Here is a 72,089-nt window from a genome sequence, read left to right as displayed (position 1 = left end):
AGCAGGAGCACGTGGCCGCTGGCTGGGTGAGATCACATAGGGCGGGGGCGGTGACATCACCTTTTGTCTCTTATTTGGGAGTGAGAAAGTTGGCATGGTATGAATCGTCTGGATGGCCCACAAAACGAACTTTTTTCGCAGTATCTCCTCGACATGACGACACTAAACCGATATCAAGCGTCAAAACTGTGAGATACAAAGCTCTTTGGGGGATGTCCACATCGTCCATTCATCCGTTTGTGGAGATGCCCTGTTTCCCCCTCTACAGATGCTGCCTGGGTCTCCACCATTTTATATTGTCACCTCAGATTGCCTGCATCCGAAGTTGTTTGCTTTGTTGAAACTTTTTGCACAATGGCGCTCTGCAAGTCACAAGTCTCCGGATCTCAGTTGCAACGCTCATTACCTTCGTGTTGGCCTTGTGTTCCTGGTCGTCGCAGGGCCCCTACAATCCAATAACCACTTGCAATTTTATAAATTACCTGACTGGTGATCATTTGGGCAGAGAAATAGGAAGGTTGTTTCTGTTCAAGCTCAGCCTAGTCCGTGGAGGGATTTTTCTATTCTCTCTTTCATTTGGCCCATTCAAACTGTTTGGCCTGTGACGATGGAACAAGTCCAAAATGGCTCCGGTCGGGGTGGTGGATATTAAAAAACAAATTGTTCTTCGTGTTCGGTGCGCAGTCAGTATCCCAGGAGCTGGTTGACAATGAATTCTTAACAGACAAGGCTTTAATGCACAGCGAGGGGAGATAGCCATTAAACAAACCGAGTGCATGAATGATCAACCGTGAACACATAGGGATGAAGGAACATCTTCCAGCAAGTGATCATTTGTAATGTGATAAAGGATTGCATTGATGTGAAATGACAAAAACAACGAAATTGCTTTTTTTTTTCCTCTCTTCACATTTTGTCGTAGAAGTAAAATCCTTCAAATAAACACCATGAAACCTTTGTGTGTTAAGGAACCACGGATGCTGGTTTACACCGAAGATATTCACAAAACGCTGGAGTAACTCAGCGGGTCAGGCAGCATCTCTGGAGAGAAGGAACGGGTGACGTTTCAGCTCGAGACCCTTCTTCAGACTGGTTATTTTAAGAATCATTTTGTATGTCGGGGTTGCTGCAGAGGGTGCGAAGGGCTGTACGTTCAGAGGGGGTGAGGTTAGAGTAGGTGAGGAGAGAGGAAAAGTCTTCTCCGCGGATTGTCACCTTGTCGTGGTGGAGAAGCTCGTGTGGGCCTGAGATCCTGAGAGCGATGCCGTCTGGAGCTACGCTCCTGGTAGGGTCACCCATGGCGGTAAGGTCGAGGGGGAGGTCCCTGACAAAGAGCAATCCAACCAAGACCTCAACGGTGGAACAGGCGGAGGATGACGGCTGACTTTAGTGGAACGTCACAACGGCTGGGAAGGTGGATGGATGAAGGCTGCAGCAGAAAAGGGTCCCCGGTCGTCTTGGACTCCACGCCACTGGATCCTGACCCAGATCTGTCAAGGACCGTGTGGTGGCTGTCTGTGCACCAGTCTCCCCACGTTAAACAAAGTCACGCACAGGGGTCCTCACCAACGGAGAGGACAGTCACACTCGCTTCGAGTGACCGCCGATGATGAGAGGAGAAGTGGAGACGATTGATGCTACGCCGGCAGTTAGAAATGAAGAGGTCTAAAGAGGGTAGAAGGCCATCTGGGGGAGTCCATGAAATCTTTCCTGGAGCTGGCCGGAAGAAGCTCTATGAACGTGATGAATACAAAGAATCAAAGGCATCAGGAAGGCTGGCTCCGTCCTGGGGGTGGAGTTGGATTCACGGGAGGTGGTCTTGGAGGGGAGGATGCTCCTCAAACTGCGGAGCATCCTGGACAATACAGCTCACCCCCTCCATGACACACTGGTCAACCTGAGGAGCACCTTCAGCAACAGACTGGTCCCACCAAGATGCAGCACAGCCCCAGTTGCTAAACACTTTAACTCCCCCTCCCATTCCCACACTGACCTTTCTGTCCTGGGCCTCCTCCACAGTCAGGGTGAGGCCCAACGCAAATTGGAGGAGCAGCACCTCATATTTCGCTTGGGCAGCTTACACCCCAGCGGTATGAACATTGACTTCTCTAACTTCAAGTAACCCTTGATTTCCGTCTCTCTCCATCCCTCTCCCATCCTTTTCTCCGACCAGTCTGACTGTCCTCCTGATTGCATTTTACTGATCGAGACCCTTCTCAGAAGAAGAGTCTTGACCCGAAACGTCATCCATTCCTTTTCTCCAGAGGTGCTGCCTGTCCCGCTGAGTTGCTCCAGCACTTTGTGTTTATCTTTGGTATAAACCAGCACTTGCTGTTCCCTCCTACGCACGGTGTCAATTATCAATTTGTTCAGGAGGCTTTAAAAAGTGTCAGGCTGACGTTCCCAGCAAAGCTTAAAACCAGCACCTACGATCATCTTCACAAGACTCAGCTCCCAGCATGGAGCCTTGCTGAAGGGAATGTGTTGGATTGAAGATGCATTTTAGTAGGTTCTCATTCAATCAGCATGACGCCCTTTCATGTATTTTCATTGTCATTTTCTTCAGCTGTGCAATAAGTATTGCTCTGTACATCTGTTCCTACCTCTTCATCTTCTGGCTCCACCGTATGTACAACACTCAGCAGGTCTGATCCACAGATCTGCCACTCTGCCTCAGAGGGACATATAACCCAACTAGACACAAGATGGGCGGCACGGCACGGTAGCGCAGCGGTAGAGTTGCTGCTTTACAGCGAATGCAGCGCCGGAGACTCAGGTTCGATCCTGACTACGGGTGCTGCACTGTAAGGAGTTTGTACGTTCTCCCCGTGACCTGCGTGGGTTTTCTCCGAGATCTTCGGTTTCCTCCCACACTCCAAAGACGTACAGGTATGTAGGTTAATTGGCTGGGTAAATGTAAAAATTGTCCCTAGTGGGTGTGGGATAGTGTTAATGTACGGGGATCGCTGGGCGGCACGGGCTTGGTGGGCCGAAAAGGCCTGTTTCCGGCTGTATATATATGATATGATATGATATGATATGATGATGAAGATGCTGGAGTAACTCAGTTGGGACTGGCAGCATTGGCGAGATTGGCAGATGTTCTACCAATCGGTGGTGGCCAGTGCCATTTTCTTCGTTGCCGTGCGCTGGGGTAGCAGGGCGAAGGCCGCGGACACCAACAGGATCAACAAGCTCATCAGCAATGCTGGCTCTGTCCTGGGGGCGGAGTTGGGTTCATGGGAGGAGGTCTTGGAAGGGAGGATGCTCCTCAAACTGTGGAGCATCCTGGACAATACAGCTCACCCCCTCCATGACACACTGGTCAACCTGAGGAGCACCTTCAGCAACAGACTGGTTCCACCAAGATGCAGCACAGAACGCCACAGGAGATCCTTCTTCCCTGTGGCTATCAAACTGTGCAACTCCTCCCCCTTCAGTTGTGGGGTAGACTGAATGACTCCCCCCCCCCCCCACCCGCCAATCTTTGCACACCCCCAATCCTTTCCACTTGTCACTTTAATTTCATGTTTCATGTATTTTGTGTTTTTATGACCGTTCACAGACCAATTTCCCTCCTGGGATAAATAAAGTTCTACCGTATCGTATCGCATCTCTGGAGACAAGGAGTGGGTGACGTTTCGGGTCGAGACCCTATTCAGACTGAAAGTCAGGGGAGAGGGAAACTAGAGACATGGAACTGATCGAACCCGGGTCTCTGGCGCTGTAAGTGCTGTAAGGCAGCAACTCTATCGCTGTGCCACCGTGCCGCCTGGTTTTAATTCAGAGGATAGTCCATATCTAGGCTGAACTGCCAGGAAGCTAGATAAATGGATACAAGGGTACAATTATGACTCTCTAAGCACATTTGGGCAGATATATGGAGAAGAAAGGTCTAGAGGAATATGAACCTAATGTGGGGAAATAAGAATAACCCAGAATACTAATCTGGTTTACATGGAATAGGTTATTCATCCCAAAGAGGGCGGAATAGCCTCTCCATGCTGCATAGTTCTATAACTCTACTAGCGAAGAGGGCCCGTTGGGCCCATTCCGACCCCCCCCCATTCTCTCCTCCCCCAACCCCAATCTTAATCTCCCCACACCCCCCCCTTTCCCCACGACCTCCCCTTTTCCCAGTACCCCTATCTCCCCCACCGCCAAGCCCCCTCCGGACGACCCCTGTTGTCCCCCTCCCCCGTCCCCATTCTCAGACCCCGCCACCATTCTCTCTCCCCCAGACACACTCTTACTCTCCCCCACCCCCCCTTTCCCCCAGCACACCCCTTTCCCCTACTCTCTCTTGCCCCCAGCACCAACAGGTCCGCGGGGGGGGGGAGCGCATCAGTGAAAGGTCGGGGGGGGGAGGGGGGAGCGTATTAGTGAAAGGTCCAGGGGTGGGGGGGGGGGGGGGGGGGGGGCGGGGGAGCGCATCAGTGAAAGGTCCGGGGGGGGGGGATAGCGGGGAGAGGATCTCCCGGGTGTGGGAGAGAGGAGAGAAGCAAGGGGAGAGAGGAGCACAGACGCACAGCAGCGCCACGCTGAAAGCCTTCAATAGAGTTGCTGCCTTACAGCGAATGCAGCGCCGGAGACGCGGGTTTGATCCTGACTACGGGCGCCGTCTGTACGGAGTTTGTACGTTCTCCCCGTGACCTGCGTGGGTTTTCTCCGAGATCTTCGGTTTCCTCCCACACTCCAAAGACGTACAGGTTTGTAGGTTAATTGGCTCAGTAAACATAAAAATTGTCCCTTGTGTGTGTAGGATAGTGTTAATGTGTGGGGATCGCTGGTCGGCGCAGACCCGGTGGGCCGAAGGGCCTGTTTCCACGTTGTATCTCTAAAGCAAACTAAAATAAACTCAACCTGAATTGAGGGCAATACTCCATCAGAGTCCAGATCAGTATTTTGTGAACATTTGGCATGACTTGCTTGCTTTTATATTCTGAGCGTTATTGATAAAGAACTGGAATTGTGTGTTATTTATTATATACTTTCTCAACCTGCCCTGTACTTTAATCGAGCTGTGCATCAGGGCCCTCTGCTCCTGCACTCCTTTGAAGACAGTGAGCTTGACTTCAGATTGAATAAACATTTGGAGACTGGCGTATCTTTCTATCTTTGCCACCCATGACACCCATAGCCGTCCCATCTTTGGCACTCACATCACCTGTTGGCTTCTTGCCGAACCTACTTGAGATCTATCCTGGTGTCACTGGTGTCAAAAATGCCTCTGTTAAAGTAAGGAAACCTTACTGTTGGTGAAGCAAGATATTATAGAATGGTTCATGAGAATTGGCCACACCGTCCATCTGCCACAGCTTGGGATTGTCTTCTTTGGAGCAAAGGCAGGGATGTAAGGTGTGAAGTGTGTAGTGAATAATGAAGACAAAAGAGACTGCAGATGCTGGAATTTTCAACAAAAGGTGAAGTGCTGGAAGAACACAACGGGTCAGGCAGCATCTGTGGAGGGAATGGACGGACAAAATTTTGGGTCAGGACCCTTCTTCTGTGGATCTGTGGAATTCTTTGCCACAGACAGCTGTGTCAATGGATATTTTTAAAGCAGAGATGGATAGATTATTGATTAGTGCGGTTGTCAGGGGTTATGGGGAGAAGGCAGGAGAATGGGGTGAGGAGGGAGAGATACAGTGCATTCAGAAAGCATTCAGACTCCTTCACTTTTTCCACATTTTGTTACGTTACAGCCTTAGTTTTAAATTGATTTACATTTTTTTAATATCATCAATCTAGACACAATACCCCATAATAAAAAAGTGAAAAAAGTTGTTTAGAAATTTTTGCAAAGTAATTAAAAATAAATAACTGAAATATCACATAAATATCACATAAGTATTCAGATCCTTCAGAAAATAGGTGCAGGAGTAGGCCATTCGGCCCTTTGAGCCAACGCCGCCATTCAATATGATCATGGCTGATCATCCTAAATCAGTACCCCGTTCCTGCTCTCTCCCCATATCCCTTGATTCCGTTGGCCCAAAGAACTATATCTAACTTTACTCCTTATTCATCTTCCTATAAATAACCTTTTGCTAGTTCCCTTAACTACTTCTTGTGGCAGTAAGATGCACCTTCAAATCACACACCACAAATTTATTAGTGACTATATTACATTTATTTTCCCTGGTTCAATGAGGTTTTGCTTTATCCCCATTATCTTGTCTCGTAATGAAAAATGCAATGGATTGAGTTACTCCATTACACCAGTCAGTAAATATAATGTCCCCTCATAAACATTCAGCAAATGAATATAAAAAACCAATTGAACAGTTTTGCTTTGCATAAATAAATCAGTGATTATGTTCTACACCCGGGGTTTAAGAATGTTGAGTCAGTCTACTTCGGAACTCCAAATGATGAGTTCACCAGAATAGTTTTTTAGATTTAGATTTAGATTTAGATTTAGAGATACAGCACGGAAACAGGCCCTTCGGCCCACCGGGTCCGCGCCGCCCAGCGATTCCCGCACATTAACACTATCCTACACACACTAGGGACAATGTTTTTTTTTTTACATTTGCCCAGCCAATTAACCTACATACCTGCACGTCTTTGGAGTGTGGGAGGAAACTGAAGATCTCGGAGAAAACCCACGCAGGTCACGGGGAGAACGTACAAACTCCGTACAGACGGCGCCCGTAGTCAGGATAGAACCTGAGTCTCCGGCGCTGCATTCGCTGTAAGGCGGCAACTCTACCGCTGCGCCACCGTGCCGCCGTTGCATTAGGAAACAGACAATATTTTACACACAAAAACTTCAATCTAGACATGGTATAACAGTCATAGACCATGGAGGACCAAAGGGGGAATTTGTAACTTTGTGAGCACCCCTTGATGGGCAACTATCTGCATACCTTGGTATGGAAGCAAAGAATTTCACTGTGGCTTGTCATAGAGTGATGCAGTGTGGAAACAGGCCCTTCTGCCCAACTTGCCCACACCGGCCAACATGTCCTAGCTACACTAGTCCCACCTGCCTGCGTTTGGTTCATGTCCCTCCAAACTTGTGACAATAAAATATTCTATTAGTTTAGAGATACAGCACGGAAACAGGCCCTTTCAGCCCACCGGGTCCACGCCGACCAGTGATCCACGCACACCTGGAACCAGTGGCCACCAAATCACCTCATTCTCTTATATACACGTTACTACACAGGCAAACAAAGTAGTCCTTGTGATACAACAAAGTAGTCCCTGCAATATCACAACAATATTGTGCTTGGATGAAATGTGGCCAGATGCACTCAACGCCCAAGCCACTCCTGCTCATTGTGTTCTGCTGTGGGGTGGGGTGGGGTGGGACGGTGCGTGGGGTAGGAGGATGTGACAGGGTAGGATGCTACGTTCAATGATGCACATTCCTCAATCTGGAGGTTGTTGCTTCCTACTCCTGGTCTCTCTGCAGGGAGAGTTAATCTGCCCCCACGGTCACAGATCACTGGGATATTCACCGTAGAATTGCAAGGGCATCACAGGCCAGTTCATACACTGGTCTAAGATAGATACAAAATGCTGGAGTAACTCAGCGGGACAGGCAGCATCTCTGGAGAGAAGGAATGGATGACGTTTCGAGTCGAGACCCTTCTTCAGACGTCCATTGAATGACCTGCTTTCCCAGACCGCACTCCCTCACCTTTACAATTTTTTTAACGTACCTTGACTCCATCCTCTCCCCCTGGTCCAATCTCTCCCGACCCATGCCCAAGATACCTCACACGCCCTTCGTCTCTTTAATGACTTCCGCTTTCCGAGCCCCCACTCTCTCATCTTTACTGTTTTTTTTACCTTCCTACTCATATACTGGTCAATGCTGATTGCACGGGTTGGCACAGAAAAGCAGTAACTTTGCATGGAATTCACGCCATTTCCCTACTTAATTTAATTTCCCGAAACCTGCATGAGAACTCTACAACACTGAACTTATTGGCACCTGTTTGCTAGTTCCCCCAATGTTTAGTTTAGTTTAGTTTAGAGATATAGCGGGGAAACAGGCCCTTCGGCCCACCGGGACCGTGCCGATCAGCGATCCCCGCATATTAACACGAGGGACAATTTTTACATTTACCAAGCCAATTTGCCTACATAGCTGCACGTCTTTGGAGCGTGAGAGGAAACCGAAGATCTCGGAGAAAACCCAAGGGCAGAACGTACAAATTCCGTACAGACAGCACCCGTAGTCGGGATCGAACCCGAGTCTCCAGCGCTGCATTCGCTGCAAGGCAGCAACTCTACCGCTGCACCACCGTGACCACCCATGTCGTTGTAGAGATTGAAGATAAAGCAACTTTTCACCACTCAGTTAATTTGCAACTATTTGAATTGTTTCTTCATTGTTTAATTGTTTAAAAACTGCAAATGCTTTTGATTGAGTTTTTATTCATATTCTAATTAATTTTTAAACATTGATTAACTGTAACAGATTTCAATTGCTTTTGAAGTCACTGAATGTCAAAGGAAGTCTTTGCCAGGATTCATTGAAAGTCTAAGGCTGGCAGAGACTTGTTCTGTATTCCCTTCCCCACAACCATTGATCACGGTGGCACAGCGGTAGAGTTGCTGCCTTGCATCGCCAGAGGCCCTTGTTCCATCCTGACCACGGGTGCTGGCTGTACGAAGCTTATAAAAACATAGCACAAAAAGTAAGGAAATTTGTGTTTGGTAGATTATTTCTTTGTTGTAACAATGCTTCTTGGCAATAAATCTTATACCGTTGGAAAGCCTGTTTATTTCCCTTTTAAATGGTGCCACATTTGTAAGGAACATGCATTTGTGGGATGAGCAGCAGAGCTGAGTATGTGGGTTGCGCCCATGAAAAATCTGCCAAATCTTCTCTGCCAATGCCAAACAGCTTATTCTGCCATTGACTCTTGTTCGGTGTTGTTTGGTGGATTGGATGATTGAAGTCTGAAGAAACAAGACATATTGGCAATTTAACAATTTATTCATTTAATAAACAGGAGCCTCAGTAGCGTGTGGAAGAACCATACATAGCCACAACAGCCTGGCACCTCCTCCTCATGCTGGTCACCAGCCTGGTCACACACTGTTGTGGGATGGCATCCCATTCTTCAACCAGCATTTGTCGCAAGTCAGCCAACGTGGTTGTGTTGGCCACTCTGGCACGAACAGCACGCCCAAGCTGATCCCACAAGTGTTCAATGGGGTTGAGGTCAGGACTGCTGGCAGGCCATTCCATCCTCTCCACTCCCAAATTCTGGAGGTAGTCTCTGAGAAACCCTGCTCTGTGGGGGCGAGCATTGTCATCTTGGAGGATAGAGTTCGGTCCCAGACTGTGGAGATATGGGATTGCCACTGGTTGCAGAATCTCATCTCGATATCTCTCTGCATTGAGATTGCCTCCAATGATGACAAGCCTCGTTTTTCCAGTGAGGGAGATGCCGCCCCACACCATCACACTGCCTCCACCAAAAGATGTTACTCTATCGGTGCAGCAATCAGCATAGCATTCTCCGCGTCTTCTCCACACTTTGACCCTATGATCCAACTGCCGTAGGCAGAATCTGGACTCATCGCTGAACATAACGTTCCTCCACATGTTCAGGTTCCAGTGCACGTGTAGCCGACACCAGCGCAAACGGGCCTGACGGTGAAGGGCAGTCATGGCAGGCCTCCTGGCAGCCCTATGAGACCGGAGATCGGCTGCGTGCAGTCTGTTCCGAATTGTCTGGGCAGAGAGCCGTCGGCCATATCGTCCTGCAAACCTTGACTGCAAATCTGTAGAAGACAGCCTACGGTTCCTAAATGCTCACAGGGTGAGGAAATGGTCTTCTTCGGGTGTCGTCTTCTTGGGACGCCCACTTCGCGGCCTGTCTCTGGCATCCCCCGTTATATGGAACTTGGCTTTCACTTTGGAGATGGTACTAGGGCTCACTCCAAATAATGCCGCAACTTGGTTTTGCGGAACACCAGCTTGAAGTTGCCCTATCGCACAGGCCCTATCCAGATCAGTCAAACGTGGCATGCCGATTCTTGGAGCAGACACCTACTGACCACTGTAGCAGGGCCCATGCTCACAGATGCTGCCAATCAGGTGCCAATCAGGCACCTGATTGTCAGCACCTGGGGGGGTACCAGAAGCTCAAAACACGAGTCAATAGCAACAGCAGAATAAGCTGTTTGGCATTGGCAGAGAAGATTTGGCAGATTTTTCATGGGCGCAACCCATATACTCAGCTCTGCTGCTCATCCCACAAATGCATGTTCCTTACAAATGTGGCACCATTTAAAAGGGAAATAAACAGGCTTTCCAACGGTATAAGATTTATTGCCAAGAAGCATTGTTACAACAAAGAAATAATCTACCAAACACAAATTTCCTTACTTTTTGTGCTATGTTTATGTTCTCCCCTTGACCTGCGTGGGTTTTCTCCGGGTGCTCCGGTTTCCGCCACATTCTGAAAGATGTACAGGTTTGTAGGTTAATTGGCTCCGGTAAGATTGTAAGTTGTCCTAAGTGTGGATGGTGTACGGGATCGGTGGTTGACGTGGACTTGGCCTGCTTCCATGCTGTATCTCTAAACTAAACTAAACATGGCCTCACCAGGCTGGCACTTTGTATGGAGATAGTAAAGCCTAGTTTGGATGAACCATTACGGGCAGCTGCAAATACGGGCTCACACTACCGAAGATAGTTTTTGGTCATGGTTTCAACTTTATCCAATCTACTGCACATGATCTTAACAACTCTTTCCTTTATCCTCTTATTATGATCCAGCTACCCTTGAATATTGATCTTTGCATTCGACTCGGCTCCATGTTGCGTTATGAAACTTCCCATTTTCACCGAAGATAGACACAAAAAGCTGGAGTAACTCAGCGGGACAGGCAGCATCTCTGGAGAGAAGGAATGGGTGACGTTTCGGGTCGAGACCCTTCTTCAGTGACATTTCAGGACGAGACCCTTCCTCAAGTCTGAAGAAGGGTCTCGACCTGAAATGTCACCCATTTCTTCTCTCCAGAGATGCTGCCTGTCCCGCTGAGTTCCTCCAGCATTTTGTGTCTATCTTCGGTTTAAACCAGCATCCGTAGTTCCATTCTACACAATCCCATTCTCACCGCTGTTCATCGAAGGGGAATATTCTGCTGCCAGCTTGTAACATGGCCCCAAGATCTGCAGGTTTCTTCCTCATGTTGACCCTTTTGATCAGCTGCTTAATGACTATAATTTGCTGATCACACAGAAACAAACCTGAATCTTTCCTCCTTTGACTTTCCAGCAATGCAGGCCCAGTGTTCCTCGACCTTGTCACGATCAGCCTCATTATATTTCTCTCGTGTGAGTTCAAGGATTATCTCATTAGTCACTCTTCTTGCTCAACTAATCTTCAACATATGTAACATAAATCAAACATCCCCAAGCATCCTTTGATTGTGCACTATGTCAGCATCTCAATCCTTAATTGTTAAGGATATCTTCAAAAGACAAAGCGCGGCGAGGAAAGTCTGCTGAATTATTTTCCATCTATTTCAGTGTAAGAGACCTGATAGGCAAGGCTGATAAACATGGGGCATGGATCGATACATCGGACTGCAATATTATAGCCTTTGCAAACATGTGGCTGTGGGAGGGATCAGGGTGGTAGGTTAATGATCTTGGGGGCAGGTAGGGCAGGTGGGATAGAGGTGGAGGAGAGAGAGTCATAGTCATACAGTGATACAGTGTGGAACCAGGCCCTTCAGCCCAACTTGCCCACACTGACCAACACGTCCCAACTACACTAGTCCCACCTGCCTGCGCTTGGTCCATATCCCTCCAAACTTGTCCTATCCATGTACCTGTCTAACTCTTTCTTAAACGTTGGGATAGTCCCAGCCTCAACTACCTCCTCTGGCAGCTTGTTCCGTACACCCACCACCCTCTGTGTGAAAAGGTTACCCCTCAGATTCCTATGAAATCTTTTCCCCTTCACCTTGAACCAACAGTGCATTCAGAAAGTATTCAGAACCCTTCACCTTTTCCACGTTTTACAGCCTTATTTTAAAATGGATTAACTTCATTTTTTAAATCATCAATCTACACACAATACCCCAGAATAAAAAAGCATAAACAGGTATTTAGAATTTTTTGCAAATTAATTAAAACGAAATAACTGAAATATCACATTTACATAAGTAGTCAGACCCTTTACTCAGTGCTTCGTTGAGGCACCTTTGGCAGCGATTACAGCCTCAAGTCTTCTTGGGTATGACGCTACAAGCTTGGCACAGGCTGTATCTCTGGAGAGAAGGAAGAAAGATGATGGCCAATCGTTTCGCTGAACACCTTCGCTCAGTCCACCTGGACCTACCTGATGTCCCTGTTGCTAAACACTTTAATTCTCCTTCCCATTCCCACACTGGCCTTTCTGTCCTCGGTCTCCTCCATTGTCAAAGAGAGACTAAACGCAAATTGGAGGAACAGCGTCTCGTATTTCTCTAGGGCAGCTTACAGCCCAGTGGTATGAATATTGATTTCTCTAACTTCAAGTAACCCTAGCATTCCCTCTCTCTCCATCCCTCCCCCACCCAAGCTTCTTGTTTTCACACAACAAACAACAAACAACAAACAACAAACAACAAACAACAAACAACAAACAACAAACAACAAACAACAAACAACAAACAACAAACAACAAACAACAAACAACAAACAACAAACAACAAACAACAAACAACAAACAACAAACAACAAACAACAAACAACAAACAACAAACAACAAACAACAAACAACAAACAACAAACAACAAACAACAAACAACAAACAACAAACAGTGACCTGTCTCCTTTATCATCGTTACTTTTTTGCATATTAGACCGTGGGCAGAGGTGCCTTTTCGTTTCATGTTGTGACCCACATCCCATATCTACCTGTATTTATAACATATTGTGTAAAATATTATAAAAATTATATCTGAAACTCGTCAAGAACAAAACCTGCACATGTTTTTTAAATATGGAAAAAACCTCCAAAATCTTGTCAATTTTCCGAGTAGTAACTGCCCAATCAATAGACAATAGACAATAGGTGCAGGAGGAGGCCATTCGGCCCTTTGAGCCAGCACCACCATTCAATGTGATCATGGCTGATCATTCTCAATCAGTACCCCGTTCCTGTCTTCTCCCCATACCCCCTGACTCCACTATCCTTAAGAGCTCTATCTAGCTCTCTCTTGAATGCATTCAGAGAATTGGCCTCCACTGCCTTCTGAGGCAGAGAATTCCACAGATTCACAACTCTCTGACTGAAAAGGTTTTTCCTCTTCTCAGTTCTAAATGGCCTACCCCTTATTCTTAAATTGTGGCCCCTTGTTCTGGACTCCCCCAACATTGGGAACATGTTTCCTGCCTCTAACGTGTCCAACCCCTTAATAATCTTATACGTTTCGATAAGATCTCCTCTCATCCTTCTAAATTCCAGTGTATACAAGCCTAGTCACTCCAGTCTCGTTTTTCTCATTGAGTCGGACGCCAATTGCCGATTCACGGGCTTTGTTTCAGGCTGGCTAGGCAGGGAGCCCACTGGGATAATGGCGGAGAGGATTTCGTCTGAAGATTCCGAGGAAGGTTCTTTGATCCTCTGTGCAAGACATGTCGTTGAAACCCATAGCAAGGTCATTGCGTTTAGTGTGAAAAGCTTTAAGAAGTCTCAAGAATTTGCAGCTAAGTGGATTGAAGTGGAACACGGTGGCACAGCGGTAGAGTTGCTGCCTTACAGTGAATGCAGTGCCGGAGACCCTGGTTCGATCCCGACTACGGGTGCTGTCTGTACGGAGTTTGTACGTTCTCCCCGTGACCTGCGTGGGTTTTCTCCGAGATCTTCGGTTTCCTCTTGGTATAAATGTAAAAATTGTCCCCTAGTGGGTATAGGATAGTGTTGATGTGCGGGGATCGCTGGTCGGCGTGGACCCGGTGGACCGAAGGGCCTGTTTCCACGCTGTTTCTCTAAACTAAACTAAAAGTCTGGAAAGCAAAGTCGCTGCTCAGGCGCTGCAACACAAACAGGACAGTCAAGGCAGGGGACCGGTGAAACTGGCAGCTGCAGGCGATGGAGATGATGGCCATTCTCATGGACATTGTGCAGCAACTGCAACTGGGAGGTTGTTGATGTCTTACATCATATCACAAATGAAAAAGAGGTAAAATGCACCCTTACACATTTCATCTTCTATTATTAATGTATACCGGGTTATCATGCTATGATCACTTCTGTAACATTACCACAATAAATCGAGCTATGGGGGATTGCACGTAAGGTCGTAAGGTCAAGGTGCGAGACGCACGGAGTTGCTCAAGCCATCTGGAGGACATCGCAGCTTCCAGCATACACAAGTAACACGTGCAACATGTACGCTCCCACCTTGAGAAAGCCGCCAAAAGGCCAATTTATGTGCTATAAAAAATGGGGAAGAAGCTGGAGGATCTGACGGAGGAAGAGGAACCGGGAGAAGGGGAAACGTGGCCGGGAAGGGGGACAGGAGAACGAGGCCGAGAAGCAGAGGGCAGCCGACCGGCCGGCGGGGGGGGGGGGGAGGAGGAGGAGGAGGAGGAGGAGGAGGAGGAGGAGGAGGAGGAGGAGGAGGAGGAGGAGGAGGAGGAGGAGGAGGAGGAGGAGGAGGAGGAGGAGGAGGAGGAGGAGGAGGAGGAGGAGGAAAGGAGGAGGAGGAGGAGGAGGAAAGGACGGGATTGAGCGAGCTGGGAGAGGAGCAGCGGGAAGAACATGAGCCGAGGGGCCTGGAGGGTCTCTGGGGCAGAAGCAGCGAGCGCTGGAGGTGGGCGACCCGCCTGAGGGCGAAGGGCAGAGGGAGGAAGGGCTCGACGGCCTTGGAGGAGGAGGCGCTGGAAGAGGAATAGGAGCGGAGTGTCGAGCCCGAAGAAGAGGAGGAAGAGGACCGGGGAAAGGCCGACCGGCAGCGGAGGCCGAGCAGCAGAGAAAGCTGGGCCGGGCGCTGGGAGCCGAGGCAATAGGCGGAGGACCAGGTCACGGCTCTGCTCGGCGGCCCCAGCGCGAGGTATTGAGCGGTATCGGAGCCCGGCAGCCCGGCTGACGGAGAGGGCGAGTGGGGAGCAGGGCTGGAGGGCCAGCAGGAGGAGCGGCGAGGGGCCGAAGAGCCGCAAAAGCGAGGCGCGGAGCAGGGGCGCTGAGCCTGGAGGAGCGAGGAGCGCAGGAAAGGGGAGAGGTGTCGGGACACTCGGAGCGCCGGGATGGAGCCGGGGACGCGCTGATGGGAGAAGATGGGGGAAGCCGAGCTGCAGCAAAGTGCAGCCGCAACATTCAACTGCAACACCCTCTCATTAGGACCGGCGAATTGTTCCACAACAGAAGTCGTTCCAAACATAAAATAGAAGAAAAAGACTAAGCTGCACTGAACGTGATGTCCTGCAGGGCACGTCGGGGCCCCCAGTCAGCATTACGTGGCAACAGTATGGGTCAGGAGTCATCACCTCGCCTGCCATGCAATGCCCCTTTAGCAAGGTTTCGAAGGAAGAAAGGTAATGCTAACCACTTGCTGATGATTTTGATAGACAATAGACAATAGACAATAGACAGTAGGTACAGGAGGAGGCCATTCGGCCCTTCGAGCCAATTCGGCCCTTCTTTGTCACCTTCCCCTAGCTACCAATAATCTAGTCTCCATTTTCCTCGAGCTAAATCCCCTTTGATGTCTTGTTTTTACACCTTGCCCATCCTTATCTCTGTGTCTCTCTCCCCTGACTCCCAGTCTGAAGAAGGGTCTCGACCTGAAACGTCACTTGTTCCTTCTCTCCAGAGATGCTGCCGCCTGTCAATAGACAATAGACAATAGACAAAAGGTGCAGGAGGAGGCCATTCGGCACTTCAAGCCAGCACCACCATTCAATGTGATCATGGCTGATCATTCTCAATCAGTACCCCGTTCCTGCCTTCTCCCCATACCCCCTGACTCCGCTATCCTTAAGAGCTCTATCTAGCTCTCTCTTGAATGCATTCAGAGAATTGGCCTCCACTGTCTTCTGAGGCAGAGAATTCCACAGATTCACAACTCTCTGACTGAAAAAGTTTTTCCTCATCTCAGTTCTAAATGGCCTACCCCTTATTCTTAAACTGTGGCCCCTTGTACTGATTTAGAACATGCAAAATAAATCTGATGAAAATCAGAAATTGACTGAGACAGTCTGAATTGTTCTGTTATAAATTTCTAGCGTATATTTTCACATATTCTAACAAAGAAAATGCTTCATAAACTTAGTTAGGCCAATGGCACATTTCTGTCAATGTAAGCTTTGAAGTCAGTGATGAATGGAAGGATGTGTTAATTTTATCTTTGTAAAGTTATGTATTGTGAACTGTGAAATAAAAATGATAAATGAAAAGGTATAGCTCATCAAGCATTAAGTATGCTTACATACATTTCACTATATAAACTAAAACGTATCACTAGAATTTATAGTTACAGAAATCATGTCAATAGATCAATGTTATGTATGACATTTGTGTCTCTATTAAAAGCTTTTAAACATCAACTAGGGGATTAGTGACCAAGGTTCATGTAAATAAACATTTTAACAACTATGCTATATGCACTTAAATGTAGTTTTGGATAATGCTCAAAGTTTGTTACTAATAGCCCTGAAATATATGATAGGACTCAATCAGCATTTATTAGTTTTTTTCCTCTTCTAATTTTGTTCAATCCACAGACGCTGAAAAGCCAAAAGCAGGTGAATCCCCTCAAGAAGCAGTTTCTTCCTCCCAGGTGGCACGTGCTGGCGACGCACTTTTTCCAACGGGGCCGCTGCCTTCAAGCAGGTACGCGGATCCCGATGGTGGGCGTCAGCAGGGCCGTCCTGCTGGGGATGCCCGGCTTCTACCGGGACTTGCTGAGAGTCTGGAACCTGGTTGCTGACGGCCGGGCCCCCCCTTCGCTGGCGGAGTGCAGCCAGGTGTCGCTCGCCAGGTGTCGGGGAGGCTCAAACGTGTGGAGTGCTCGCGGCTAAGCAAACCCCCGCTCAGCCGAAAGTACTCGTCGGACCCAGGCGGCGTAATCCTTCCCGGGAGCCGGTCCCACACAACATGAGCCGCATTTCCTCGACACCCTTCATATCCCTCCGAGATGCAGGGAGGCGTGTCCTGTACGGGCTCCTCCTTCACACCCTGCACTCCCTCGTCCGGAAGGCAACACCGTCCGTCCGGACACTAAGTGGCGGTCGGTGTTGCCTTCCGGTCGCGAGGGGGCCCTGCGGTGGGGGTCCCTCTAAGCAGGGATTCTGCCCCTCTCCATCGGGGACCTGGGGTGGAAGGTATTGCACCGAGGAGTCCCCTCCAACCTGTTCCTCACGTGGTTCACAGACTCGCCAACCGCCCGCCACTGTTGTGGGTTGGAAGAGTCTGTGTACCACGTGTACATGGAGTGTGTGAGTCTGTGTACCACGTGTACATGGAGTGTGTGAGTCTGTGTACCGCGTGTACATGGGGTGTGTGGGTCTGTGTACCGCGTGTACATGGGGTGTGTGGGTCTGTGTACCACATGTACATGGAGTGTGTGAGTCTGTGTACCACGTGTACATGGAGTGTGTGAGTCTGTGTACCACGTGTACATGGAGTGTGTGAGTCTGTGTACCATGTGTACATGGAGTGTGTGAGTCTGTGTGCCACGTGTACATGGAGTGTGTGAGTCTGTGTACCACGTGTACATGGAGTGTGTGAGTCTGTGTACCACGTGTACATGGAGTGTGTGAGTCTGTGTGCCACGTGTACATGGAGTGTGTGAGTCTGTGTACCACGTGTACATGGAGTGTGTGAGGCTGCAGCCCCTCTTCCAATATCTAAAGGGGCTGCTCCTTGCCTTCAGGCTGCACTTCTCACCCACCACCCTCATCTTTGGACACCTTGTGCGTAGGGGAGAGGGCGGGGCCGAGGATGTCCTGGTTGGGTTGCTCCTGGGCCTGGCCAAGCTGGCCATCCGCGACTCACAGCGCCAGGCGGAAGAGGGCTCTGCCCGAGCCAGCCGCCTGCCCCTTTTCCGGGGTTACGTCCACGCCCGGGTGGTGTTGGAGAGGGACCACGCGCTGTCCACGGGCACCCTGGGGGATTTCCGGGACCGTTGGGCACCACGGGGGATTGGATGTATCCTGGATGGGAATTGTAATATAATTATATAATAGTTTCAATTGGTATATTTGTTTGTATAGTATTCTGGTGGTGGGTTCTGTTTTGGTTTTATTGTATTGTATATATTATTTTAATATTTGAATAAATATTTTTGATTTATAAAAAAAAAAGAAGCAGTTTCTAATGGCGAATCCCAAAGAGACTGCTTTGGTCCATGACAAGTGATGGTCAACAAACTGCTACTGGCCAGCACCCTGACTGACCGCAGGCATGTCCGACCAGTGCATTGCATCATCTGTAAAGGCTCAAAGTGCATCAAAGAACTTGCCACGGGTAAACAAAAAGTAGAGAAATTAGTACGATGTGAAACAACACATGTGGGGCAGTTACTAACTGCTGCCACCATGAAGCAAGATGAAGCATTGCTATTATACGGCACGGTAGCGCAGCGGTAGAGTTGCTGCTTTACAGCGAATGCAGCGCCGGAGACTCAGGTTCGATCCTGACTACGGGTGCTGCACTGTAAGGAGTTTGTACGTTCTCCCCGTGACCTGCGTGGGTTTACTCCGAGATCTTCGGTTTCCTCCCACACTCCAAAGACGTACAGGTATGTAGGTTAATTGGCTGGGTAAAATGTAAAAAATTGTCCCTAGTGGGTGTAGGATAGTGTTAATGTACGGGGATCACTGGGCGGCACGGACTTGGAGGGCCGAAAAGGCCTGTTTCCGGCTGTATATATATGATATGATATGATATGATAGAGATCTTGTAGCTATTGAGGCAAGATACCATAAATCATACTACCTCAGATACACAAATGTTGTCACTAATTTTGCAAAAAATTAGTGATCAAGATAATCAGCAGCAGGTGTATGAGAAGTCCTCCTCTATCTTCTGCAAGAGAGTCATCGAGGAGAGAATCGTCCGTGGCTAAGAGATCTTAAGACCTGCTAAGCTTAACCAAGTTTTCATCAAGGAGGTTCGAGAGGTTTAGATTTTTTTTAGATTTTAGAGATACAGCGCGGAAACAAGCCCTTCGGCCCACCGAGTCCGTGCCGCCCAACGATCCCCGCACATTAACACTATCCTACACACACTAGGGACAATTTTTACATTTTACCCAGTCAATTAACCTACATACCTGTACGTCTTTGGAGTGTGGGAGGAAACCGAAGATCTCGGAGAAAACCCACGCAGGTCACGGGGAGAACGTACAAACTCCGTACAGATGGCGCCCGTAGTCCGGATCGAACCTGAGTCTCCGGCGCTGCATTCGCTGTAAGGCAGCAACTCTACCGCTGCGCCACCGATGCCGCCCAAGTGAGTTGAGGGCACCTCACAAGACAGGCCACTTGAAGGAAAGTTTGAAGAGATCCCATCCTGTCTTATGTTTTGCAAGGCCATCCAGGCAAGTAGAAAGTGATACTGTTTCCATGGTGTCACTTGAAGAGCTGGTTGAAGGTGTTGTGCACGGTAATTCAAGTGAGGACAGTGGGAGTCGTATCGTGTGATGAGCACACACCTTGATCATCACCCATCAGTGTTCATGTGCTGTGAAACTGCACGTAATATGTCATCAAGGTGAACAAATATAAATGCAATGTTTCTGTTTGTAAACTAGCCATTCATGACATACCCACCTATGAAATCTAAACCAAAAGATTGGGTAAAATAAATAATTATACACAGTCTAATTTTGCTGTTTGGTGTGTAGAATTAATTAATCAATGAGTGAATGGCTTATGATTATGGTGTACTGGTGAATAACATGATGTACTGCTTTTGTGCGCAATGCTAAGTTCATACTTGTGTGTGTGTGTGTGTGTGTGTGTGTGTGTGTGTGTGTGTGTGTGTGTGTGTGTGTGTGTGTGTGTGTGTGTGTGTGTGTGTGTGTGTGTGTGTGCGTGTGTGCGTGTGTGTGTGTGTGTGTGTGTGTGTGTGTGTGTGTGTGTGTGTGTGTGTGTGTGTGTGTGTGTGTGTGTGTGTGTGTGTGTGTGTGTGTGTGTGTGTGTGCGTGTGTGCGTGCATGCGTGTGTGTGATTACTGGTATACCCATGACAATAGGGGGGGTGGGGCGTGGGTAATAAAGAGCAGGGGACATTTTGGACATGTTGCAACCATATTGTTATCATTGTTCACACATCTACACATACATTTTTTGCACTGACGAGTTATGAATTCCTTCTCAATGATATTTTATCGAAATCTGTGCCACATTTCAAGTAGATACCAGAGATGGGTCATGAAAGTTAAAATCTAGACACATTTTCGATGTTCGGCCCGCAGTCTATATCTATAATTCATTGTTCTGTGTCTCTCTACATTATCGTCTATATCTCTCATTTCCCTTTTCCGTGACGTTCGGTCTGAAGAGGTGTCTCGTTCCGAAACGTCTCCCATTCCTTCTCTCCAGATATGCTGCCTGTCCCGCTGAATTACTCCACCTTTTTGTGTCTACCTTCAGTTTAAACCAGCATCTGCAGTTCTGTACTATATAATATATATATTTATATGTATATATATATACACGCACACACATACAAACACATAAAAACAAACAATAATAGTGCAAAATGACAAAACCATTGCTCCCAAGCCAAAGCAGAGGTTATTTGAGGTTGTAGTGTTTAATAGCCTGATGGCTGCAGGGAAGGAGCTGTTCCTGAACCTGGACGTTACAGTTTTCAGGCTCCTGCACCTCCTTCCCAATGGCAGGGGTGAAACGAGTGTGTGGCCAGGGTGGTGTGGGTCTCTGATGATGCTGGCTGCTTTTGTGAGGCAGTGTCTCTAGTAAATCCCTTTGCTGGTGGGGAGGTCAGAGCCCGTGATGGACCGGGCAGTGTTCACCACTTTTGTTTTGCAGTCTTCTTCATCCTGGGCGTTCAAGTTGCCGAACCAGGCCACGATGCAACCGGTCATTGTGCTCTCCACTGCACACCTGTAGAAGCTCAAGAGGCAAAGAGATATCTGACAAGTGGGAGGATTTAAAAAACAAGATCGTGAGAGTTTAATGGATCACTTACTTCACACCAACTGAGGTTCAATAGTCAATAGTCAATAGTCAATTTATTTGTCACATACACATAAATGTGCAGTGAAATCCCTTTGCTGGTGGGGTTAATCAGAATGCCCTGGTAAACATTGTCTTTCATGGTAGTTTAGTTCAGTTTAGTTTAGATATACAGAGCGGAGACAGGCTCTTCGGCCCACCGGGTCCGCACCGACCAGCGATCCCCACACATTAACCCTACCCTACACACACAAGGGACAATTCTAAATTTATATCAAGCCTACAGACCTACAAACCTGTACGTCTTTGGAGTGTGGGAGCAAACCTCGGAGAAAACCCACGTAGGTCACGGGGTGATCGTACAAACTCTGCACAGACAAGCACCCATAGTCAGGATGGAACCCGGGTCTCTGGCACTGCATGCGCTGTATGGCAGTAACTCTACCGCTGCGCCACCGCGCTGCACATTCCTTATTTTTAAAAAAAGACAACAACGATTCAATACTTCCTTGCAATTGTTCTCTTCTGTTTTACCTTTGAACGAGCTGCTGCCACTATTACACTGGCCTGTAAACAATGTTCACCTCAGGGTTCCATAGCTGTAAAACAATTTGTGTTTCTTATTCCTTATCTCTTGCAAAAGCAATACAGTCATTTCACTAAACAGATTAGGTTTGGTACAATCTGAAACCTGCAAATGTGTTTACTGCTTTGCTCAGTCCATGCAGCTCAAGATGTAAAGAGGGTCTCGGCCTCTCTCTGCCTGAGACACTGGAAAATAGCTGGTATTTCAAACCAATGTCAGGAACACTTCATTAAAGCAAAGAGGATGCTAACTGTGCCAAGGCAGCAATCTCCTTGCTGCAGATTTCTCCAGGGGGTGCAGACTGAACCACTGCTATCCCCATGATAAGCAGAGCTGGGACCACACAGCAGGCAGCTCATCATACAACCCAGCTCTTCACACAAAATGCTGGAGTAACTCAGCGGGACGGGCAGCATCTCTGGAGAGAAGGAATCCAGCAAACTATATAACTACATAACAACTATATAATGCTTCGTTGTCACCTTCCCCTCGCTACCAGTGATCCATTCTACATCTTCCTCGACCCGCATCCCCTTTGATGTCTTGTTTTCACACCTCACCCTTCCTTATCTCCTTCTCCCCTGACTCTCAGTCTGAAGAAGGGTCTCAACCTGAAACGTCACCCATTCCTTCTCTCCAGAGATGCTGCCTGACCCGCTGAGTTACTCCGGCATTTCGTGTCGATCTTCGGTTTAAACCAGCACCTGCAGTTCCTTCCTACAACCCACTTCTTAAGTTGGCACTGAGTAATGCCACATATGTTTCCGCAATTAACCCCAATAACTCTCGGCCGCTGTAATGTCTTTGTACTTCCTGACAAAGGATGAAGTGTATTGGCAAAATGGCGGCGCGTCCGGACGCAGTGGCTTTGCGCTCCCCCATCCGATGCAATTCGGAGCAGCCCAGCACCGAACGCTGCTGCAAGAAAACCCAAGAAAGAACACCCGGGAAACGACCACTGAAACTCACCTACAGCACGAGGAAATCCAGCACCGGCACTGAAATCCTCACGGTGCTGGCGGCAGGAGGTCCGGTCACAGCGAGATCGCGCTCTCCAAAGTACGGCTGACCACGCAAGGCGGACCGCTCATGGATCCGCACAGAGCAGCCCAGCAGCGGCGGGGGAAAACGGTCACGGAATCCCCATTCAAAATCAGCGACCCTTACCTGCACCGGAATCCAGTCGGAGCCCATGACGGCGAGTCCGGTCTCAGTGGCAGCGCAGCGGCAGCACGTCCCCCAAGGCACTGCAGCTCCCGGAAGGCGGACCGCACATGGAGCCGCACGGAGCTGCTCAACATCGGACGCGGCTGCGAGAGACTGGCCTGTGAGTACTACAGAACCCTCACCAAAATCCCCACGGAACTCGGCAGAACAGGCCCCTGGATCACCACTCCGGAGGGAAGGAGATGGAGCCAGCGCAGGGAGAGGAAGCAAAAACGTGGACGGAGAGCGGGGGTGCAGGCCAGGCTACAGAGGGCCCCACACAGACCATCCCTACCATGCGTCTTTCTCGCCAATGTCCGGTCACTCTCCAACAAGCTGGATGAGGTAAGGCTATGGATCAACACCCAGCGATCCCTGAAAGACTGCTGCGCGCTGATCTTCACAGAGACGTGGCTCAACGCGCTGGTTCCCGACGAGGCTGTGGAGCTCATGAACCGGTCACCACATCGTGCTGATAGAACATAGGACTCCGGTAAGAGTAAGGGCGGTGGGCTCTGTATCTACATCAACAATGACTGGTGCACCAACCACACTGCAATAGAGAGCTACATAGGGGCGTGGCTGTGTTCTGCAGCTGCGGCTCACCGGCAGTCTCTCCGTTTTTTTGTTGTGTTTTTTTGTCATTGTTGATGTTAAATGTACGTTTTGTTTTATTTTTAATTCTGTGTATGTAGGGGGGTGGTGGGGGGGTTGGGGGAAACCTTTTTTTTAAATCTCCTCCTCAACGGAGATGCGACCTTTACCGTGTCGTATCTCCGTTCGCGCAACGGCCTAACATCGTGGAGTCGGCGGCCTCCAGCTGGGATCGACCTCGAAGACTCCGGTCGCAGGGCCTGGACTTACCATCTCGGAGGCTTCGGCCGTGGGCCCTGCAGACCGCAACATCGGGAGCTCGCAGGTCCCTGGCTGGCGACCGGCTTTTGGGAGCTCCAGCCGTAGCAGCTTCGACCGTCCCGAAGCACGAGGCACGATCAACCCGCCCGCAGGCCCTTCATCGCCCTGCGTGGCCTGGCCGCGGCACTTTACATCGCCCGGTGGGGGCTCAGGACTCTCATCGCCCTGCGTGGCTCGGCCGCGGCATTTACCATCGCCCGGTGGGGGCTCAGGACTTTCATCGGCCTGCTCGGCTCGACCCTGGGACTTTCCATCGCCCGGTGGGGGCTTCAAGGGGTTGGGAGCCTCGATCGCCTCGTGGCGCCACGGGAGAAGAACGAGGAGGAGATAAGACTTTGCCTTCCATCACAGTGAGGGTGTGCCTAGAGCAATCACTGTGATGGCTGTTTTGTGTAAAAAATTGTATCTGTGTGTCTTGTGTTCTTTAATGTCTACTGCCGGACCCTGACGTGAGAGGACGCTGGCGTTAATTATTCGCCGCTTTTCCGTCAGGATAGTTTGTCTGTTTGTCTGTTTGTTTCTATGTTAATTGTATTTGTAAAGCGCTTTGTGCATGTGTTAAGGCGCTATATAAAATAAATATATTATTATTATTATTATTACTGTTCCCCACACCTGGAGTGCCTACTGCTTAAATGCAGGCCATTCTATCTGCCACGGGCGTTTACTGTGGTCATCATCATGGCCGTATACATTCCCCCACAGACTAATGCTAACCTAGCACTAGCACAGCTGCACTCGGCCATCAGTAAGCAGCAGGATGCCCACCCCAACGGTGCCTTCATTGTTGCAGGGGACTTCAATCAGGTCGACCTACGAGCCGTGCTCCGCAAATTCCACCAGCATGTGCAGTGCCCTACCAGGGGCTCAAACACACTGGACAAGGTGTACACCAATGTAAAGGATGCCTACAGAGCTCTCCCCTGCCCACCCCTGGGACAATCCGATCACCTCTCACTGTTTCTACTGCCCGCATACAAACCCCTCATCCGCAAGACCAAACCCACAATAAAGACGGTCAAAATATGGCCCGAGGATGCCACCCTACAACTCCAGGACTGCTTTGATCGCAACGACTGGGACCTGTTTGCACAACAGGCCACCTACGGTTCAGAGGTAGACTTGGAGGAATACACATCCACTGTGCTCTCCTACATCAACTGCTGTGTGGAGAATGTCACGGAGGACAAGGAGATAAAGATGTTCCCAAACCGGAAACCCTGGATGAACAAGGAGGTACAGAACCTGCTGAGGGCACGCAACAATGCCTTTAAATCTGGTGACACTTCAGCATACAGTGTTGCCAGGTCAAACCTGAACAAAGGTATTAAAAGGGCCAAAGACACCCACAGGCAACGGGTGGAAGACCACTTCAACACCACGGACACCAGAAGCATGTGGCAGGGTGTCAGGGACATCACTGGCTACAAGAGTAGCCCTGCCTTCCCCCACAGCGATATGGCACTGACCAACGAGCTAAACACCTTCTTAGAACCCCAGCCGAGGCGGAGGGACTGGTCTTGCAACTGAGCACACAGGAAGCAAAGGGTCTGCAAAGGGTCAACCCACGCAAGGCTGCAGGACCGGAAGGAGTTCAAGGAAGGGTACTGAAGGACTGTGCTGAACAGCTGCCTGAGGTATTCACCAGGATCTTTAACCTGTCGTTATCTCTGGCTACGGTCCCCAAGTGCCTGAAGTCGGCTATCATAGTTCCGGTGCCGAAAATAGCAAAAATCACCAACCTGAATGACTACCGCCCGGTTGCCCTAACTCCAATAGTCATGAAGTGCTTTGAGAGGCTGGTCCTCTCACACATCAAATCCAGCATCCCTGCCTCACTGGACCCACATCAATTTGCATACAGGGCAAACAGATCCACAGAGGATGCCATCTCTCTGGCTCTTCACACTGTCTTGACTCACCTGGAGAGGCAGGGCACGTACACGAGGATGCTATTCATTCACTCTGCAGCTGCGGCTCACCGGCAGTCTCTCTGTCTTTTTTTGTTTTTTTGTCTATTGTCATCGTTTAATGTACGTTTTGTTCTATTTTTAACTCTGTGTATGTGGGGGGTGGTGGGGGGGTTGGGGGAAACCTTTTTTCTAATCTCTTCCTCAACGGAGATGCGACCTTTACCGTGTCGTATCTCCGTTCGCGCTACGGCCTAACATTGTGGAGTCGGCGGCCTCTAGCTGGGATCGACCTTGCAGACTCCGGTCGCAGGGCCTGGACTTACCATCTCGGAGGCTTCGGCCGTGGGCCCTGCAGACCGCAACATCGGGAGTTCGCAGGTCCCTGGCTGGCGACCGGTTTTTGGGAGCTCCAGCCGTAGCAGCTTCGACCGCCCCGAAGCGCGAGGTACGATCGACCCGCTCGCAGGCCCTTCATCACCCTGTGTGGCTCGGCCGCAGCACTTTCCATCGCCCGGTGGGGGCTCAGGACTTTCATCAGCCTGCTCGGCTCGGCCCTGGGACTTTCCATCGCCCAGTGGGGGCTCAGGACTTTCATCGGCCTGCTCGGCTCGGCCCTGGGACTTTCCATCGCCCGGTGGGGGCTTCAAAAAGTTGGGAGCCTCGATCACCTCATGGCACCACGGGAGAAGAATGAGGAGGAGATAAGACTTTGCCTTCCATCACAGTGAGGGTATGCCTAGAGCAATCACTGTGATGGCTGTTTGTGTAAAAATTGTATCTGTGTGTCCTGTGCTTTTTGTTGTCTACTGCCGGACCCTGACGTGAGAGGACGCTGGCGTTGTTTATTCGCCGCTTTTCCGTCAGGATAGTTTGCCTGTTTGTTTTTATGTTGATTGTTTTTGTAAAGCGCTTTGAGCACCCGATAAGGCGCTATATAAAATAAATGCTTATTATTATTATTATTATTATTGACTATAGCTCTGCCTTCAACACGGTCATCCCCACCAAGCTCAGGTGTGGTGCTACGGAGCTCTGTCTCAATCACTCGAACGAGTGAGCTCTAAACATCTTTTGGAATTCGGAGGAGGTACAGCGGTACTCTAAACATCTTTGGGTATCGCTGCGACGCTACAGAAATCTTTTTAAAAGGTTTCTGTGTGTTTTGGGGCTGCGAGCCGTGTTATCAATTGACTGCTCAGCTCCCACTACTGAGGCTGGCAACCTGCCAGGAAACTGTGGCGCACAAAAAGGGGGAGAAAAACCTGTCTGGACTGATACACCTGCGTCCAGAACAACCCCCCCCCCCCCCCCACACTGCCTCGTCGCTACTGACCGGACGGGTCTGGTTTTCGTGCGGTGTGGGAGTTTTTCTACACCCTCGACCTTCTTCTGTGGCCTTGAGACCTGGAGCTGAAGGAGCCTCCTCTCTATCAGAGATAGGCTTCCAACAATAACAGACTGCAGGTGAATCCCTTTCGTTGCTGCAGGAGCAGCGAAGACCAGCGGGGATTGCTTGAGAAAGTCTGCAGCTCACCAGGGAACGCAGGAGAGCCGAGATACTCAGGCGAAGAGGCCGTGACGCAGCAGTTTCTAGTGGGAGCCGCCATTATTGACGTTCGAGGCAACACCACTCGCCTCCCTCCCTTGAACTGTTCTACACTTGTTTGTGTGTTTGGACTTGGCCCCGTGCCTTTTGGATTGTCTTTGTCTTTGTGTATCAGTGTTTTTGTTTCACTGTAGTGCCTGATACCATGCAGGGTCAGCGTTCTGGGGGATCGGGGCCTTCGGGGAGTTATGCTAAGGCGGCTGCTTCAGCTGCTTCGGCTGCTCCTCTGGGGGCCCGGTTCCCCATGAGGAACCTACCCTTTGAACATGGGGTCAGGTGCTACTTGCCCCCCCAAATGAACCTGGAGGACTGCGCGGCTGCTGTGGCAGCGGCAGCCAAGCCTGTAGGCATTGTGTATGTGGGAAAAATGTTTGGGAAGGGCGTGTTCTTTCTGGAGTCCGTTGAGGGGGTGAACGCGACTGTATGTAAAGGGGTCACAGTGGGTGGACTTTTCCTACAGGTCGAGCCCCTGGGGTCCACCGCGCAGCGGGTGGTCCTATCCAACGTCCCGCCTTGCATCAAGAACGAGGCCCTCCTTCCCCACCTTCATACCCTGGGGAAGATCCTAACCGACATCACCCCAATACCCATGGGGTTCCGCAGGAAGGACTTGCAGCACGTTCTCTCCCTCCGGCGCCAGTTGACAATGTTGCTGGACCGGGAGGAGGTGGTCGACGGGCGCTTCTGTGTCCAGCAGGATGGGCGAGACTTCACCATCTTCTGGACATCGGACCGCCCGAGGTGCCACGCCTGCAAGGAAGTGGGGCATATTCGGAGGAATTGCCCCAAATCCCGGGCGGAGGCCTCCGCCTCCGGTGCCACTAACCCCCCTCCCCCCCCCACTCCCACTCCCCCTGTAGTTGAGCCAGGGAACCCTGGGGATGGGGAGGGTCAAAAGAAGGGGAGCAAGGTGACGAAGAAGATAAGGCACCTGGGGAACAAACCCCCCGGGGATAAGACTTTGGCACCCATCCCGTCACCTCCCGTTAGGGAGTCCGCAAGCCCCATAATCCAGCCAGGGGCAGAGGGGATTGGGCGGGAGGAGGGGGAGCCGCAGACTAGGGTTGCTCAGGTGACCCCAGAGTCTGTGAGCTCCTCCCCTTCGAAAAAAAGAAGGAGGAATCTCTCCAGGGAGGAGCAGAAGGGGGACATAGGGGAATCTTCCAGTGGGGCGGGGAGTGCTGTGGTGGAGGATGACTCCTGCCCTCTGGTTCAGGCCCCGGTTCCATGCTCTGAAGGGGTTTCTGGGGAGGGTGGTGATGGGGACCACTCGGGTGTAATGGAGCAGGGAGAGATTCCTGTTGGGGAGGGAATCCCAATTCATGCACCCGAGGAAGCCCAGGAGCAACCCACCCAGGACGAGGTGCAGAACACGCCTGTGGAGTTAGGGATAGTAGGGGGGGAGGGGGAAGGGGAAACCAGCCCTTCTCTCCCGCAGGACCTGGCTCCAGAGGGACTCCCTGAGTCTGGGGCACCAGAGTCCACTCTGGGCCCAACTGGTGGAGGGATAGACCCCACTGTCAATGGTCTTGACTGCCCAGGTACACCCGAGGAAGGCCCCTCTGCCACTGGCCCCACGGTGGGGACTGAGGTGGAGGTGAGACCAGAGGGTGGGGAAGAGGCAACCGCTGCACAGGGTGGGGCGGGAGTCTCAAGCACAGAAGGTGTGTCCAAGGATGGGAACGGTGACTCCATCTGCAGTGGGGGGGTGGAAGAGGACTCCTCGGGCAATGAGTCAATGGATGTTCTCGCTGCCCCCGACGCCACTCCTCTCATTCCAGTGGAGGAGATCCGCGAGTTCATCGCGGCCACCGAAGGAGCCCAACATCGGCCCAAACTGGCCTCCCTCCGGTGGCCGAACTTACAAGGGGTCACCAGCTCCCTGAACCTCATCCTCAAAAGGAAGGGGAGGGGAAAGGGAGGGACGGGGGTGAAGGGAGGGACGGGGGTGAAGGGAGGGACGGGGGTGAAGGGAGGGATGGGGGTGAAGGGGAACGACCGGCGTCAGCTCAGGTCTTTCTTGGACGACCTGGAAAAGGACGCCGAGGCCCAGAGCAGCGTCGTTCCTGCTGAGGGTAGAGGGACCAGTAGAGCGTCCCTTGTTGCCAAGATCCGGAAGGTGAAACGCACTGCCAATCCATCTAGGGTCCGTAGCGGCAAAGGCGACTCTGCTGTCAGTGACCAGGGGACTGGTGAGGGGATCTAGTGTACTTCTGACATGGCGATCACCATAGCCAGTTATAACATCAATGGCAGCAGGGGGCCTCTCCGCAGGTTTAACCATCTCTCAACCCTGAGGGATGGGAAATATGCGGTGAGCTTCCTGCAGGAAACCCACACCATCCCAGGAGACGAGTCCACCTGGCTCCTGGAGTGGAGTGGTGAGGTCTTCATGAGCCACCTCAGCTCCATTTCCAGTGGGGTGGCCATTTTGCTGGCCCCGAATTTCCGGCCAGAAATCCTAAAGGTCCAGGAATTGGTGCCAGGCCGCTTGCTTCACCTGGCCGTGCGCCTGGATGGCGTGCCGTTGCATTTTGTCAACGTGTACGCCCCCAAGCCCGCCGTGTTGCAGACGTGCCTGTTCCGGGAGGTGTCTACCCTTTTGAGCTCCATCGACCCTGGCGACTGCGTGATCTTTGGGGGAGATTTCAACTGTACCCTCGAGGAAGGAGACCGTTCAGGTATCCAGCGCGGCCAGGAGTCGGTGAAGAAGTTGAAGGAGCTCGTGGGCTCCTTTGACTTGGTAGACACCTGGAGGAACCTCCACCCCGACTCCAGTGCCTTCTCCAGGAGGTCAGAGGGGGGTGGCTCTCGCATTGACCGCCTGTACATTTCTCGGGCGTACGTCTCCCGGGTCTCGGCGGCCTCCATGCGGCCGATGCCTTGCTCGGACCACCACCTGGTGTGGGCAGAGTTTACCCTGCTGCGCACGAGGGGAGGGTCCGCGTACTGGCACTTTAACAACCGGCTGCTGGAGGATCGCCGCTTCCGGGACTCGTTTGTGAGGTTCTGGACCACTTGGAAGGGGAAGAGGGGAGGATTTCACTCCCTGCGGCTATGGTGGGACGTGGGCAAGGCCCACATCCGGCGTTTCTGTCAGGAGTACACTAGGGGGTCTACCAAGAGACGCGATTCCAAGGTCCGACAGCTCGGGAGTGAGCTGCTCGATTTGGATTCGCGTCTAAGTCAGACCGGTGGGGACCCGACCCTCTGGAGGGAATACCAGGAGAAGAAGGACGCGCTGAAGGAGCTGCAGTTACAGCAATCCCGAGGCGCGTATGTGAGGTCGCGGATCCAAATGCTCCACGATTTGGACCGCGGTTCACCCTTCTTCTACTCGCTGGAGAAATGGCGGGGAGTCCGTCAGCAGTTAGTGGAGCTGCTCGCTGACGATGACTCCCCCGTCACCGAACCAGAAGACATCAACGCGGCGGTTCGTTCCTTTTATGGGACCTTGTTTTCACCGGATAGCTCCGGCGTGGACGAGTGCAGTGATCTGTGGGAAGGTCTAACCACGGTCGGCCCGGAGGGTGCCGAGCGTCTGGACGCCCCCCTGACACTAGACGAACTGACTGCGGCCCTCCATCAGATTCAAAGGGGCAAATCCCCTGGCCTGGACGGACTGACAGCAGAGTTCCTCCGCACTTTCTGGGGGACCTTGGGGGAGGACTACACCATGGTCCTGAGGGAGAGCCTGGCGACCGGGGAGATGCCCCTGTCTTGGCGGAGGGCTGTAGTGGTCCTTCTGCCCAAGAAGGGTGATCTCCGCCTACTAAAGAACTGGCGCCCGGTCTCCCTCCTCTGTACCGATTACAAGGTCTTTGCTAAGGCAATGGCCAACCGTCTGGGCCCAGTGCTGGCCCAAGTGATCCACCCTGACCAGTCTTACACGGTCCCGGGCCGGTCCATCCAGGACAATATCCATCTGGTCCGGGACCTGGTCTACCTGGCTCAGGAGACCGGTGTACCCACTGCCTTTCTCTCCCTTGACCAGGAGAAGGCTTTCGACAGGGTGGATCACGAGTATCTGGTGAGGACTCTGCGGGCGTTTGGGTTCGGACCGCACTTTGTGGCCCGGATCCGACTTCTATACACCACTGCGGAGTGCCTCATCAAGGTCAACGGATCCTTGACGGCTCCCATTCCCTTCCGCAGAGGAGTACGTCAGGGCTGCCCCATGTCAGGCCAACTGTACGCCATCTGCGTGGAGCCATTCCTTAGTCTGCTTCGGAGGAGGTTGACGGGCATGGTTCTACGCGAGCCAGATATGGAGGTGGTCCTCTCGGTCTATGCCGATGACGTGCTCCTCATGGTCACTGACCCCGCTGATCTGCAGAGGATGCGCGAGTGCCAACGAGTCTTCTCGGCCGCCTCCTCTGCAAGGATCAATTGGGGGAAATGTTCTGGACTCTTGGTGGGTCCATGGCAGGTGGACTCCCTCCCTGAGGAGATGCGGTTTTTCACGTGGAGCACCACGCGCCTCCTTTACTTGGGAGTCTACCTGAGTCCCGTCGCGGAGACCTGGCTGGCGAACTGGCAGGAGCTGGAGTTGAAAGTCGTCGCCCGGCTGGGGCGCTGGTCAGGTCTCCTCAGGGTGCTTTCGTACCGGGGCAGGGTGTTGGTCATTAACCAACTCGTGGCTTCCCTGCTCTGGTACAGATTGACCACATTGGTCCCATCAGCCACTTTTGCTGGGATCATCCAGAAGAAGTTGGTGGACTTCTTCTGGGGCAACGGAAAGCACTGGGTCTCTGCAGCGGTCCTGAGTCTCCCGATTGAGGAGGGCGGGCAGTCGCTGGTGTGCATCCGCACCCAGTTGGCGGCTCTCCGCCTCAGGACTCTGCAGAGATACCTGTACTCGGAGCGTCCTCCCAGATGGCACGTGCTGGCGACACACTTTTTCCAACGGGGCCGCTGCCTTCAAGCAGGTACGCGGATCCCGATGGTGGGCGTCAGCCGTGCTATCCTGCTGGGAATGCCCGGCTTCTACCGGGACTTGCTGAGAGTCTGGAACCTGGTTGCTGTCGACCGGGCCCCCCCTCCGCTGACGGAGGGCGGCGGCCCAGGCGTGAGAGCAGCCGGCCCTTGTCCCGCCCCGCTGGGTGTCGGAGAGGCTCAAATGTGTGGAGCACCTGCGGCTGAGCAAACCCCCGCTCAGCCGGAAGTACTCGTCGGACCGAGGCGCCGTAATCCTTCCCGGGAGCCGGTCCCACACAACATGAGTCGCATTTCCTCGACACCCTTCATCTCCCTCCGAGACGCAGGGAGGCGTGTCCTGTACGGGCTCCTCCTCCACACCCTGCACTTCCTCGCCCTGGTCCACCGTCCGGACACTAAGTGGCGGTCAGTGTTGCCTTCCGGTCGCGAGGTGACCCCGCGGTGGGGGTCCCTCTACGCAGGAATTCTGCCCCTCTCCATCGGGGACCTGGGGTGGAAGATATTGCACCGAGGAGTCCCCTGCAACCTGTTCCTCGCGCGGTTCACAGACTCGCCAGCCGCCTGCCACTTTTGCGGGTTGGAAGAGTCTGTGTACCACGTGTACATACAGTGTGTGAGGTTGCAGCCCCTGTTCCAATATCTAAAGGGGCTGCTCCTTGCTTTTTGGCTGCATTTTTCACCCACCATCCTCATCTTTGGACACCCTGTGCGTAGGGGAGAGGGTAGGGCCGAAGATGTCCTTGTTGGGTTGCTCCTGGGCCAGGCCAAGCTGGCCATCCGAGACTCACGGCGCCAGGCGGAAGAGGGCTCTGCCCGAGCCAGCTGCCTGCCCCTTTTCCGGGGTTACGTCCGTGCCCGGGTGGTGTTGGAGAGGGACTACGCGCTGTCCACGGGCACCCTGGAGGAATTCCGGGACCGCTGGGCACCGCGGGGGATTGGATGTATCCTGGATGGGGATTGTAGTATAATTGTATGATAGTTTTAATAGGTATATTTGTTTGTATAATATTCTGGTGGTGGGTTCTGTTTTGATTTTATTGCATTGTATATATTATTTTAATATTTGAATAAATATTTTTGATTAAAAAAAAAAAAAAAAAAAAAAAAAAAAAAAAAAAAAAGCTCATCACCAAACTCCACCAGCTAGACCTCAGCTCGTAATTATGCGACTGGATCCTGGACTTCCTGCTGGAGAAACCGCAGGCAGTGAGAATGGGCCCGCACCTGTCCTCCACTATCACCCTGAGTACCGGCACACCACAGGGCTGTGTTCTGAGCCCCATGCTCTACTCCCTCTTCACACACGACTGTGTTCCTGCATTCGACACCAACACCGTTGTCAAGTTTGCAGACGACACAATGGTGATCGGGCTGATCACCAACGGTGATGAAACAAAATACAGAGCGGAGGTGCAGAACCTGGCGGACTGGTGCTCGGATAACAACCTGTCCCTAAATACCACCAAGACCAAGGAGCTGATCATCAACTTCCGTAGGTCACACAACGGGGAATACGCCCCGACCTTTATCAATGGGGACAGTGTGGAGAGAGTGTCCAGCTTCAAGTTTCTGGGCACTCACATTTCGGAGGACCTAACATGGTCCAATAACACTGCTGCGCTGGTCAAGAAGGCACAGCAACGACTGTTCTACCTGAGAACACTGAAAAAGTCTGGTCTACCCCAACAGCTGCTGACGACCTTCTACCGCTGCACCATAGAGAGCATCCTAACACATGGCATCCCTGTGTGGTACCTCAGCTGCACGGAGGCAGAGAGGAAAGCTCTTCAGCGGGTAGTCCATAGAGCTCAGAGGACCGTCGGAACACAGCTACCAGCCTTGGAGGGCATCTACAACACACAATGCCTCAGGGGACGTACAACGTGATCTGGGTATCTTAGTGCATCAGTCACTGAAAGGAAGCATGCAGGTACAGCAGGCAGTGAAGAAAGCCAATGGAATTTTGGCCTTCATGACAAGAGGAGTTGAGTATAGGAGCAAAGAGGTCCTTCTGCAGTTGTACAGGGCCCTAGTGAGACCGCACCTGGAGTACTGTGTGCAGTTTTGCTCTCCAAATTTAAGGAAGGATATTCTTGCTATTGAGGGCGTGCAGCGTAGGTTTACTAGGTTAATTCCCGGAATGGCAGGACTGTCATATGTTGAAAGACTGGAGCGACTAGGTTTGTATACACTGGAATTTAGAAGGATGAGAGGGGATCTTATCGAAACGTATAAAATTATTAAGGAGTTGGACACGTTAGAGGCAGGAAACATGTTCCCATTGTCGGGGGAGTCCAGAACCAGGGGCCACAGTTTAAGAATTAATGAGGCCGAATCTGGAGTATGGTGTGCAGTTCTGGTCGCCAAATTATAGGAAGGATGTCGATAAAATGGAGAGGGTACAGAGGAGATTTACTGGAATGTTGCCTGGGTTTCAGCACTTAAGCTATAGGGAGAGGTTGAACAGGTTGGGTCTTTATTCTTTGGAGCGTAGAAGGTTGAGGGGGGACTTGATAGAGGTTTTTAAATTTTTAAGAGCGACGGACAGAGTTGACGTGGGTAGGCTTTTCCCTTTGAGAGTGGGGAAGATTCCAACAAGGGGACATAACTTCAGAATTAAGGGACAAAAGTTTAGGGGTAACATGAGGGGTAACTTCTTTACTCAGAGGGTGGTGGCTGTGTGGCATGAGCTTCCGGTGGAAGTGGTGGAGGCAGGCTCGATTTTATTATTTAAGAGTAAATTGGATTGGTATATGGATGGAAGGGGATTGGAGGGTTATGGTCTGAGAGCAGGTAGATGAGACTAGGTCAGAGAAAGTGGTCGGCGTGGACTGGTAGGGCCGAACGGGCCTGTTTCCGGGCTGTAATTGTTATAATAAGGGGTAGGGCATTTAGAACAGAGATGAGGAAAAACTTTTTTAGTCAGAGAGTTGTGAATCTGTGGAATTCTCTGCCTCAGAGGGCAGTGGAGGCCAATTCTCTGAATACATTCAAGAGAGAGCTAGATAGAGCTCTTAAGGATAGCGGAGTCAGGGGGTATGGGGAGAAGGCAGGAACGGGGTACTGATTGAGAATGATCAGCCATGATCACATTGAATGGCGGTGCTGGCTCGAAGGGCCGAATGGCCTTCTCCTGCACCTATTTTCTATTGTCTATAAAAGCCACCAGCATCCACAAAGACTCTTCACACCCCTGCAACAGTCTGTTCGAACTTCTACCATCGGGCAGACGATACAAGGCCTTCTACGCCCGCACCTCCAATAGACAATAGACAATAGGTGCAGGAGTAGGCCATTCAGCCCTTCGAGCCAGCACCGCCATTCAATGCGATCATGGCTGATCACTCTCAATCAGTACCCCGTTCCTGCCTTCTCCCCATACCCCCTCACTCCGCTATCCTTAAGAGCTCTATCCAGTTCTCTCTTGAAAGCATCCAACGAACTGGCCTCCACTGCCTTCTGAGGCAGAGAATTCCACACCTTCACCACTCTCTGACTGAAAAAGTTCTTTCTTATCTCCGTTCTAAATGGCCTACCCCTTATTCTTAAACTGTGGCCCCTTGTTCTGGACTCCCCCAACATTGGGAACATGTTTCCTGCCTCTAATGTGTCCAATCCCCTAATTATCTTATCAGGAACAGCTTCATCCCCAGGGCCGTAGCTGCTATGAACCGGTCCTGCTGAGCCGGATGGTCACATCGCACAGCAAACCGGCAAAGACCTACTTGCACTTTATTCTGTTTTAAAACTGTTACAATTTGTTTCATTGGGTTGTTTAAATTAATACTAACTAGCTAATTAATTTATTGCATCGTATGGGAGGCACATTCCCAATCTCATTGTACCCCTGTACAATGACAATAAAGATATATTGTATTGTATTGTATTGTATTGTATTGTATTGTATTGTATTGTACTGTATTGTATTGTATTGTATTGTATTGTATTGTATTGTATTGTATTGTATTGTATTGTATTGTATTGTACTGTACTGTACTGTATTGTATTGTATTGTATTGTATTGTATTGTATTGTATTGTATTGTATTGTATTGTATTGTATTGTATTGTATTGTATTGTATTGTATTGTATTGTACTGTACTGTATTGTATTGTATTGTATTGTATTGTATTGTATTGTACTGTACTGTACTGTATTGTACTGTATTGTATTGTATTGTATTGTATTGTATTGTACTGTATTGTATTGTATTGTATTGTATTGTATTGCAGGATGAAGTGTATTGCAGCCATATCATACAATGCAACATCTTCCCGCTGTTCTCCGCGACAGCTGCTTGTCCCTGGTCCCTATTATTTGCTGGACGTCTCTGTGACTTACAGTGAGAATGGCTGGACCAAGGAATGAATATGTTGTGGAAAGTGACCCTTGTTCTGACAATCAACCGAGGGTGTGTTTCTCCGCTAACGTGACAGCGGCTGATGACAGAGTCTGGCCTGGACTATTCTTGTACCCCTCCGCCCTGTTCATAAGTGAGTCAGAGTAACACTGATCTCGTTGTAAGACTTGGTCAGGTTTCACACACTCTCACCTACAAGTTCGTTATAAATCTCTGCCATGATTTCTTTTTTTTAATTAAAAAATTTTTTTTTATTTAAATTTTAACAAAACAAATACATGTATGAACTCATAGTACGCGATGGTACCTACATTATAAATTCGATTATACATTTTAAATTCGATTATACCTGTATTGTTCTGTATTATCTCCCCACCCACAACCCCCCTCCCCCCCACCCCCCAGTTAGAACAAAGAGGAAAAAGGAGAAGAAGAAAGATAAATAAATAAAAAAATTAAAAAAGGAAAGAAAGAAAGAAAGAAGGAAACCTGGAGACAAGAAGGAAACACTTCCGGCTAATTTCTTATTAAATTCTTTTTAGGGGTATCAAAACAATCCTAAAATTAAATATTTCCAATTCTTAATCCTAGTTTTAAAGTGGTCTTATTCATCAATTGTTCCAAAAAGTTTTTTAGGTCTTTCCAAAAAGGGGTCACCTTAGGACATGCCCATGTGGAGTGTAAAAAAGTACCCACATCCTGGTTGCATCTAAAACAAATTTCAGGTAAATTTGGATTTAAATTGTTTAATTTTTTCGGAGTTAAATATAGTTGATGTAAAAAATTGTATTGTACTAAACTATATCTCACACTAATAGTATTTTTCATACTTTCTAAACACAATCTTTCCCAACTTGGTTCATCAATGCTAATATTCAGATCTGTTTCCCATCTTTGTCTTGATTTTTGAATTCCTGTCTTTGGACTAGATTTTTGTAACAATTTATACATTGAAGATATAATTTTTTTTAGTTCCCTTACCCTGAATCAGGGATTCAATTCCTTTAATTTGAAATAAAAACATTGAATTACCATGATTTCTTTTTCACATTTGTCCACCCTATTAGTTATAGCAGGCCACATTACACACCTCTCCTCATTATCTGATTCTCAGTTATCATAGTGCCTCGGCTACAGTGTTCCTGTTAGTTTTCTGTAAGGGCTCTTCTTCAAAGCTTTTCCTCTGATTTTAACCATGTTTCTCATTAGATTTTATTCTGCTGAAATACGCCAAAGTCACCTCACCGATATTTTCTCATTTGCTTCTATTTTCTCCATCTCAAAATCACAAAGATTATATTTTATGTTGAGCAGTAAGCTCTGAAGATACATGGCAACCAGGCAAGGAATAAGAATGTGGCTGATCACCTGAGGAAATAATGCTTAGCAAAAGATGTCTTGACCAACTCATATATCTGTGATGTTATTTTCAAGGAACTACGTACCTGCATTTACCTAGATTCCTGTGCTCTACAACAATTAGAACTGAGATGAGGAAAAACTTTTTCAGTCAGAGAGTTGTGAATCTGTGGAATTCTCTGCCTCAGAAGGCAGTGGAGGCCAATTCTCTGAATGCATTCAAGAGAGAGCGAGATAGAGCTCTTAAGGATAGCGGAGTCAGGGGGTACTGATTGAGAATGATCAGCCATGATCACATTGAATGGCGGTGCTGGCTCGAAGGGCCAAATGGCCTCCTCCTGCACCTATTGTCTATTGTCTATAATCCCCAAGCCCCTGCCATCCGCTGTGAAGGTCCTGCCCTGGTTTGACTTCCCAGATTGCAACACCTCGCATTTATTTGCATTAACCCCTATCAACCATTCCTCAGGCCACGTACCCAATGGATCAAGATCCTGCTGTATGATAAAAGATGCTGCCAGCATTTAAGAAGTATCTAGGTTAAGCACTTGGATTGCTCAGACATATTAGTGCAGAGGCCAATCGCTGGAAAACGGGATTACTGCAAAGGAGTGCCCACTGGTTAGTGTGTATTGTATGGACTGAATGACCTGTTTCCATGCTGTATGGCTCTATCACAGCTACAAGGTGTCCCTCTTTAGTGTACTGGATGTTCGCCATAGTGACATTGAGTCATAGAGTGATACAGTGTGGCAAACAGGCCCTTCGGCCCAACTTGCCCACACCGGCCAACATGTCCCAGCTACACTAGTCCCATCTGCCTGCCCTTGGTCCATAACCTTCCAAACCTGTCCTATCCATGTACCTGTCCAACTGTTTCTTAAACATTGGGATAGTCCCAGGCTCAACTACCTCCTCTGGCAGCTTGTTCCATACACCCACCATCCTCTGTTTGAAAAAGTAACCCCTCGGATTCCTATTCATTCTTTTCCCCTTCACGTTAAACCTATGTCCTCTGGTCCTCAATTCACCTACTCTGGGCAAGTGACTCTGTGCGTCTATCCGATCAATTCCTCTCATGATTTTACACACCTCTATAAGATCACCCCTCATCCTCCTGCACTCCAGGGATTAGAGTCCCAGCCTCAGCATCTTCAATTATTTGAATGAAGGAAATACTGAGGTGAAAGTGAGTGAGTAGGGTTACTGAACCCAGCGAGCACCAATAGTGTAGGAACATACCTACAGATGCTGGTTTAAATCGAAGGTAGACACAAAATGCTGGAATAACTCAGTGGGTCAGGCAGCATCTCTGGAGAGAAGAAATGGGTGACGTTTTGAGTCGAGACCCTTCCGCAGACTGATGTCAGGGGAGGGGGCGGGACCCTTCACCTTCTCTGAAGAATAGTGTTCAATTGCCTGAAGAAGGGTCTTGACCAGAAACATCACCCATTCCCATTCTCTCCAGAGATGCTGCCTGTCCCGCTGAGTTACTCCAGCTTTGTGTGTCTACCTTTAGTCCAGATAACTGTGGGACTGAGTAGGTCAGTAGCTGACATCAGTCGATAATATGTCCCCTGTGATGGAGACAGAGAGATCAAGAAAAGGATGAAGCAGCAAAGATAGTCCATTTGACCTCTGACTCCTTGCACAATCTCCACGGTAAAGGTCTAGCCATGAGCACTCACATGGGCCCTTACGTTGATTTCATTGAACAGTCCTTGTTCCAGGCTTACACTGGCACCATCCCGCAACTCTCCCACTGCTATGTCAATGACTGCGTTGTGGCTGCCTACTGCACCCATGCAGAACTAGTTGATGCAGCCTTCTACCGCCCATCCTGCCCTCAGATTCACCTGGACTATCTTTGATACTTCATCCTTTTCTTGATCTCTCTGTCTCCATCACAGAGTGCATATTATCAGCTGATGTCAGCTTCTACCCTACTCAATCCCACGGTGAACTGGACTAAAGATAGAGACACAAAGCTGGGGCAACTCAGCGGGTCAGGCAGCATCTCTGGCGAGAAGGAATGGGTGACGTTTCAGGTCGAGACCCTTCTTCAGGCAATTGAACACTATTCGTCAGAGAATTCTTCAGACTGAAGAAGGGTCTCGAACCGAAAAGTCACCCATTCCTTCTCTCCAGAGATGCTGCCTGTCCCGCTGAGTTACTCCAGCTTTTGGTGTCTATCTTTGGTTTAAACCAGCATCTGCAGTTCCTTCCCACACAGTTATCTGACCTACACTGTCTCCCACCCTGCCACTTGCAAAGACACTATCTCCCATTCTCAAATGCTCTGTCTCCACCTCATCTGCTCCCAAGATCCAGGCTTTTCATTCAAGGACATCCAAGATGTCCTTTCTCTTTAGTAAACATTGTTTTCTCCGTGCAGTCATAGATGGGCCCCTCTCCCAGGTCTCCTCTGTGTCTTATGGTTCTGCTCTCTCTCCTCCATCCGCCCAGATGGGCCAAGGATAGAGCTACATTGGCCCTTGTCCCTCACCCCATCAACCCCCGTATCCAACACATCACTCTCCGACTTTTCCGTCACCGCCAACATGATCCCACCACCAGTCACATCTTCCCATCTCCACCCCTCTCCATCTTCCACGGGGACTGCTCCCTCCGCAACTACTTGGTTGGTTTATCTCTTCCCACTTGATCTGGACCCCTCACCAGCTACTTCGCCCAGCAACTGCGGGGGATGTAACGCCTGTCCCTATGCCTCCTTCCCCATCGCCATCCAGGGACCCTGAAGACATGTGCTCAGTCCGCCATGGTCTGCCAGATCTCCTGGTTGCTAGCCATTTTAACTCCTCTTCCCATTCCCATACTGATGTTTCTGTCCTGGGCCACATTCATTGCCAGAGTGAGGCCACAATCAAGCTGGAGGAACAGCACCTCATATTCCACTTGGGTAGCTTACAACCCAACGTTGAACATTGAATTCTCCAATTTTAGGTAACCTCTGAAAATCCCCCCCCCCCATCTGTGCCTCACCTATTTCCCCCCTCCCCCTCCACCAACAATCCTTCCTCTAGCTTCACAATTCACAACTGTTCAATCCTCACCTCTGGCCTCAGTCCAACCATCTGCCTATCAAAACCCTCCCGAACCTGCACTCGCCTATTACCTGCCACTCATAGTCCAGCCGCCCCCCCCCTCTCTTCCAGCTTTCCTTCCCACCCCCTTCTCCCTCAACCCCCCCCAGAACCACTCTGAAGAAGGGTCCCGACCCGAAACACCACCTATCTATGTCCTTCAGCGATGCTGCCTGGCCCGCTGAGTTACTCCAGGACTTTGTGCCCTTTTCAACACAGAACGTCAACATCTTGGACCACACCACCAGTGGTGGAGGTGGGGTAGTTTACACAGTGGGGGCTAGTTAGTCTTCATTATTAGTGTTCGACTATTTATAGTTTTGTGCAAGTCATGATAAGCCAACTGTAATTCTGTGTCCATAAATATTTTAAGTGCCTCTGTTGATAAGGATGAATCCTTTTCACTGTTGCGCGCTGGGCATGGAGTAATTTCCATTGATTTGTGGTAATAGTCCTTCCTTTACAAAAACCACAAGATCAACAAGGCAGTCTGCATCATTCTTAAGGCGCCTTGGCCAAATGAAATAAAATCAACTATACTTCTCAATAAATGCATTACCCCAGCGGATGGTGGAATTAATACATTTGGGGCTAAATCAAAGCAATAAGAAAAAGAGAAGTCAAGTTGTTCACACAAGTTACTATTGAGAAAATATTCCCATTTGTCTCTGAGTAACTTCTATCAGCATAAGCATAACATGCTTTTCCTGCTAAGATCAAAACAGTAACTTCACTAGGACGTTATGTCCAACTGAAACTTTGAATCTGTTTTCCTTTCTCCATTGATACAGTTGACCTGGTGAGTTTCCCTAGCATTTTATTACAGAATTTATCCCCAGGTCCCTCAGGTCGGCCGACTTGGGGCTACTGACTATTCTGTGGTCTAGGCTTAAGCTCAGGGGTGACCGCGCTTTTGCGGTTTCAGCTCCTAGACTGTGGAACAGCATCCCTCTCCCCATCAGAACTGCCCCCTCCATCGACTCCTTTAAGTCCAGGCTCAAAACCTATTTCTACTCCCTAGCGTTTGAGGCCCTCTGAGGGGGCGCTGTGAACTGTTTATGTATGTGCTGTTATGTTTGTGTGCCATTGTATGTCCGTTTTTCTTAGTACCTGAATTGATGTACAGCACTTTGGTCAACGTGGGTTTTTTAAATGTGCTATACAAATAAAATTGACTTGACTTGACTTGACAGAATTTGAACATGCATTGTTATTTTACTTTTTTGACTTAACCTATTGTGGTCAATGTGAAAACCTCCACATTTCTGGAGGAGAGTGAAATGATAAACCGACTCTCATTACTGAACAGAAACGTCACGTTCAAAGTCTCCTCGAAGCTTTGCTTCCTTCAGCCTTCTGGGCTGCCACATAGAGTCATAGAGTCATAGAGTGATGCAGTGTGGAAACAGGCTCTTCAGCCCAACTTGCCCACACCAGCCAACATGTCCCAGCTACACTAGTCCCACCTGCCTGTGTTTGGTCCATATCCCTTCAAACCTGTCCTATCCATGTACCTGTCAAACTGTCTCGTAAACATTGGGATAGTCCCAGCCTCAACTACCTCCTCTGGCAGCTTGTCCATACACCCACCACCTCTTGTGCGAAAAGGTTACCCCTCAGATTCCTATTAAATATTTTCCCCTTCACCTTGAACCTATGTCCTCTGGTCCTAGATTCCCCTACTCTGGGCAAGAGACTCTGCATCCACCCTATTCAACAGTTCAACAGAGCTTTATTTGTCATTCGGTACTAAGGTACCGAACAAAATTACATAGCAGTCATACACAAAAAAGAACACAAGACACATGACCCCAACACAAACGTCCATCACAGTGACTCCAAACACCCCCTCACTGTGATGGAGGCAACAAATCTATACCTCTCATGATTTTGTACATCTCTATAAGATCACCCCTCGTTCTCCTGCGCTCCAAGGAGTAGAGTCCCAGCCTACTCACCCTCTAGTCCTGACAACATCCTCGTAAATCTTCTCTGTGGCCTTTCCTGCTTGCAACATCTTTCCTATAACATTGTGCCCAGTCCTGAAGACAATACTCTAAATGCAGCCTCACCAACATCTTATACAACTGCAACATGACCTCCCAACTTCTATACTCACAGTGGAGCGTTGGTGTGTTATAAAGATGATGAAAAACAGTTCCAATATATTTTTGGATCAGCTCTGAAGGAGTAATGAGCAACTGAGCATTCTGTCCAAACTCTGCCACTGCTGTAGCTCTTCTTATTAAGTTATTAAGTTTTGACAACCCAAATATGGGTGAGGAGTTAATATGGTAAAGGCTGTTGTAGCCTAGACCTGTACAGTGAAGAAGCCAAACAGGTTAAAGAGTAAGATGTATCCGAAAAATAGCAGAAATTGGGCGGTCACAGTGGCGCAGCGGTAGAGTTACTGCCTTACAGCGAATGCAGCGCCGGAGACCCGGGTTCGATCCCGACTACGGGTGCCGTCTGTACGGAGTTTGTACGTTCTCCCCATGACCTGCTTGGGAGATTTTCGGTTTCTTCCCACACTCCAAAGACGTACAGGTTTGCAGGTTAATTGGCTAGGTAAATGTAAAAATTGTTCCTAATGTGTGTAGGATAGTGTTAATGTGCGGGGATCGCTGGTCGGTGCGGACCCGGCGGGCCGAAGGGCCTGTTTCTGTGCTGTATCTCTAAACTAAACTAAATTGGCTCTTTACTTAAAGCTTATGATATATAATTCCTGCCAAAATTAGCCAAACCTTTGCGTTAAGATGAAATGTTTTGCATTTAAATGAACCTATTGAAGTTGCTTGACATAAATATAACGATTGTACGTGAGAGTGATGAGTCCAGATTCTGCTTATTTCAGCAGTCCTTGACATTGAAAATTATGCACTATGAACTTAACCTGACAAATGATGACTTCAAATTAAATCGACTTCCAAAGATCATGCCAATTCTGTCTGATATATAATTTAGGATCACAGTATTCAGTTAAATTGTCCTCATTTTATAAAACTGAATTAATAACAATTTGTGGGGAGACAGTTAGATTTACGTGGCAATGTTCAAATGAGAGATGATCTGGTTCTGAAATGCTGGGAGAAGACCAACCTCATTAGCACTGGCAAAAAGTTAAAGATTAGTCATTTCAAGATGAAGTAACACTGACTTAGATATCCAGCAGCTCATAGGAGTGAGACATTGGCATCATGTTCAGCACCTACAGTTTCGGCATAAAAACACAAAATGCTAGAGTAACTCAGCGGGCAGGCACAGTCTCTGGAGAGAAGGAGTGGGTGACGTTTCGGGTCGAGACCCTTCTTGACCTGAAACGTCACCCATTCCTTCTCTCCAGAGACGCTGCCTGTCCCGCTGAGTTACTGCAGCATTTTGTGACCGTCTTCGGTTTTGCGAGCATCTGCGGTTCCTTCCCACACATACAGTTTCAGCATCCCAGGTTCGATCCTGACCTTGGGTGCTGTCTGTGTGGAGTTTGCATGTGAGGTTGTCCACTTTTGTCATTGATGCAAAAAAACGAAATGTTTGCGAATAGTTACAGATTGAGAATATTACAGATTGAAATATAGCCTATCCGTGTTCTCCTGGGGTGCTGCCTGACCTGTTGAGTTACTCCAGCATTTGGTGTCTCTTTAGCATCAGTCAACATCTGCAGATCCTTGTTATTAGCATACAGGTGAAGGAAGCAATTAAGAGGCAAATGGTCAGGTGGCTTTTAGTTTAGTTTAGTTTAGTTTAGTTTAGCGGAAACAGGCCCTTCGGCCCACCGAGTCCGTGCCGACCAGTGATCCCCATACATTAACACTACCCTACACACACTAGGGGTGATTTACGCTGATACCAAGCCAATTTACCTGTAAACCTGCACCTTGGATGAAACTGAAGATCTCACTGAAAATCTTGCGGTCATGGGGAGAACGTATAAACTCCGTACGGACAGCACCCGTAGTCGGGATCCAACCTGGACCTCCGGCACTGCGAGCACTGCCAGACAACAACTCTACCGCTGTGCCACCGTGCTGCCCCTTTCACTTCAAGAGGAGTTGAGTACAGGTGTAAAGAATCCCACTGCAATTAGATTGGGCTGCGGTGAGACCACACCTGGAGCATGGTTTAGTGCTTTGGACGCCATTCCAAAAGAGGGACTGAGGCCGCAAAGATTCACCAGACTGCTTCCTGGCGTCAAGGTATTGCAATGTGAGAAGAGAATGAGTGGGCAAGCTTGGTCCTCTCCTGCATTTACAAGAGATGAGAGGAGTTCACATTGAAAAGTGCACAATTCTTACAAGAAGTTGGTGAGGGTTGATGGGAACATGCCAAACGTCCTGAACCTTCTAAGGAAGTCTGAAGGGAAGGGTGTCGACCTGAAACGTCGCCCATTCCTTCTCTCCTGAGATGCCGCCTGACCAGCTGAGTTACTCCAGCATTGTGTGTCTACCGAAGGAGGTCAGAGATGTCAGTGTGGTTTCTTAGCCGTTGTTTTGTTGTGTCTGGACCAGGACAAATGGCCGGTGATATTTAGTCTGCACAAGTAGAAGCCATTAGTTTGTTCTGTGTTGATGAAAGTGGTAAACATAAGCATAAAAGTGAAATTTCTTTACCAAAGTTTCAGAAGGCTGACAAGCAGAAAACTTTCCCCCTTGAAGAGACTTTATTGCGCTTCAGGCATGAACATCGAATATTTATACGTCGGAAGCTCAGGGTCTTGCAACTGGTGAGGTGTACAAGGATGGAGCAATGGGAGAGGAGTTGAGGTTATCAGTGATTTTTATATTATAAATCAAAGCCCAAGAAGCCGGCGGTCACGGTGGCGCAGCGGTAGAGTTGCTGCCTTACAGCGAATGCAGCTCCGGATGCCCAGGTTCCATCTCGACTACGGGTGCTGTCTGTACAGAGTTTGTACGTTCCCCCCGTGACCTGCGTGGGTTTTCTCCGAGATCTTCGGTTTCCTCCCACACTCCAAAGACGTACAGGTTTGTAGGTTAAGTGGCTGGCCAAATGTAAACATTGTCCCTAGTGGGTGTAGGATAGTGTTAATGTGCGGGGATCGCTGGGCGGCGTGGACCCGGTGGGCCGAAGGGCCTGTTTCTGCACTGTATCTCTAAATCTAAAGAGGGTTCGATCCCGACTACCGGTGCCGTCTGTACGGAGTTTGTACGTTCTCCCCGTGACCTGCGTGAGCTTTCTCCGAGATCTTCCGTGTCCTCCCACACTCCAAAGACGTACAGGTTGAAAGGTTAATTAGCTTGGTATACATGTAAAATAGTCAGTAGTATGTGTAGGGTAGTGTTAGTGTGTGGGCAATCGCTGGTCGGTGCGGATTCGGTGGGCCAAAGGGCCTATCTCCACGCTGTATCTCTAAACAAATAAACAAACTTGCCAACAACAGTGGACAAGACAGAATCCTGTGTACATTAGAGTTGATTATCTGGTGGTAATTATAGAGTGTGTAATATTTAAAGAACGGCCTGCAAGGGAACAGTGAGTAGAGTTGATCCCCTGTACAACGTCAGAGGGAAGCACATAGCATTGGACACCATGAGTAACGCAGAAGGCCAAACAACATCTCCGGAGAAAAGGAATCGGTGACGTTTTGGGTCGAGACTCTTCAGACTGAGAGTCAGGGGAAAGGAAAACGGTGATGGAGATTGCAGGAACAGCATCTCATATTTTGCTTGGGCAGCTTACAACCCAGAGGCATGAATTTGATTTCTCTAACTTCAAGTCACCCTTGCATCCCCCCTCTCTCTCTCTCCATCCCTCCCCCACCCAAGTCGCACCAGCTTCAAAGTCGTCTTGTTGAGTTTCATTGTCTTTACTCGTTTTCACCTAGGCCACAGCCTGCAATGGTCTGTTTCCGTTATCACTGTTACATTTTTGCATATTTTTCATTTACTTGTTCTATATCTCACTACATCATCGTCTATATTTCATATTATTATGAAACCTTTATCGTGTGATTTTTCAATTTCACTCCCAGAATTTGTCTCATCATCTTTACTTTCCTTCGCTTCCTCTTCCTCATCATCTAACTCCTTATCAATTTTGGCTTCAATGTTTTCATCTTCTTCATAATCCTCTGGATCTTCATCACTATTTTTTGTTTCTTCATTGATTAGCCAGTCAAGGTCTTCTCAAAGTCATCTTCATATTCTTCAACTTGTGAAGAAACACTATTAAGGGGTTGGACACGTTAGAAGATTATTAAGGGGTTGGACACGTTAGAGGCAGGAAACATGTTCCCAATGCTGGCTCGAAGGGCCGAATGGTCTCCTCCTGCACCTATTGTCTATTGTCTATTGTCTATATTTCTCCTTTCCCTTTCCCCTGACTCTCAGTCTGAAGAAGGGTCATGAACCGAAACGTCACCTATTCCTTTTCTCCAGAGATGCTGCCTGACCCGCTGAGTTACTCCAGCTTTTTATGTCTATCTTCAGTTTAAACCAGCACCTGCAGTTCCTTCCTCTACATAGGAATAGATCTTGTAGGTTGCAGTCAAGTGGTAAAGCTGTGAATCATACAGCATATCAGTAAGCAATAGTTTGAAGCATTTTATTTCAAGTATTCTTCGGTAATTTCATAAAATGTCCCACATCAAAATATTTGTGGACTTGTATTTGCATTATTTCTTTTAACAAAAAATCTTTTATTTTTATTTTTATTAGCAAGGATGAAAGAGAATTACAAATATAAAGGTTATGGGGATAGATCCGGGAGATGAGTATAGTTGTACATCCAACCCTAAAGTCAAGTTTTAACTTTAGTTTTAAATTTTAGTTTTGTGTCAAACCCATTTACTTTTGTAAAAATTCAATAAACGGAGACCAAATTTTAAAAAATAGATCTGGTTTGTCAATTAAGACAAACCTTATTTTTTCCAAATGCAAGGTCTCGGTCATTTCCGTAATCCACATTTTAATTGTGGGGGTTACTGTTTTTTTCCAAAATTTAAGTATTAATTTTTTCGCAGTTATTAAATTGTAGTCAAGAAAATGTCTCTGACTTATCATAAAGTTTGTAATATGATCTTTGCATTATTTCATTGGTGCTGTTTGCTCAGTTTGAACAAACTTTTAATAGAGTTCTGGATTATGATGTCCTGTGAATCTTGACTCAATTCTATCTCACCTGGACATGTTTCGGCTGATCTCAGTGGATAGGTGGCCCCATAGCAGAAGCGTCCATGTCGCGGGGCTGGAAGCTGGAAGTGTCCTGAGCTAATTCTGCTACCACCACCATCTATCGTACAAGTGAGGCTCCTACTGAGTGTCGCCGGAAGCTTGCGCCCTCTTCAGGACGGATGATGACAGTGACGTAACATTTGAAACGTGGATGATGGACATGCAAGAAGAAGAAGAGGAGGATAGGTGTAAGAATAAATCGTCAACAAATTTGGCACCGAACGATGGAGGTGGGGAAGGGGAGAGATCACTGGAGCAGGACTGTAGGGATTACTGGCGGAAATGTCATTACAACTGTGACTGATCGTATCGAAGAGTCTCAGCAAGGCGAGAAACTCCCATGGCTAAGAAGATTCGAAAATGGATAAGTTGTGCGTGGCTGTTAACACACAGGGCAGAGAAATCGAGAGCTCATGGCCAAACATCACAAGAAAAGGAAACACGTCTGTGGGAAGGAGATGAAAAGCTTCTGAGGCAGGAGATAAAGCAGGGCCGAAAGATGAAAGTCTGCAGAAGGTGCCGCGATAGCACGTTTGATGAAAGAGTTGTCAAAGATTAGACAGGACGGAAAAGAAAGAATGGAGATGAGGTGCAGTGATTTGGAACATCAGTGTTGCAAATCACACCGAGCGGTGGGGTGACGTGTGAGAAAGAAAGAGCTGAGAGTCCCATAGTGGAGGGATTTAAAGGCGGCTTTCTCAGCGCTGTGGACCGGGGAATGGGAATGTGATGCATTGGGACGGGAGGGGATGGAACGGCTGCAGTAGATGTTACAGATACAAGGAGAGAGTTGTGCAATGGCAGTGGCGACACGGTGGCGCAGCGGTTGAGTTGTTGCCTTGCAGCGCTGGAGACCCGGGTTCGATCCTGACCACAGGTGCTGTCTATACGGAGTTTGTACGTTCTCCCCGTGACCCGCGTGGGTTTTCTCCGAGATCTTCGGATTCCTCCCACACTCCAAAGACGTACAGGTTTACAAGTTAATTGGCTTGGTATAAATGTGAAATTGTCCCTAGTGTGTGTAGGATCGTGTTAGTGCGCGGGGATCGCTGGTCGGCGCGGACCCGGTGGGCCGAAGGGCCTGTTTCCGCGCTGTATCTCTGAACTAAACTAAGCTAAACTAAGCTGCAGAGGAAGGGAATATTTCAAATACGCGGTGGGAAAGGTTCACAGAGGAAGCAATGAGACGATGCAGGAGAAGTGATAGTGTAGAGGGAGGAGTAATGTGCCAGCAAAATGTTCAAAAACAACCCGATCTGATGGGGAAGAGCTGGGGAACACTTCATGATTATTCAGACTCCCACACTGGTGAAAGGAAAGCTTAAGGGCTCTGGAGCCTCCCCCCATGCAGGTTTAGTTTAGAGAGACATCGCAGAAACAGGCCCTTTCGGCCCACCGGGTCTGCGCCGACCAGCGATCCCCGCACACTAACACTATCCTACACCCACTAGGGACAATTTGTACATTTACCAAGCCAATTTACGTACAATCCTCTATGTCTTTGGAGTGAGGGAGGATACCGAAGATCTCGGAGAAAACCCACGCGGGTCACGGGGAGAACGTAAAAACTCCATACAGACAGCGCCCGTAGTCAGGATCGAAGCCGGGTCTCTGGCGCTGCATTCGCTGTAAGGCAGCAACTCTACCGCTGCGCCACCGTGCCACCGGTGATTGGGGGTATGGGGAGAAGGCAGGAACGGGGTACTGATTGAGAATGATCAGCCATGATCACATTGAATGGTGGTGCTGGCTCGAAGGGCCGAATGGCCTCCTCCTGCACCTATTGTCTATTGTCTATTGTCTAAACCATGAGAAAAATCGTCTGCTTCACTGGGCAGTCCAAGATGTGGCTAATTTTTTTAAATAATTTGAGATGATAAGTTTTATAAACAGGGCTGAGAAATGGCAGATGAAATTCAATCTAAAAAGAATGTGAAGTTTTAAATATAAGCTGATATTTTGACTAAGTTTTTTCTCTCTGTTAGTACAGCCTGACCCGCTAGGCATGTCCCACAGCCCTGTGAGTAGTAACAAATAACACTAGCAGCATTAGGGCCCTCCCCAGGTTACAAACACCACCATTTATGACCACCTGTACATATACAGGTACATATACCTGTACAAGCTCTCCAAATAATATTAAATACATACAAGAACCATTCCTGAAAATATATCTGTTTAAATGTAACCTCCCCACAATAGTCAGACATCATTGTCTCATCAGAATGACATGCGTGGGTTTTCTCCGAGATCTTCGGTTTCCTCCCACACTCCAGAGACGTACAGGTATGTAGGTTAATTGGCTGGGCAAATGTAAAAAACAAAAATAAAATTGTTCCTAGTGGGTGTAGGATAGTGTTAATGTGCAGGGATCGCTGGGCGGTGCGGACCTGGTGGGCCGATGGGCCTGTTTCCGCACTGTATCTCTAAAATCTAAAAAAAATATACAGGCTTCCAGTTTTACCACAGAGGATATGTTGAAAGACAAGAGCGACTAGGCTTGTATGCACTGGAATTTAGAAGAATGAGAGGGGATCTTATCGAAACATATAAGATTATTAAGGGGTTGGACACGTTAGAGGCAGGAAACATGTTCCCAATGTTGGAGAAGTCCAGAACAAGGGGCCACAGTTTAAGAATAAGGCCATTTAGAACTGAGATGAGGAAAAACTTTTTCAGTCAGAGAGTTGTAAATCTGTGGAATTCACTGCCTCAGAAGGCAGTGGAGGCCAAGTCTTTGAATGCATTCAAGAGAGAGCTAGATAGAGCTCTTAAGGATAGCGGAGTCAGGGGGATGGGGCGAAGGCAGGAATGGGGTACTGATTGAGAATGATCAGCCATAATCACGGTGAATGGCGGTGCTGGCTCTATTGTCTATTGTCTATTGACACTCAAGCAAGGTGTCTCCTGCCTTCCATTCTCCTGCCTTCTCCCCATAATCCCTGACCCCATATTAAACAAGAATCGATCTCTCTGCCTTAAAAATATCCATTAATGGCCTCTACAGCCTTCTGTGGCAATGAATTCCACAGATTCGCCACCTTTTGATTAAATAAATTAATTTCAATAGACAATAGACAATAGACAATAGACAATAGACAATATGTGCAGGAGTAGGCCATTCAGCCCTTCGAGCCAGCACCACCATTCACCCTGATCATTGCTGATCATCCATGATTTCCTTCCTAAAGGAACGTCCTTTAATTCTGAGGCTTTGACCTCTGGTCCTAGACTCTCCCACTACATCCTCTCCACATGCAGGATTTCACTGTTCTGTAAGTTTCAATGAGGTCCCCCCCTCACCCTTCTAAACTTCAGCGAGTCCAGGCCCAGTGCTGTCAAACGCTCATCATATGTTAACCCACTCATTCCTGGTACAATTCCCATAAAGTCATAACATGTCAAAGAGCGAGCTGTATACAAAAATGCTAGAACCTGGTATTAATTCTACCAAATCAGATTTAATATCCAAATGAACTGCATCGGGCCATTCTAGTTAGTTTAAAGCAGAAATAACAGAGCAGAGCAAGATAGACCACTCGACCCTAAAAACCGTAGTAGTAAGGTGTTTCTGCTTTCTCCATCAACATCAGGTGTGCTTGCACACTTCCTTACCACACCACGCCATTCTTTTCCTTTACAGAACGAAAGGGGGTAGAAAAAGGTCAGGCGCTAAATACAGAATATAACAGTTGTTAATACAAGCAGCGTTTCAGCGGAGCAGGTTTGTGGATTGTGTTCAATCCGCAGATGCTGCTACATTGTGCATCCATTGCCTATTTGCAGAGAAAGCTTCCCTGCCCCATAGAATCTCAGAACACAGGTTGGAACCGTTCACTCACTATGCCAGGGATCCAACCAGACCAAAGATACTAGAGGAGCAAGATAGACCACTCGACCCTAAAAACCGTAGTCCGTCACGGCGGCCATTAGTAAGCAGAAACTTGCAGAAACATTTTAAAAGAAAAATAACAAAAATCTGTGAATTGATAGATGAGATATAATCTGCATTTTTATGGTAACATCACAAAACACTGATTACACTGCGAGAGGCAGAGCGAACGGTGAGTTTTGCTTACTAAAATGGCCGCCGTTCCGCTCCTTTGCGTACTACACTTCAATATAGGCGATTATGACGGAGTGGTTCATCTTGCTCCTCTAGTATCTTTGGTTTAAAGTCAATCAGGTGGCATGATGGAGTTGGTGGGAGTGAGATGGGCGTGGGCTTACAAAGAATATGTGGCAAGCAGCAGACTAGTTTTTTTGCAAGGATGGGACGGAAGCTTCTAAGAATTCAATCTGAAGAGTGAACAATTAGAGGGTGTGAGCTTTCCGGAGAGGTTGAGCAGGCTGGCACTCTATTCCTTGGAGCACAGGAGGACGAGGGGGGATCTTATAGAGGTGAATAAAATCATGAGAGGAATAGATTGGGTAGATGCACAGTCTCTTGCCCAGTGTAGGTGAATCGAGGACCAGAGGACATAGGTTCAAGGTGAGGGGGAAAAGATTTAAAGGGAATCTGAGGGGTAACTTTTTCACACAAAGGGTGGTGGGTATATAGAACAAGCTGCCAGAGGAGGTAGTTGAGGCTGGGACTATCCCAACATTTAAAAAGCCGGTAGACAGGTACCTGGACAGGACAGGTTTGGAGGGATATGGACCAAATGCTGGCAGGTGGGACTAGTGTAGCTGGGACATGTTGGCCGGCGTGGGCAAGTTGGGCCGAAGGGCCTGTTTCCACACTGTAACACTGTATGACTCTATGCTTGAAGAATCAGGAAAGTGGCAAGCTTCACTTGCTATTGTGGTCTCAGCTCAAACTCCACTGGGAAAGAGCAGGCGAATCAATTTGACTGATGACATAGTAACAGGAGTTAATGCAGCAGGAAGGGCTCAGAATAGAACTGAATGAGTAACGATGGACAGTGAATTAAAGATTGTAAAACAGATTTAAAGTACCTTAGAGCAAAGCTATAGTGTAAATTAGCAACAGCTGCATAAAGATCATTTAATGGCAGTCCTTTTGGCAAAGCTTGTCGATCCATTTTTACATGTAGCAGCAAAGATAGGTCACCTTAGAAATATTTCTTTTAGTTTAGAGATACAGCGCAGAAACAGGCCCTTCGGCCCACTGGGTCCGCGCCGACCAGCGATCCCCGCACACTAACACTATCCTGCGCACACTAGGGACAATTTTACATTTACCAAGCCAATTAACCGACAAACCTGTACGTCTTTGGAGTGTGGGAGGAACCGAAAATCTCGGAGAAAACCCACCCAGTTCACGGGGAGAACGTACAAACTCTGTACAGACGGCGCCCGTAGTCGGGATGGAACCCTGGTCTCTGGCGCCATGACTGCCCTAGTGGCAGCTCAGAATGACTTGTTCAAAATTCACAGCAATCGGCAAGGGCGGCACAGTGGCGCAGCGGTAGAGTTGCTGCCTTACAGCGAATGCAGTGCCGGAGACTCAGGTTCGATCCTGACTACGGGCGCCGTCTGTACGGAGTTTGTACGTTCTCCCCGTGACCTGCGTGGGTTTTCTCCGAGATCTTCGGTTTCCTCCCACACTCCAAAGACATAGAGGTGTATGTAGGTTAATTGGCTGGGCAAATGTAAAAATTGTCCCTAGGGTGTAGGATAGTGTTAATGTGCGGGGATTGCTGGGCGGCGCGGACCCGGTGGGCCGAAGGGCCCATTTCCACGCTGTATCTCTAAATCTAAATCGGCTGATTCAACAAATCCCACGCTCACCCACAATGTGGAGACATTGGAGGAGGACGATGTACATTAGTGATGAACATCTAATACAATTTACAAATTATAAAACTGAAATTAGTTGTGAACTTAGTTTAAATTTTAGTTTTAGAGATACAGGGCCCACCGCCCCCTTGGGCCCACCGAGCCCGTGCCGACCGGCTAGAGAAAGCGATAAAGCCATGGATGGGATTATCCAGCGGGGAGGCAGAAAAAACCCTGATGGATTGAGCTTTTTACGTATGTAGGAATTCGTATTATTGCAAATCATGTGCTGTGGGAATTAGAACAAAGCCAAAACAAAGCAGGACAAGACGTACCATATATCAGAATGATGTCGTCTGGGCAGCAGTTACAGAACTGGATGCAAAGATTAAGAATAGTCCTCACGCCTTGCTATGATTCAATAAGCCTTAGTGAACGAAATCTAGCAGAGAGAGGGAGAAGGAGAAGGTAGCAGGGAGCTGCTGTCTTACAGCGTTTGCAACGTCAGAGACCCAGGTTCGATCCTGACTACAGGTGCTGTCTGTACGGAGCTTATACGTTCTCCCCGTGACCACGTGGGTTTTCTCCGTTATCTTCAGTTTCCTCCCACACTCCAAAGACATAGAGGTTTGTAGTTTCATTGGTTTGGGTTTGTGTACTTGGCATAAATGTAAATTGTCCCTAGTGCGTGTAGGCTTGCGTTAATGTGCGAGGGCCGCTGGTCAGTGCGGATTCGGTGGGCCGAAGGGCCTGTTTCCGCGCTGAAACTCTAAACTAAAGGAGGAGAAGGAGAAGAAAGAGTAGATATTCCTTACTCTGGCTTGTCCTTTTCTCAAACCTTTCAGCTTTCCCAGGCTTTGTCCTGCCCCTTCCTCTTTCAGCTTTCTCCTGACACCACCAAAATCAGTCTGCAGAAGGGTCCCAACTTTAAAACATCAGCTATCCATGTTCTCCGGAGATGTTGCTTAACCCGCTGGGTTACTCCAGCACTTTCTCCTCTTTTTTAGTATGATGAAAGTGCAGTGAATGGTTGAGTGTAGATCAGTTAGATTGCCACGCATGTTTTTTCACATTATAGAGGAAGAAGGCTCAGGGAAGACTTTGACAACACACTGGGGCAGGATTCATCCCTCTACACATGCTGAGCGGTCTTGAGCTGCAAGGAGAGACTGGAGGTTTCAATACGTAATGGATTCTGATCAATTTTATGCTGCAATTCAATTGTACTGCACGACTTAAAAACATGTTATTTGAGGGAGTTTCGAGACCAGCATGTTTGTTTTCTATATTTTTACTTTCAATGTTTGCACTATTTGGATGATTGTTATGAACTGCATATATGTATGCATGTTTGCGTGTGTGCATATATGTGTATATACACCGATCAGCCAAAACATTATGACCATTGACAGGCGAAGTGAATAACATTGGTTATCATGTTACAATGGCACCTGTCAAGGGGTGGGATATATTAGGCAGCAAGTGAACAGTCAGTTCTTGAAGTTGATGTGTTGGATGCAGGAGGAATGGGCAGGAGTAAAGACCTGAGCGACTTTGACAAGGGCCAGATTGTTATGGCCGGACGACTGGGTCGGAGCATCTCTGAAACGGCAAGGCTTGTGGGGTGCTCCCGGTCAGCAGTGGTGAGTACCGACCGACAGTGGTCCGAGGAGGGACAAACCACAAACCGGCGACAGGGTGTTGGGTGCCCAAGGCTCATCGAAGCGCGAGGGCAACGAAGGCTATCCCGTCTGGTCCGAACCGACAGAAGGTTGACTGTGGCTCAACTCACAGAAAATGTTAATGATGGTCACGGGAGGAATGTGTCACAATGCACAGTGCATCGCACCCTGCTGCGTATGGGGCTGCACACGGAGGACCAACAGCACATTAGGCAGGTGGTCATAATGTTTTGGCTCATCAGGTCATCATGTTTTGGCTGATCGGGTGTATGTATGTATGTATGTAGCATATATACAGATATGTATGTATGTATGTATATATGTATGTATGTATGTATGTATGTATGTATATGTTTGTGTATATGTGTATATGTATGTAGATGAGATAAAGTTTGTGAATTAATTGATGAGTAGCTGAGAAGGGGTTTGAATAAATAAGTGTATACTTCTTCCTACTCCTTTTCGAACATGTAAGATTTAATTTGTGTTGTTTATGAGAATTTATTCATTGAGTTGTGTATAGATTTATCGTTCATTTCATTTCATTATTAATTTGTTTTGTTTTATCTGTTTTTGTTTTGCATGTTTGAAATAAAATATAGACAAAAAAACAAAAACCATTTCATTATTTCTCTCTTCCTATAATTTCTTTCCATCTCAGGCCTCACTTTTTCCATTATTTATTTTTCTAGGATATTTCTCTTCCTTCACCCATTTGGTCCAGAGTCTTCTCTAACACTTTCTTCCCCCTTATTCCCATCTTTCTTGCCTCCTTTATATTTACATTCGACTTGCTCTGTCGTATCAGTGACCTGATCAGCTCGAAACTTTGGAATTGTTACCCTCCTATTTCTCTCAGAAAATTTTATTGTTCACTTTTTCCACATCTATCATTTTCCCTCCACCTTCATTGATAGGGCCCTTAAACGTCAGATCCATTTCACGCACACCTGTTCACCACCTCCTCTCATCCAGAACAAAGATAGGGTTCAAGATCAAGATTCAAGATCAAGATCAAGATCAAGATCAAGATCAAGATCAAGATCAAGATCAAGATCAAGATCAAGATCAAGATCAAGATTCAAGATCAAGATCAAGATCAAGAACAAGATCAAGATCAAGCCCCAGAATTAAGATTAAGATTAAGATTAAGATTAAGATTAAGATTAAGATTAAGATTAAGATTAAGATTAAGATTAAGATTAAGATTAAGATTCAAGATTCAAGATTCAAGATTCAAGATCAAGATCAAGATCAAGATCAAGATTAAGATTCAAGATTCAAGATTCAAGATTCAAGATTCAAGATTCAAGATTCAAGATTCAAGACCGAGATCAAGATCAAGATCAAGATTCAAGATCGAGATTCTAGATCAAGATCACGATTCAGGATCAAGATCAAGATCAAGATCAAGATTCAAGATCATGATTCATTTTATTGTCACATGTACCAATTAAGGTACAGTGAAATTTGAGTTACCATACAGCCATACTAAGTGAAAAGCAACAAGACACACAGCCACATAAAATAAAATTTAACATAAACATCCACCACAGCGGATTCCACATTCCTCACTGTGATGGAAGGTAATAAAGTTCAATCACCTTCCTCTTTGTTCACCCGCGGTCGGGGCTGTTGAACTGTCCGCAGTCGCCGCTGCCGACGGTCCGATGTGCGAGGCCATCGCGCCGGGATGATCGATGAGTGGGCGGATGAGTGGGCGGATACATGGCAGATGCAGTTTAATGTAGATAAGTGTGAGGTTATTCACTTTGGAAGTAAGAATAGAAAGGCAGATTATTATCTGAATGGTGTCAAGTTAGGAGGAGGGGGAGTTCAACGAGATCTGGGTGTCCTAGTGCATCAGTCAATGAAAGGAAGCATGCAGGTACAGCAGGCAGTGAAGAAAGCCAATGGAATGTTGGCCTTCGTAACAAGAGGAGTTGAGTATAGGAGCAAAGAGGTCCTTCTACAGTTGTACCGGGCCCTGGTGAGACCGCACCTGGAGTACTGTGTGCAGTTTTGATCTCCAAATTTGAGGAAGGATATTCTTGCTATGGAGGGCGTGCAGCGTAGGTTCACTAGGTTAATTCCCGGAATGGCGGGACTGTCGTATGTTGAAAGGCTGGAGCGATTGGGCTTGTATACACTGGAATTTAGAAGGATGAGTGGGGATCTTATTGAAACATATAAGATAATTAGGGGATTGGACACATTAGAGGCAGATAACATGTTCCCAATGTTGGGGGAGTCCAGAACAAGGGGCCACAGTTTGAGAATAAGGGGTAGGCCATTTAGAACGGAGATGAGGAAGAACTTTTTCAGTCAGAGGGTGGTGAAGGTGTGGAATTCTCTGCCTCAGAAGGCAGTGGAGGCCAGTTCGTTGGATGCTTTCAAGAGAGAGCTGGATAGAGCTCTTAAGGATAGTGGAGTGAGGGGGTATGGGGAGAAGGCAGGAACGGGGTACTGATTGAGAGTGATCAGCCATGATCGCATTGAATGGCGGTGCTGGCTCGAAGGGCTGAATGGCCTACTCCTGCACCTATTGTCTATTGTCTATTGTCTATTGAAACTCCCCGCGTCGAGACGGATTGAAACTCTCTCCGCGGCATGGAGCTCCCGAGTCGGCCTCTTCTTCCCAGAGATCGCGGGCTTCACGGTGTTAAAGTCCACAGGCCCCGCGGTTGGAGCTCTCCACAGTCGATCCTCGGTAAAGGATCGCAGCTCCACGATGTTAATGTCCGCGCCATTCCCACGGGTTCCCCTTGTCATTACATTTCACCCCATCATATTCAATATAATTTTTGCCGCTTTCAATATGGTGGCAACAAGATAAACATCTTTCCTTCATCCCATATTATGAAGTGACATTTCCTTTCAAGATGCCTTGCTTCTCTATTTCATTTCCACGTCACTTAATATCGTACAGCGATCGTCATACAGCTCTACAACTCTCCATGTCAATTAACTTTCCTAACCGAGCTGGTCCTTCTCGTCTGCGCCCTCCAAATCTTTTCTATCAATCTACCAGTCCAAGAGTCTCGAAAAAGTTACAATTGAATCAATCTCCAGCACCAGACGATAGACTCAAAAAGCTGGAGTAATTCAACGGGTCAGACAGCATCTCTGGAGAAAATGAATAGATTCTTGCTATTGAGGGCGTGCAGCGTAGGTTTACTAGGTTAATTCCCGGAATGGCGGGACTGTCATATGTTGAAAGATTGGAGCGACTAGGCTTGTATACAATGGAATTTAGAAGGATGAGAGGAGATCTTATCGAAAGGTATAAGATTATTAAGGGGTTGGACACGTTAGAGGCAAGAAACATGTTCCCAATGTTGGGGGAGCCCAGAACAAGGGGCCACAGTTTAAGAATAAGGGGTAGGCCATTTAGAACTGAGATGAGGAAAAACTTTTTCAGTCAGAGAGTTGTGAATCTGTGGAATTCTCTACCTTAGAAGGCAGTGGAGGCCAATTCTCTGAATGCATTCAAGAAAGAGCTAGATAGAGCTCTTAAGGACAGCGGAGTCAGGGGGTATGGGGGGAAGGCAGGAACGGGGTACTGATTGAGAATGATCAGCCATGATCACATTGAATGGCGGTGCTGGCTCGAAGGGCCGAATGACCTCCTCCTGCACCTATTGTCTATTGTCTATTGTCTATTGCCTATTGTGACGTTTCGGGTCAAGACCCTTCTTCGACCAATCTGAAATCTGAAGAAGGGTCTCGACCCGAAACGTCCCCTATTACTTTTTGCTCCAGGGATGCTGTCTGACCCGCTGAGTTACTCCAGCTTATTTGTGTCTATCATCGGTTTAAACCAGCTTCTGCAGTTCCTTCTTACACATCTCCAGCACTTCCACTGGCAGCTGGTTCCATGTTTGTACCACCCTCTGTGTGAACAAAGTTGCCCCTCAGCATTAAGTCTTTCCCCTCTCACCATAAACCTGTGCCCTCTAGTTTTAGACTCCCCTACCTTGCGGAACAGACTCCAGCTATTCACCTCACCTGCGCCCCTCATGATTTTATGAGCCTCTATAAGGTCACCCCTCAGCATCTTCTACTCACAGGGAACAGACCTAACCTCTCCAGTCTCTCCTTGCAGCTCAAACCTTACACCCCGATAACATCCTACCCTACCTGATTGTTTGAAGGTTGCCACACAAGTGGTTGGAGTGTAAATGGGAGAGCACTTTAGAAATAGTGACCAGAACTCTGTGTGGGTTTCAAGGTGGTAATGCAAAGGGACAAAGGTAGTACAGAAATTAATTTCCAGAGTTAGGGGTAGGCCAATTTCAATATCATTAGACTAGACCTTGCAGAAGAAGGCTGGAAGCATGCACTTGTAGGTAGGTCTACATCAGTCAAGTAGGATTCCGAGGAAAGACATTTTCATCCAGAGAACAGATGAATCTGGAATGCACTGTCCGAGTGTGTGGTGGTGACAAGTGTAGAAGATGATCATATTCCATGGAGTGTAGGAGGATGAGGGGCAGATCTTATAGAGTTTTACAAAATCATGAGAGGAATAGGTCGGGTAGACGCACAGAGTCTTTTACCCAGAATAGGGGAATCGAGGACCAGAGGGCATTGTTTCAAGGTGAAGGGGAAAAAACATAATAGGAATCCGAGGGGTAACTTTTTCCACACAGAGGTGTATGAAACAAGCTGCCAGAGGAGGTAGTTGAGGCTGGGACTATCCCATTGTTTAAGAAACAGCTGGACAGGTACATGGATAGGACAGGTTTGGAGGGTTATCGACCAAGTGCAGGCAAGTGGGACTAGCGTAACTGGGACATTGTTGGTCGGTGTGGGTGAGTTGGGCCGAAGGGCCTGTTTCCACACTGTATCGCTCTATGACTCTATGAGCACCTGAATCTCAAAGCACAGTATGCTATGGACCAGGCACTGGCAAGTGGGATTGGTATAGATCTTACTAGGTATAGATCAGTATAGATCCTCTTGAAAGATATGCAACAAACAAAGATATGAAAGATTTCTCTAATTCAAGTAACCCCTGCATTCTCTCTCTCTCTCCATCCCTCCCCCACCCAAGTCACACCAGCTTCTCATTCTCACCTAGCTGCAGCTAACAATGACCTGTTTCCTTTATCTTACGTTACCTTTTTGCATATGTTTTATTAATTTGTTCTATATCTCTCTGCATCATCGTCTATATATCTCTCGTTTCCCTTTCCTGTGACATTCAGTCTGAAGGAGGGTCTTGTCCTGAAACGTCACCCATTCCTTCTCTCCAGAGATGCTGCCTGTCCCATGGAGTTACGTAGAAACATAGAAACATAGAAAATAGGTGCAGGAGGAGGCCATTCGGCCCTTCGAGCCAGCACCGTCATTCATTGTGATCATGGCTGATCGTCCCCAATCAGTAACCCGTGCCTGCCTTCTCCCCATATCCCTTGATTCCACTAGCCCCGAGAGCTCTATCTAACTAGTTGCACCAGCATTTTGTGTCTATCTGCGGTTTAAACTGACATCTGCAGTTCCTTCTGCACATTTAGAAAGACATGGACATGATGGTCCAAAGGTCGTGTCACTGCAATGTAGAACTCATTGACCATGTTAGAAATGTTCTTCATTCTTTTCACCCGTTCGCCCTTCTCCAAGTTTAAAACACCTTTGATTTCCAACTTCTCGCACTTCTGATGAAACGCCATTGACCTGAAACATTAATTCTCCACAGATGCTGAGCATTTGCAGCATTTGTTATTTTTATTTCAGTTTCCTATCGCCCAATGTACTGTGGTTCTATGTTTGATGTTCTGTGCGGCCTGCTGTGCCCATAATAGCTGTCTATATTCAACTGTGGCGTTCTCTCAAAAGCAATTTATTGCCTCTTTGAGATGTCCCTCGAAAGTGCTGTCTCTGGTGGAAGCAGGATCTCTCTTTTCTTCTGCCTTCTCTTCCTGGAGCTTTGATAATGGCTGCATTATTAACAGAGGCTCCTATCGACTTCAGTCATTGTTTGAAGGGGTTTTGTTAAATTACTATCGAATCAAAAGCCGGTGCAGAAGTGATTCATTGTCCCAAGTTTGAAGATGATAATTGATGATGTGGATGCCAGAATCTCTCATCTCAACCGAATCTCATCTTGCAAGTAGGGGAGATATCAAAACCCAATGATCATTCAGCAGGTTTGAAGTCCTTGCCTTTTGCAGTCCACACCGCAGTGTGGATAGTCAGTTTTGATTTTACCACTGTCAGATGGTGACTTTATTGAAGTATCACATTTAAAAGGACATTCAGCTTTGAAATAAAATAATTTACATTTTTAATCAGTCAGAAAACAGAAATGTGTGTCAATCTCACCGTGACATTCTGCATGAAGGATTGGATGGCATCTTTTGAATTCATTCATGTTGATGCAGTTTGTTAATCATTCTTTGAAATTATATATTGGTTCTTAACGATTGATATATGGTTCTTAAGGTTGTGATCAAAATAACCTGAGAGCATCTATCTGGTGGGATGTTGGTTATCCTGGAAGACAAAGGTGAACTTGCCCTGCCGACGATATCATTTGACACAGATGCTGCCATATTTTTGTAGTTTAGTTTAGTTTACTTTAGAGATACAGTGTGGAAACAGGCCCTTCGGCCCACTGAGTCCACGCTGACTAGCGATCCCCTCACATTGAAACTACCCTACACCCACCTGCGCCAATTTTACGTTTATACCAAGCCAATTACACTACAAACCTGTACGTCTTTGGAGCGTGGAAGGAAACCGAAGATCTCGGAGAAAACCCACGCAGGTCACGGGGAGAACGTACAAACTCCGTACAGACAGCACCCGTGGTCAGGATCGAACCCGGGTCTCTGGTGCAGCTGCGGCTCACCGGCAGTCTCTGTCTTTTTTGTTGTTGTTTTTGTCTATTGTTATCGTTAAATGCATGTTTTAATTTATTTTTAACTCTGTATATGTGGGGGGTGGTGGAGGGGTGGGGGGGTGAGGGAAACCTTTTTTTCCAATCTCCTCCTCAACGGAGATGCGACCTTTATCGTGTCGTATCTCCGTTCGCGCTACGGCCTAACACCGTGGAGTCGGCGGCCTCCAGCTGGGATCGACCTTGAAGACTCCAGTCGCAGGGCCTGGACTTACCATCTCGGAGGCTTCGGCCGTGGGCCCTGCAGACTGGCTTTCGGGAGCTCCAGCCGTAGCAGCTTCGACCGCCCCGAAGCGCGAGGTTCGATCGACCCGCTTGTAGGACCTTCATCGCCCTGCGTGGCTCGGCTGCGGCACTTTCCATCGCCCGGTGGTGGCTTAGGACCCTCATCGGCCTGCTCGGCTCAGCCCTGGGACTTCCCATCGCCCGGTGGGGGCTTTAAAAGTTGAGAGCCTCGATCGCCTCGTGGCAGCAGTTTGACTGCCTGACCACGGGAGAAGAATGAGGAGGAGATAAGACTTTTCTTTGCCTTCCATCACAGTGAGGGTGTGCCTGGAGCAATCACTGTGATGGTTGTTTGTGTTAAATTGTAATTGTGTGTCTTGTGTTTTTTATTGTCTACTGCCGGACCCTGACGTGAGAGGACGCTGGCGCTATTTGTTCGCCGCTTCTCCGTCAGTTTGTCAGTTTGTTTGTTTTTATGTTTTGATTGTTTTGTAAAGCGTCTTTGAGCATTTGGAAAAGCGCTATATAAAATAAATGTTTATTATTATTATTATTATTATAAGGCAGCAGCTCTACCGTCACCCATATTGACTATCTACAAGAAGCAGCTTTGTCCAGCTCCACTATAGGGTTCATCTGGTGGGCCTGCAGAAGGTCACAGGCCTTGGGAGAAACACGGTGACCCAGGACAGGTCAGGAGAGGGCTGATTATCAGAAGGACCGCTGGAGAGTGGGGGTAAGGTGGGCAGGGGAGCTGATGAGAGCAAGGGGGGTGGGAGGGAAGGCTGGGACAGGGACTCAAGAGAGCTGGATGGGTAGTGGGAGAGTGAGGAGGGGAACGCAAGAGGATAGAGTGAATGGAGAAATGCAGTGGGGATTAGGGGGACGGAGATGGGAGACGGGAATGGAAACTGAACGAAGGAGGAAGGAGACAAGGGGAAAACAAGAGGTTAAGGAAAGAGTGCTCTGGGAAAGGGAGGGGATTAGTTTTGTAGGCATGAGGAAGAGGGTGTGGACATGAACATGCTGCTTATGCCCATGTGTGTATGTGTATGTTATGTCTACCTATGACAATAGACAATAAACACTAGATAATAAGTGTGGGAGTAGGCCATTCAACCCTTCGAGCCAGCACCACCATTCAATGTGATCATGGCTGATCATTCATAATCAGTACCCCGTTCCTGCCTTCTCCTCATACCCCCTGTCTCCGCTCTCTTTAAGAGCTCTATCTGGCTCTCTCTTGAAAGCATCCAGAGAATTGGCCTCCACTGCCTTCTGAGGCAGAGAATTCCACAGATTTACAACTCTCTGACTGAAAAAGTTTTTCCTCATCTCCGCTCTAAATGGCCTACCCCTTATTCTCAAATTGTGGCCCCTGGTTCTGGACTCCTCCAACATTGGGAACATGTTTCCTACCTCTAATGTGTCCAATCCCTTAATAATCTTATATGTTTCAATAAGATCCCCTCTCATCCTTCTAAACTCCAGCGAGTACAAGCCCAGTCGCTCCAGTCTTTCAACATACGACAGTCCCGCCATTCCGGGAATTAACCTAGTGAACCTACGCTGTACTCCCTCAATAGCAAGAATATCCATCCTCAAATTTGGAGACCAAAACTGCACACAGTACTCCACAGCACATGGTGTGAGTGTGTGTATCTTCTGTTGTGTCTATTATGTGTGCTTGTTGTGTATGGGTGCTGTGTGTTAAGCATGTGGTTGCTTGTCTTGTGTGTTTGTTTTGTATATGCTTTGTGCATGTGTGTGGGAATATATATGCGGGTGTGTTATATGTGCATTGTATTTGGCATGTTTGTGTGTTCGCCCGATTGTCTGTGCATGTCTATGAGTTTGTATATGTGTGACTGTGTGTGTGCGTGTGCATGTCTATGAGTTTGTATATGTGTGACTCTGTGTGTGTATATGTATGTGTGTGTGTGTCTTCTCCGCGGATTGTCACCTTGTCGTGGTGGAGAAGCTTGTGTGGTCCTGAGATCCTGAGGGCAATGCAGTCTGGAGCCACGCTCCTGGTAGGGTCACCCATGGCGGTAAGGTCGAGGGGGAGGTCACTGACAAAGAGTAATCCAACCAAGACCTCAACGGTGGAACAGGCGGAGAGTGATGGCTGACTTTAGTGGAGCGTCACAACGGCTGGGAAGGCGGATGGATGAAGGCTGCAGCAGAAAAGGGTCCCTGGTCGTCTTGGACTCCACGCCACTGGATCCTGACCCAGATCTGTCAAGGACCGTGTGGTGGCTGTCTGTGCACCAGTCTCCCCACGTTAAACAAAGTCCCGCACAGGCGTCCTCATCTGGAGAGGACAGTCACACTCGCTTCGATTGACCGCCGATGATGATGTGTGTGTGTGCATGTCAGTAAGTTTATATATGCGTGACTGTGTGTGTATGTGTGCATGTGCATATCTATAAGTTTGTATGTGTGACTGTGTGTGTGTGTGTATGTGTGTGTATGTGTATGTGTGCGCATGTCTATGAGTTTGTATATGCGTGACTCTACGTGCGTGTGTGTGTGCATGTGTGCATGCAAGTATGTTCAGAGTGTCTCTGTCTGCAGAATCATTGCATGGAAGATGGACACAGAATGCTGGAGTAACTCAGCGGGACAGGCAGCATCTCTGAAGAGAAGGAATGGATGCCGTTTTGAGTCGATACCGTTCCATTGCTCTAGTTTATTTCACTGGACGAGTTTATCTAGTCCTGAACATCCTCATCCCTTAACCTTGCAAAATACCACATCTGCAGGTTTTCATTCAGAAATAAACAACATCCATTGCTGTGTAGGAAAAAAAACCCTGCAGTTGCTGGTTTAAATTGAAGGTGGACACAAAATGCTGGAGTAACTCAGCGGGTCGGAGAGCATCTCGGGAGAGAAGGAATGGGTGATGTTTCGGGTATAAAGAAGGGTCTTGACCCGAAACGTCACCCATTCCTTCTCTCCTGAGATGCTGCCTGACCCGCTGAGTTACAAGATGAAAGTTTTAGTAATATAATAAATAGATAGATGATCGCTGCTTCCGAGGGCTTCCCTTCAGCTAAAGCTTCCTAATCAAATCGTTCATTACACACCACCAAAACCTGAATTGCCTTTTCCCAAGTGGGCTCGTTAACGAGCTGCTCTCAGAAGCCATCTCGTAGGCACGCTACAAACTCCTTCTCTTGGGATCATGTACCAACCTAATTTTCCGAGTCTACCTGCATATTGAAATCCCCCATGACCACTGCAGCATTGCCTTCACTGCATTTCTTTTTGTCTCTCCTGATGTAATCTGTACCCTGCATCCTGGATGCTGTTTGGTGGCCAGTCAATAACTCCCATCGGGACCTTTTTACCCTTGCAGTTTCTTAATGTTCCCCACAGTTTCTTGCCAAGGATTGGATTCATTATTTACCAACCGAGCCACCCCACCTCCTCTGCCCACCTGCCTGCTTTTTCAATCAGATGTACATCCTTGGATGTTCAGCTGCCAGATCCAATTATCTTTCAGCCATGATTCTGTGTTGCCCACAACATCGTACCTGCCAATTTCTAACTCTGCTGTAGGCTCATCCACCTTGTTTTGTATACTGCGTGCATTTAGATACGACACCTGCATTCTGTATTCAACACCCCTCTTGTCAAATTGCTCCCAATGTTGCCTGACATTAGACCCCTATCCCTTTCTAAACTTGCTGTCCTATTTCTTACTCTGGAGATTTTGGCCGCTCCTGTCCTATGCCGACTATGCTGAGTCCAGGCACAAGCTCTCGGATCGCTCCTCGTACAGTACCTACCCCTTGACTGTGGCCCCACAGATGAACACCAGGTCATCATCTCCCAGACTGGTACTGATCTCGTTAACTCTGGCAATCTCCCCACCATTGCCTCCAACCTTATCGCTCTCCAGCCCCACACTGCTCCTCTCCTTCCCAAAATCCACAAACACGACTGTCCTGGAAGACCCCTTGGTTTCTGCCTGCTCCTGCCCCATAGAACTTCACATACCTTGATTCCGTCCTATTAACCCCCTGTCCAAACCCTTCCAACCTACATCTGAGACCCTCACACATCCTTCAACTCTTCAATGACTTTCAATGCCTTTATTAGACACTAGACAATAGACAATAGGTGCAGGAGGAGGCCATTCAGCCCTTCGAGCCAGCCCCGCCATTCAATGTGATCATGGCTGATCATTCTCAATCAGTACCCCGTTCCTGCCTTCTCCCCGTACCCCCTGACTCCGCTATCCTTAAGAGCTCTATCTAGCTCGCTCTTGAATGCATTCAGAGAATTGGCCTCCACTGCCTTCTGAGGCAGAGAATTCCACAGACTCACAACTCTCTGACTGAAAAAGGTTTTCCTCATCTCCGTTCTAAATGGCCTACCCCTTATTCTTAAACTGTGGCCCCTGGTTCTGGTCTCCCCCAACATTGGGAACATGTTTCCTGCCTCTAACGTGTCCAACCTTTAATAATCGTATACATTTCGATAAGATCCCCTCTCATCCTTCTAAATTCCTAGTCGCTCCAATCTTTCAACATATGACAGTCCTGCCATTCCGGGAATTAACTTAGTAAACCTACGCTGCATGCCCTCAATAGCAAGAATATCCTTCCTCAAATTTGGAGACCAAAACTGCACACAGTACTCCAGGTGCGGTCTCACTAGGGCCCTGTACAACTGCAGAAGGACCTCTTTGCTCCTATACTCAACTCCTCTTGTTATGAAGGTTTCATTGGCTTTCTTCACTGCCTGCTGTACCTGCATGCTTCCTTTCAGTGACTGATGCACAAGGACACCAAGATCTCGTTGTATGTCCCCTTTTCCTAACTTGACATCATTCAGATAATAATCTGCCTTCCTATAATAATTCCCCTTTATTGCCACATCTTTACCATGAACATCCAGTCCCTTTACACCTCCATTCCCCACAGAGAAGGTCTCAAGGCACACAGATTCTGAGAACTGCTATCTACCTCAGTGGTGACCCTCGGACTGTCTTTGATCGGACTTTACTGGCTTGTCCTTGCACTAAGCGTTATTCCCTTATCATGTATCTATACACTGTGGCTCAATTGTGACAAATGGCTCAATTGTAATCATGTATTGTCTTTCTGCTGACTGCTTAGCACGCAACAAAATGCTTTTCACTGCTCCTCGGTACACGTGACAATAAAACTAAACTGAAACTGTACAGAGGCCCAACCTATTCCCTTCTTCTAACACCCTCCTGGGGGAAGTTGTCCTTTCCCTCACTGGGGTTGCCAACTTCCTCACTCCCAAATACAGGACAAAGGGTGATGTCACAACCCCCGTGCCCCACGTGACCTCACCCAGCCAGCGGCCACGTGCTCCCGCTCCACCAATGGCGGCCGCCATTGTATGGGACCAAGCTGCCAGAGGAGGTAGTTGAGGCAGGAACAATCCCAATGTTTAGGTTAGTGTTATTTGTTACTACTCACTGGGCTGTGGACATGCCTAGCGGGTCAGGCTGTACTAACAGAGAGAAATATCAGCTTATATTTAAAACTTCACATTCTTTTAGATTGAATTTCATCTGCCATTTCTCAGCCCTGTTGATAAAACTTATCCAAAATCATCCCAAATTATTAAAAAAATTGGCCACATCTTGGACTGCCCAGTGAAGCAGACGATTTTTCTCAACGTTTCCAATCACCGGTGGCACGGTGGCGCAGCGGTAGAGTTGCTGCCTTACTGTCAATGCAGCGCCGGAGACCCGGGTTTGATCCCGACTACGGGTGCTGTCTGCATGGAGTTTGTACGTTCTCCCCGTGACCTGCGTGGGTTTTCTCCAAGATCTTCGGTTTCCTCCCACACTCCCAAAGACGTGCAGGTTTGTACAGTAGGTTAATTGGCTTTGTAAATGTAAAAATTGTCATTAGTGTGTGTAGAGTAGTGTTAGTGTGCGGGGATCGCTGGGCGGCGCGGACCTGGTGGGCCAAAAGGGCCTGTTTCTGCTCTATCTCTAAACTAAACTAAACTAAACTAAACTAAACTAAACTAAACTAAACTAAACTAAACTAAACTAAACTAAACTAAACTAAACTAAACTGAACTAAACTAAACTAAACTAAACTAAACTAAACTAAACTGTTAGACAGGTACATGGATAAGACAGGTTTGGAGGGATATGGGCCAAACGTAGGCAGGTGGGACATGTATAGCTGGGACATGTTGGCCGGTGTGGGCGAGTTGGGCCGAAGGGCCTGTTTCTACGCTGTATCATTCTATGACTCTATGACATCGCACATCCGAGATGTCCTCTTTCTTTAGTAAAAATGGTTCTCCCCCTGCTGCTGTGGATGGATCACCTCACCCACGTCTCCTGTGTGCTCCAGGGTTCAGCTCTCATTCCTCCTCCCCCAGACAGAACAAAGATAGAGTTCCCCCAGTCCATACTTTTAGCCCCACCAGCATCTAAACCAATCGCATCATTCTCCGACATTTCCGCCACCTTCGACGTGATCCCACCATCAGTCACAGCTTCTCATCACCAACCGTTTCCGCAGAAACCACCTGCTCTGCAACTCATTCAACCCTTCCCACCCTGGCCAACCCCTTCACCCCTTCCCACCCTGGCCAACCCCTCCAAACACAGGCGATGTAACAGCTGTCCTAACCCTCCTCATTCACATCCATCCAGGGACCAAGGGTGGAGACAGAGGGGAAGCAAGGGTTTTCTTGTAACTGTGGGAAGTTAGAGAAGTCAATATTCATACCGCTGGGTTGTAAGCTGCCCAAGCAAAATATGAGGTACTGCTCCTCCAATTTGTGTTAGGCCTAGGACAGAAAGGTCAGTGTGGGAATGAGGGGGGGAGAGTTAGTGTTTAGCAACCGGGAGATCACGTAGGTCTAGACGGACTGAGGGGAGGTGTTGAGCGAAGTGATCGCTGAGCGTGCGTGGGAATAAAGGGGGTCAGCGTTGAAGGTGCCATTACCATGGACTCAGGAGCTGAATGGTCTCTTTCCATATCGGTATCAGCTAATGCTTTTAGTTAAGATTGAAAGGCTGGCTTCTGGCATTCTTTCTCGGCACATATTGAGAAATATCTTGGATCCTATCCTGCTTACTCTTTATTATCAAAGTCCTGACCTTCAGTGAATCTTTGAATGCAATTAATGGAAAGTGTAATCCCTCTCTGGAGTGTGATCTGTTTCAAATACAACATTGATTCATAGCTTCAATAAACGGCACTAATTACACCTTTGTGTGTAAATGGGTCTCTGGCCTTGTTTAAGGAGCATGAGTGAGATTGTTAATTATCTGACCACATTTGTCAATCCGGCAGAGGCAATTTCTCCGTCGTAGGCTATTTCTGCAGCAAAGGCCTAATTCACCTCAGGAAGCTATCTGAGATGTTTATTTTTAATTAGTGGCATCTCTGTGATGTGGACTGCATTTGGGGTCATGACAGATGAGGGGAAAGATCGGATTTTTTGAGGTTCGGTCAAGTGATGGAAACCAGAGCCGAACAGACCAGGCTCGAGACGCCAATCCCATGTTACATTCCAAGTGGCCCCCTGTGGATGTAGGCACTACAATACCCACATAAATATGTACAGCATGTTATCATATCATTTAAATAAAACAGAGAGATTGAGAGTAATTTATTTCGAGTGCAGTCCCTGATCTGTAAGCATTAGAAACATAGAAACAATAGACAATAGACAATAGGTGTAGGAGTGAGCCATTCGGCCCTTCGAGCCAGCACCGCCATTCAATGTGATCATGGCTGATCATCCACAATCAGTACCCCGTTCCTGCTTTTTCCCCATATCCGTTAGCCCTAAGAGCTAAATCTAACTCTCTCTTGAAAACATTATAATAAATAAAATTATTTAAGTAAGGAGGGAAAATGGAGACTGGTTCAGGATATGAGGAAACATTTCTGATTTTGTATAATGTAGGAATAGGCGCTGTTCAGAGTTGTAAGATCGTTGGGAGAGGAATATTGTGTTTTACCTTGTGTTACTGTACCGGTTACAGCAGCTATTATGAATTGATTTTAGAATGCATTTGAAGCCAGTATAAGATTTAGGATTACGTGGTTCTGAAATATCATTTGCTGTGTTTTTTCTGGTAACTCACATCTCATGTCTACATTGACTTTCAAGGGTAATCGTTGTGCATGATCTGGCTCAGATTGAATATGACAGGTTCTTTGTTTAAATATTGTGTAGCTATCCATTTACAGTAAAATCCCACAAAACAGTCAAAGCCAACACAATAAATTTATCACTTAAATTTTGATAATATTCTTTGAGAGACAGAGGATAAATCTCCTTTTGAGGATGAAGGTGAAAATAGAGAGATCTACAACTCTCGAGGTACTGAACATATATGCACCTCAATAGAATCAAAATGGAGAAACAAGGAACTGCAGGTGAGGGTTTACAACAAAAAAAAGAGGAGTGCAGGAGTAACTGAGTGCTTCAGGCAGCTTCTCTGGAGAACATGGATCGATGACTTTTTGGATGAAGACTCTTCTTCAGACTGATGGTTATGGGGAGGAGGAAGTTGAACGAGAGGTACATGCAGAATAGGTGGGTACAGGTAAAGAGAGGGGCGAGTTTAATTAGCAGATATATGGACAAAGGCCAGAGATGAAAAGACAAAGTGCAATATCAGAAGAAAAGGATAGCAGAGGCATGAAATGTGGGGCCATAGGAAGGAATAGAGGTGGAAGGAGTTGGAAGGAGGGGGGGACAGGAGAAATGGGAGTAAATCCAGGTTGGGCACATGGAAGACTGTGGAAAATCGAGGGGGGAGAAGAGGAGTGGGGTTTGTTAGTTACTTATAATTGGAGAATCAATCTTCATGCTAACAATCACATTGCCATCGGTGGCGCAGCGGTAGAGTTGCTGCCTTACAGCGAATGCAGCGCCGGAGACTCGGGTTCGATCCTGACTACGGGCGCCATCTGTACGGAGTTTGTACGTTCTCCCCGTGACCTGCGTGGGTTTTCTCCGAGATCTTCGGTTTCCTCCCACACTCCAAAGACGTACAGGTATGTAGGATAATTGACTGGGTAAATGTAAAAATTGTCCCTCGTGTGTGTAGGATAGTGTTAATGTACGGGGATCGCTGGGCGGCGTGGACTCGGTGGGCCGAAGGGCCTGTTTCCGTGCTGTATCTCTAAATCTAAAAAAATCTAAAATCAATGGCCTGATTACCTTTATCATCATTACTCTCTTTGCATATCTTTCATTCATTGCTCTATATC

The sequence above is a fragment of the Rhinoraja longicauda genome, chromosome 22 (assembly GCF_053455715.1).
Source record: "Rhinoraja longicauda isolate Sanriku21f chromosome 22, sRhiLon1.1, whole genome shotgun sequence".
NCBI lineage: Eukaryota > Metazoa > Chordata > Chondrichthyes > Rajiformes > Arhynchobatidae > Rhinoraja > Rhinoraja longicauda.
The sequence above is the reverse complement of the archived record's forward strand: the minus strand, read 5'-3'. Positions refer to the sequence as shown.